This window comes from Phragmites australis, chromosome 19 (assembly GCF_958298935.1).
Source record: "Phragmites australis chromosome 19, lpPhrAust1.1, whole genome shotgun sequence".
NCBI classification, from domain to species: Eukaryota; Viridiplantae; Streptophyta; class Magnoliopsida; order Poales; family Poaceae; genus Phragmites; species Phragmites australis.
In genome coordinates, this window is record NC_084939.1 from 4,401,333 (window position 1) to 4,472,229 (window position 70,897).

At 43.6% G+C, this 70,897-nt stretch overlaps 6 protein-coding genes and 1 pseudogene across 9 annotated transcripts in view; 5 read left to right on the forward strand and 2 right to left on the reverse strand.

The window, feature by feature from the left end:
* Positions 1-4,322: 4,322 nt before the first annotated feature.
* LOC133900421 (protein yippee-like At4g27745) lies at positions 4,323-6,144 on the forward strand. Its single transcript, XM_062341554.1, has 3 exons — positions 4,323-4,836; positions 4,998-5,108; positions 5,723-6,144. The coding sequence occupies exons 2-3, from the start codon at positions 5,016-5,018 to the stop codon at positions 5,948-5,950; spliced, it is 321 nt and encodes a 106-aa protein (XP_062197538.1). The 5' UTR covers positions 4,323-4,836; positions 4,998-5,015; the 3' UTR covers positions 5,951-6,144.
* A 37-nt stretch (positions 6,145-6,181) lies between these two features.
* On the reverse strand, positions 6,182-13,277 carry LOC133900420 (disease resistance protein Pik-2-like). Its single transcript, XM_062341553.1, has 2 exons — positions 12,270-13,277; positions 6,182-8,371 (listed from the first exon to the last, which is right to left on the reverse strand). The coding sequence occupies exons 1-2, from the start codon at positions 13,274-13,276 to the stop codon at positions 6,277-6,279; spliced, it is 3,102 nt and encodes a 1,033-aa protein (XP_062197537.1). The 5' UTR covers position 13,277; the 3' UTR covers positions 6,182-6,276.
* A 1,875-nt stretch (positions 13,278-15,152) lies between these two features.
* LOC133900875 (uncharacterized) lies at positions 15,153-19,393 on the forward strand. The gene is made up of 8 exons (XM_062342135.1): positions 15,153-15,408; positions 15,613-15,734; positions 16,600-16,711; positions 16,822-16,865; positions 17,403-17,493; positions 17,597-17,655; positions 17,729-17,927; positions 18,637-19,393. Exons 1-8 carry the CDS (start codon positions 15,348-15,350, stop codon positions 18,744-18,746), a joined length of 798 nt encoding a protein of 265 aa, XP_062198119.1. The 5' UTR covers positions 15,153-15,347; the 3' UTR covers positions 18,747-19,393.
* A 147-nt stretch (positions 19,394-19,540) lies between these two features.
* On the forward strand, positions 19,541-20,058 carry LOC133900471 (large ribosomal subunit protein cL38-like). The gene has a single exon (XM_062341627.1). It carries the CDS (start codon positions 19,600-19,602, stop codon positions 19,963-19,965), a length of 366 nt encoding a protein of 121 aa, XP_062197611.1. The 5' UTR covers positions 19,541-19,599; the 3' UTR covers positions 19,966-20,058.
* A 10,359-nt stretch (positions 20,059-30,417) lies between these two features.
* Positions 30,418-33,280, reverse strand: LOC133901086 (uncharacterized; annotated as a pseudogene).
* Positions 33,281-34,822: 1,542 nt separating this feature from the next.
* On the forward strand, positions 34,823-45,585 carry LOC133900401 (disease resistance protein Pik-2-like). Of its 3 annotated transcripts, XM_062341527.1 has the most exons (7): positions 34,823-35,038; positions 35,138-36,116; positions 38,932-40,846; positions 40,984-41,110; positions 41,212-41,249; positions 41,359-41,673; positions 45,139-45,585. In XM_062341527.1, exons 2-4 carry the CDS (start codon positions 35,290-35,292, stop codon positions 41,005-41,007), a joined length of 2,766 nt encoding a protein of 921 aa, XP_062197511.1. In that variant the 5' UTR covers positions 34,823-35,038; positions 35,138-35,289; the 3' UTR covers positions 41,008-41,110; positions 41,212-41,249; positions 41,359-41,673; positions 45,139-45,585. The 3 variants fall into 3 exon arrangements, with proteins under 3 accessions (XP_062197511.1, XP_062197512.1, XP_062197510.1); XM_062341528.1 differs by lacking the exon at positions 45,139-45,585 and having other exon boundaries at positions 41,194-41,249; positions 41,359-42,231; XM_062341526.1 differs by lacking the exon at positions 45,139-45,585 and having other exon boundaries at positions 41,359-42,231.
* Positions 45,586-69,387: 23,802 nt separating this feature from the next.
* LOC133900753 (disease resistance protein PIK6-NP-like) overlaps positions 69,388-70,897 on the forward strand; it is a 5,517-nt gene continuing 4,007 nt past the window's right edge. Inside the window, exons 1-2 of one of the 2 annotated variants that reach the window (XM_062341981.1) lie at positions 69,388-69,862; positions 69,971-70,897. The exon at positions 69,971-70,897 is cut by the window's right edge and continues 22 nt beyond it. In XM_062341981.1, the coding sequence (XP_062197965.1) occupies positions 69,505-69,862; positions 69,971-70,897 (1,285 nt within the window). In that variant the 5' untranslated portion in view covers positions 69,388-69,504. Of the gene's footprint in view, positions 69,886-69,970 lie in introns of both variants that reach the window. The other variant, XM_062341982.1, reaches the window with a different exon arrangement.

The window sequence follows — 70,897 nt, forward strand, 5'->3', positions numbered from 1 at the left end:
TGGACTGGCTTAACTCGACTGACTTTTTAGGTGACCCGCGAGAAATATTATTTATATATGTGTGTTTGTCGATGTCCATCACATTTATTGTATGACACAAATTACTATCTATTAATGAAGATATCTTTATTATTGATTCACATTAAATATATGTCTTATTGCATGTATGTATTAAGAGGAAGAGAGACAGAGAGATCGAGGAGAGAGAGGGAGGACAGAGAGGACATAGAGAGGGAGGACATGGAGGAGAGGGGAGAGAGATCGGAGAGGCAAAACACTGTTGGCTAAAGACTTCAACTGGCAGTGGTGTCCAAATATCATTGCCGGCTAGAGTCTTTAGCTGATGATGAAAACATCTTTCACTACCGGTTATTCGCACCAACAGTGATAGTCCCTGACTATCATTGTTCGTTACCCACTGCTAACTCCAACTAGCAGTGATAAGGGTTTAAGAGCCAACAGAAATAAGGTTCTACAGTAGTGTTAGGCTTCACTTTCTTCCTGAAGTTTGTTGGCATGCTGCAAATCGTAGTTGCTTCCAAGCCTCCGCGTGTTCTCCTACTGTTACTTGCCAAGGAACAGTTCGATGGATGCCTTGTGCCCAACTGCTTGTCGTCACTTTTAGCAATGTGCACACTACTGCCATTGCGAAGTGCCATTGCCCGAAGCCGACGCAATGACACCGTAGGTTGCTCCTCTTGCCTGAGAAGAGATGTCCTAAGTTTCAGGACTATTTGAGGCTGGCAGCTGACGGGGGTGGCAGCATCCTTGGCGATGTGGACTTTCAACGTTCCATCCGCTATCTCACCGGGCTTGGCTAGCGCGCTCTCTCTCTCTCACTAACGGCTTCTGCACTCTCTGTTTCGCTAACATCACTGGTTACTACGTGATTTTTTTGTTTTGTTTTTGAGATAGAGCTAAATTGACTAACTTCTTCTAACTGGTTTCTATCTAAAAAAAAATCATTGCTCACCTTATTCAAATTCAAACTAAACATGCTTACTCGTCTCTTAACAACACTAGGCAAAGATAGACAAAAGAATCAAACATACCCTACATCCTCTCCTGCCTCGCCGGCGGGAAGGACCCTGTCTGCGGCCAGGCGTTCAGCACGGGGCACACGAACCTCCTCCATGTCACGTTTTGATGCACCGTCGTGCTGCTCTTGGCTAATACGTCTATCCTCACTGGTGCTTTGGGTGGCCATGGACCTGCACATAGCCGCCACGGCGTTCCCCTACATCTCAATCTTGTGCTGCCTCTTTTTCCATAAAAACCCATCCCCTATTGCCCCTCCGACCTTGGCGTGCAGTGCTTCTCCACCCGATTCTCATCTCCCTCGGCACGCAGTCCGTGGCTGCCTCTCACCGACGGCATCAAAAAGCTGTTAGAGGATTTACTTCTTTTTGATGCATGATGTGATGTTCTTTTTGGTGGATTGCCCTGTTTTTGTGACTGCATCTTGCCGTATTGTTAGCGAGGCCTAGATCATGATATTTTATTTAGCACATGTATTAAGATCAAAAGCTACTATTGGTATTTGTAGAATTTTGTATTATTTTTTCAAATAATAGTTCATAAATAACTCCTGCTAATTGTTCCTTCGAAGATTTATCTTTTTAACCGCACAATAAGCCTATGCATGGCTAACCGTGTGTTTGGTTCATGGTATGAGACCTGTATAGGATCGTACCGTCCACCTTTTTGCCTCCGCCAGATGTTTGGTTCAGCGGAGTTTGGTTCGGGGATGGAATCATCTTGTCCATCTGAATATTCTCTCATATCCTAGATGAGATGATCCAAAAAAGAGCTGAACAAGGCTGTCCCGTTCGCTCGCTCACTAGCAAGAGGTTCATGTACGTGTGTGTTTATTCTTTTTATTTAGATATCAATTTTATCTAGAGTATAAGAGTAGTTCAAAACTTGTTAACATTTGATTTAAAACTAGAACTCATTAGCAATCCATTTTAATTTATTTGATTAAAAAACCTGAGTCAATATTTAATTAAAATTCTCTAAAAAACTTACTTTTAGAATTTCTAACAATTTTTATTGCCGCAAATAAATTCATAAAAATCTAAAAAATTCACTAATTTTTTTTAATGTGATATACTAATTTATAACTAACTCAATTCATCCAATACATCTAACCAAATAGAAAACTGACTCATTCTATATACTCTCATCCTGCCTACCAAACGAAAAACTAGCTCATAACATTCATCTATCCAAACAAACATAAAACTACTTCATCTTATCCAAAAAATAAGGATGATCCAATTCTATTTAACCTCGCCCTCCAACCAAACACATCCTGAGCTTCCAGGATTTCACAATGGCTAAATGAGTAAATAGCGCTCCAATGTTAGAGCATGTCTAACAGAGTAGCAAAAGTTTACTCTTCAAATCTCCATTTGACTATCTACTTCAAAAAATTCCCTCTTCATATTTCTACCCCTCTAGTATACTAGCCAAATCTCTCTTTTTATATCCTATTTACCTATACTTTATTTATAATAACTGGTTATTTTAAATGACTATTTGTTTTGCAACGATTATTTTTTACAACGGGTGTTTCTTGTGACGGTTATATTTTAGAAATTAGTACATTAGTTTAGATGACTATTCATGAATTTTTTATGATTTTTTAGAATTAAATTTATGCTAAAAATCAAGTGAAGTAAAAAAATAGTTAAATTTGGAGAATTTTTATTTAAAATTAATAAGAGATTTTTAGTAGAAACCCGTTAAAATGAGTTTTTTTATTCTATAAATAAAAAATCTATATGATTTTAGAAACTCTATAAAGTTACCTTTTGAATTTATGAATTTGTAGGGAAGAAATAGAGTTTTGAAGCAAAAGCTAACTTGCTGGCTTCTCTAGTCTGTGAGTCACCGCAGGATTAATAAGAGAGGCTAACGCCATGTGGCCAGCGAGGGAAGTTGGATGACGATGCTACAGGAAAGGCCAACCGTTTGGTTTTTTTATTGGAGCCGTGTTTTTTAATCTTAATTTTAACGATGGCAAGCCGATTAGCTCTTCTACTGGAAATGCTGTTACACCATACTAATGTAATCATTAGCCTAATTCCCTAGCATTCCAGATGCATTGCTCTCTAATCCGGCAACCAGTACTCACCTAACACATCCTAATCCACCTGTTTATCTTGGTGTCATTTTATATACCGGTCTATGCATTGGCATATAATTTTAAGATAGTTTAATAAATAACTTCTATAATAGATTGGTTTTTCATCTATCTTTATTAATTCTACGAACCTTAATTTGTATATAGAATAAATGAATATTGTGAGTTATCTGACAATAATAACTTATAAAATAACACGGAGTAGTCTTATAGTTCTAAATTTTGACTTATGAGATGTTCATCTCTTTCTCATCCTAAGCTAAGAGCATGTTTAGCAGATTAGTCAAATTTGACTTTTCATATCTTCATTTAGCTATCCACTCCATAAAATTCTCTCTCCATATTTCTATATAACGGCTATTTTTTTGAACGGCTATAATTTCAATGTTTAAAGGGCAAGCGGTAGGAGCACACAATAAACATTAAAATTCACCATGTAACTTAGGATTGTCAATAATTTTATAAATTATTAAATTAGTTTAGATAAATATTCATGAATTTCCCTGATTTTTTGGAAATACATTTATGCCCTAAAATTCAAGCGAAATACAAAAGTAGCCAAATTTGGAGAATTTTTATTTAAAATTTATAGGAGATTTTTGGTTGAAAAAAAGGTAAAATGGGTTCTCTGTTATATATTCTATAAACACAAAAATCAGTATGATTTTAGAAACTTTAGAAGTTTGCCTTTTGGATTTATAAAAGAGAAGAAAATGAATGAAGTTTTGAAGGATTTGGCAACTTGCTGCCTTCTCTCCTCCCACGACGTGCATGGTAGCCAAGCGAGGGATAGCAGGGACTTCAGCTAGCTACATTTTCCTACGTTGGAAGGAGGATATCTTATCAGGGATGGAACCAGCCTTAGGCCGAGATCTAGATTGACCTATTCAAATTTGATTTTTAAATTTAAAAATTTATATTGTTTCTACAGTAATTTCAATAGAAATTTGAACCCATAAGCTGAAATCTAGCTTGCCATGTACTGGGTCCGCCCATGTCCATAAGGATAGCGATGCCGTTGCCGTATCTACTAGAGAGCGTTTTTTCACAGATTCAGACAAAAATAGCGATGGCGTGTGGTTTACCGTATGGACATGTTCTAACGTGTACTAATATGTTTGCCTAAGCTAACTAATCGCACATATTATATCCTAATCCAACGCCATCATTGTACCTCCTCTGCCTTTCCTCCTCGGATTCCATGCAACGCGAAGAAATCCTCTGACTTCAGGGGTGAGCTCTAATTCATGAGACGCTGAACAGTAGCTGACATCGGACAGTTTTCTGTTCCTGAACACTCTCGCTCTACTGTTCCTCCTCTGCACTCTAGCAGGGAGAAACCAAATCTTTTTTGCTCGTGCCGTTCAATCGATGTCGGGCCAGTTTTTACTACCATCGGTTGGTAGTAATCGTCTCTTCCCTGCTCCTGGATTCTTTGTCAAATTACTCAATTTTACCTCTGGTCAATCCACTTTAATGACTTTAATATCTGGTTTTTCTCGGCAGCTTTTCCATTCGTCGGCGCCGCCTGTTTCGTGCTGGGTTTGGTTTTGTCCGCCGTCTCTTTCTCTTCTCGTCGTGGCTCCTCTCACCAACGCTTGCGTGCTGTTCGTCCTGCCCCGATCGATTGATCCGTCCTCTTCCCTGCCCCTCCTCCAGCCCCCTCTCTTTGAATCAATTGGTTGGAGGTAAGGTATGCCCGGATTGTGGGTTTACTGATCTGGGTTTTGGCGTTTATTCTTCTCCGTTTCTTGGGGGGGGGGGGGGGGATGGCACCTATGCTATGTGTTGTTCTTGATTTGTGATGCATCATCGGTTCTTGATTCCTGATTTTGTGGATTGGTTGCAGGGGAGGGGAGGGGTAGTGATGGCGGAATTGGTGGGGCCGCGGGTGTACAGCTGCTGCCATTGCCGGAACCACGTCTGCCTCCACGACGACATCATCTCCAAGGCCTTTCAGGTGAAGAAGAACAAGAGCCAGCTACCTTGAGAATTTTGTATCGGGTTCTCGGGGGGTTTGGGGTTGATTCCCAGCTCCTTTCTAGGCCAAATGCTAAATCTGGGCTTAGTTCTGATGTGGCAGTAGTGTTGGATTCAGCTTAATTATGGGTTTGGAGCTAAGAGTCCCCAATAATTACTCGATTCATAAGATGATCAGAACGCTAGTGAACTAGTGGTTTGGTTGCAGTGAGGATGAAGTAGTAGCAATCTAAGCCTGGCTACTTGGTGCATTCCTAGGGACACCCAAGTTTACATTTTCAACATTGTTTCTTTAGTTTGTTCGAGCATTCATCTATCCACAGAATGACGAATGTGCAGAGATTGATGTTACAGAGCTTCAGTTAATCCAAGTTCCTGTCATTTCTACCAACAGTTTAGGGAGTCCGTTAGCAAAGCTTGGGCTCTCGGATTTGATATACCGTGAGTTTGTGTAGACACGAGTCTAGTTGTTTCTAGCAAAAACAATTGCAATTCGTTCACCTGATGAACAAGTTATAGTTTAGATATATCTTGAGTTTTTGGTTGTGTTTGGAGGATGATACTGTCTCTCCCTTTCACTTCTGTCTTTTCTAGGGGAGGAATGGCCGCGCATTTCTGTTTTCTCATGCCATGAACATAGCTGTGGGGCCTAAGGAGGATAGGCAACTCATGACTGGGCTGCACACGGTTGCTGATGTCTACTGCCGTGATTGCCGCGAAGTACTGGGCTGGAAATACGAGAGGGCTTATGAGGAGTCACAGAGATACAAGGAAGGGAAGTTCATATTTGAGAAAGCAAAGATTGTTAAAGAAAATTGGTAGTGATTAAGGATTTGGGGTTTTTCAAAACTTTATTGTGAAAGATGTGATCCATGTCTTTGTTACTTTGTACATAGCAGTCGCCTGTAAGTTCCAATCACTGGGCTGCACAATATCGTGTTCATGCCATTTGTAATCTGAACTTGTTGCTGTTCTTTTCTGTGAATAAGACAGATCTGTGCTGATTTGTCTGGTAACCTTTATCATTGGTCACTAATGGATCACTTGGTAAAATTCGTCATACTTTTAATAAAACAATTTTCTAGGGTAAATACACCAGCCTGACTCATTTGTATCTTCTTTAGTTGGAATGTACAGTTACAGAGAAATCATTGTGCATTTGATACATAATGTCCTTCAATCTCTGTTAACCTTCTCTTCTTGTTTGTATGATTGGTACCTTCTTTGCTTGTATGTTCTTCTCCCACATTGTTGTCTTTGAAATGTTCTCTCTTGTTTCTCTCATTTAGGTTCAAATTCATGCCGTGTTTTTGGATATTCATCCTAGGATGATTAGGATGGCACTTCACAGTAGTAGTAATTGCATGCTCAACATCCTTGATATCAGAAGCACTTGCGCCATCACAGAAAACTTGGATGTCAATTTGCTTGAGAGATGTAAGGTGCTCGATGCCGAATTGGTGATTATATGGTTTTGCTCTGATTACATGGACTGTTGTCTGTAGCCTCTCGATCTTCGGCAAAGCTGCTGGTTCAAATATCAAGCAAGTTCCTTCACAACTGAAGAAGAGCTCTTTCAAATATGGGAATCCTACTCCATGAATTACAATCCTGTCCTCCTGAGGTGATTTCAACCATAAGTCAAGATGAAGTAGGGAAGGTAACTCTCGGAGAATCAGTATGTCTTCATCTGTTAGGTCTGCAATGTTAATGTTTAAATCGATGAGGTTGCAGAGTGATGCCATCCACCTTGGTACTCTTGGGAGGAAATAATACGCAGATAATCGGAACTTCTGAAGGCGATTAGGTGGTGGCGACCAAGAATCCAAGAACTCAAGGGAACCAAAGTTGCGACTGCAAACTGCAAAGGATTGGAGGTTTCTTGTGCCCAGTTCGCCTAGAGTTCTCAGCATAGCCTCTTGTTGCTTCATATTGCCAGAAGTGAAATCTGTCCAGTTAATTCCGAGCTCCCTCAAACTTTTCAGGTTACCAAGTTCTTGCACTGCACTTGTTGAACTCTGACAAATGTCGAAACCTAATATGACTTTTAGGGATGTCATTCTCCCTATACCATCAGGTAGCTTTAGTTTTCCCCATGTATATCCACCACTAAGTATATACTTCAATTGGACAAGCCCAGTGATGGTTCCAGGTAACTCTTCTATATTTGTATCTCTTATGTCTAATGTTTCCAAAGTTTTCAGGTTTCCTATTTGCGGTGGGAGGTTCGAAATCCATGTTCTTCGGAGGCTCAAATACTTCAAATGAAACAAAACACCTATCTCTTTCAGATGATTCTCACAGAAGCCCTGGCATCCCTCAAGATTTAACACTCTCAAGACTCTAAACTCGGATAAAGGAGGTATCAGGTGAGCCTGTACATATGAGGTTAGTGATCTAGCATGATTTAAGTCCATTCCTCCTTGCGTTTTGACAATCTCTGCATCACATTGAATAGATAGTCGGCGAACATTGCCTTGCGGTTCAGCTGTAACTGAATGACCACCAACCAAAGTGACAAAATTCTCTTCGATTGCCTTTGATAATATAAGCTCAAGCATCACATCATGAACTCGACAAGCATGAGCCCTACCATCACAGTTTATATCCATTGGTTGGACCATGCTTCTATTGATGAGCTCATTGAAGTAGCCCTCTGCGACATCCTCTACACTGAGACCTCTTTCTACGCCAACAAATCCTTCCGCGATCCATTGCTGAATCAGACTATCCCTGTCAATCTTGAAGTCCTCTGGATATAGACTGAGGTACAGCAAACATGTTTTCAGGTGGTATGGAAGGTCATAGTAGCTGAGGGAAAGTATTTGCTTCATGCCTTCTAGATCAGGATTCTTTTCTAATGCAGAACCAATAGAGAGAAGCAATTTCTCCCACTGTTCCTTCAACATGACAGGCTTGGTAGCTAACAGGCTAGCTATGCTTATTATTGCTAATGGTGAACCACAACATTTTTTCAGGATCTGATCTGAAACTTCCTTTAGTTGGTGAGGGCAACCATCCTCGTCACCAAATATTCTCTTGAAAAATAAGACCTTGGCATCAGATTCATTAAGTGGTTCAATTCTGTATACACGATCGTTGTGGTCAGAGCAACACGACTTTGCTACCGACTCAACTCGTGTAGTTGTCAGGAGCCTGCTGTTGTGATTATTATGAGGTAAAGCACATCTCACTTTTTCCCATGCTGATTTGCTCCAAACATCGTCAATTATAATGATGTACCTGTATGAAATATTGAACTAGATTTAAATACCAGATGATGGAGAGCTACCATTTCTAGAGAAGTAAATTACCAGCATACAGTAAACTATCTGTTGGATATGTGTCGAATAATTGTACGGAGTTGGTTACGTATAGGACTTAGAGTTGTATTAGCGGTATATGACGTAATCCTAGTAGGACTCTAGTGGAATCCTAGTATGATTGCTGTAACTAAGCCTCCTCATAAATATGAGAGGAGAGCCGCTGTTTGTAACCATGACGGTATAGCGACAGGTTCGCAGGGGGCAGCAAGTCTGCGAAAACCCCGGGAAGCGGCCGGTGTTGCTAGTTGGGGAGGAGCGCCCGTAGTCATGCCCCGGGGATGTAGGCTTCGGCTGAACCTCGTTAACAAATATCGTGCCTCTGGTGTCGTCGATGATCGTGTGTATCATCTTGATAGATCCATCCGTTGCTTCCGCTGATAGCTTTTTCCCTAGTGGTACCAGAGCCATAGTTGAATTGGATCTAGAGACGTTGCATGGAAGATCACGCAGAGGTGTGAGGACTATGCTTCTACAAGGCGTCGTGGAACGCACGGGCAGTGCATGCGGATACGGCGTAAGGTGGAGCGATATGACGGCAGCCACAGCGCACAGCGGTGCGCGTAAACTACTGCTGCGGTGGGTCAATGTGAGCGTCGGCGAAAGTTGTCGTCTGGTGCGGCACAAGGCGTGTGATTGGCGCAGACGCCGCCGTGAGGTCGTCGCGGCGGCCAGGAACACAGGGTCCCATGGGTGTTCGTGCGGGACTCGAGCGTGGCACTGGCAGTTGGGCTCGGTGCGGAGACCTGCGAGGAGGCGTGGCTGCAGTGGCCGACGAACGGCGAACGCGTGGTGCGGGGACGCACGACGGAACGTCAGAAGGCGTTGCAGACCGTGGTGAGTACGATACAGGCAGGTGCATGGGAGGCCGGGACGGGTTGGTCGATCAGCTCGGTATCTAGACAACGTCGTGGCGTGAGGTGCTGGGCTCGGACTCGAGCACGATGCTGCCACTGCTGGACTCGGACTCGACTACGTCGTGGTGGTGCGGTCTGCAGCTAGCGTGGCATGGCCGGCTCCGGAGCGGAACGCGGCCTGCATGGCCCAGTCGGAGAGAGAGCCCAGGCAGGGTGGGACGCAGCTGGTAGCTCCGGAGACCGGGCGGGTTGGCACGCGGGGGCATCCGAGTTGGTCTGTCAAATGTGGCCAAGGCCGAGCGGGGTGCACGATAGTGTGCAGAGCAGGCCAGTCAGGGCATGTTGGACGTGCGGGCGGCTCGGTTTCAGCAGGAGACGTGCAGCCTGGAGCCCAGGTGGTTGCATGCGACTCTGAAAAAGGTATAGGCTTGCATGCATGCAATGTTAGGTGTATGGGGAACATGTGGGGCTTACCATGAGGTGCATCATGCCTGAAGGGCACCTGTTGATGCATGGTGTTTCTTTTTCCCACGGGAGTTTGGATCTGATGCATGCAATGGTGGGTTCGCGTAGCGGAAATTTGACGACGACAGGTGGGTTCAGTAATGGACTCGGTAGACTGTTCGCGGCGAGGGTGGATAGTCTTATATTCGGTGAGGTGAGATCGAGGTTTTGATCAGGCGTTAGATGGATTGGCGTACAGGTGACAAGGTGTATCGTGCGGACGTGCACAAGGGTGCGCATGTGTTGGAGTGCGACAAGAGGTTGCAAACATGAGGTGCGCATGTGCTGAAGCGTAACAGGGGGTCACAGACGCTAATGTTTTTTGCAACAGGCAAAGGAGGAGAGGTAGTTGACCGGTTGGCCAGACCTCAGGCCGGTGTTGCGGTGCTCGGTGATGAGCATGGGCTATCGATGGTGTTTGGTTGTGGTGCACAAAGCGACTGATGAGAGTTTGACAGTGGTGGCCGGACAGTTTGCGGGCACATGGCAAACGGTCCAGGAAAGGCTGACGGACAGTTCACTTGGAGGGTGAACATACCGTGGTGCAGGGCGGACAGGCTGGTGGCGACAGGCCAGTCATACCGCGGGTAGCAGAAATGATGAGACTGGCAACAACGACATAGAAGCGTGAGGGACGGTGGTGGTTATTTTCTGTGGTGTGGCAACACATGGCGTGAGCTCAGGATGCAGGATGGCATTGGAGAGAGCTTGTGTGTTTCCAAATCAGCAAGGGCGCGAATCAATTTGAGTTGTACGCGTACGGATTTCTGAAGTGTGGATCGATGGGCGTGAAGAAGCTTCAAGGGCTGAATTGGAAAGAAGTATAGATTGTGGAGATCTTTACTTGCAACTGGAGTAATCTGGTTGGTCTGGGACTGCAGGAGGCTACGGTGTAAGACGTCAGAGAATCGTAACCTAAACAGTCAGGTAATGGAGTAATGCTAATGTGTCAATTTCTATGTGTGACTCGGAAAGCAACAATAAAGTTCTCAGTATCAAGAAGCAGTCAATTGGGACCGTGGATGTTGGATTCAGTTGGTTTTTTCATGTGACGCCCATCAGGGAGCAGTTTCCTTCATGAAATCTGGTGATTCTGGTTGTATCTACTTGTGATGATGTGAGCTACCATGCTGTTGGAGTAGGTGCTATCAAAATCAAGATCTATAATGAAGTTGTGTGCTTCGGGGAGTCAGGCATGTGTTAAGGCTAAAGAGGAATTTGATTTTGCTCAAGGAGACTGTGTTGATAGAAGAGAAAGGTGCTCAGTTGTAGGTGGAGTCATGGAGTCTGAAGTTGCAGGGATAGCAGAGTCTCCGGAAGGCGGTGAGTCTGAGTAAAACTCATTGGGCAGCTCTCGTTGAGCGGCAAAGGTAACAACTCAAGTCCGGTGTATATGGAGGTTCACGCATGATAGCTTCAAGATGGTAAATTATTCGTCAAGGTGGAGTTTATTGGATATGTGTCGAATAATTATACGGAGTTAGTTACGTATAGGACTTAGAGTTGTATTAGCGGTATATGGCGGAATCCTAGTAGGACTTTAGTGGAATCCTAATAGGATTGTTATAACTAGACCTCCTCATAAATATGAGAGGAGGGCTGCTATTTGTAACCATGACGGTATAGCGACAGGTTCGCAGGGGGCAGCAAGTCTGCGAAAACCCTGGGAAGCGGCCGGTGTTGCTAGTTGGGGAGGAGCGCCCGTAGTCATGCCCCGGGGATGTAGGCTTTGGCTGAACCTCGTTAATAAATATCGTACCTCTGGTGTCATCGATGATCGTGTGTATCATCTCGGTAGATCCATTCGTTGCTTCCGTTGATGGCTTTTTTCCTAACACTATCCAATTTAGGTTCATTCTTCATTCCACTTATTTATTATGACTTAGAACTTGTGAATATCTTTCAGATAACCTGGGGGTTTATACTCGATAGTAATATCAATCTAAATGCATACTACTGTAAAACTTTTGATGACTATGACAATGAAGCAAAATCAAATAATTTTAGTTAAACACTTAAACTCTGCCACAACTGTCTACATTCTTAGGTGATATTGTTAAAAAATGTCTACATTTTTTATTTAAGAATTATTATTGTGCCTTAAATCACATAGTTATTTTATAAGATTTTATTCACAGGTGTGGGATCAGGTTGTCCATATTTAGTCTAGTTTGTTTAGATGCTAAGCATATTAGTCTTGTAAAACTTGGTCTTAAAGCTTTTTAAATCCATATAGCCGTTTTGTTTAGGTGCTAAGCATACTAGCCTTGTAAAACTTGGTCTTAACTCAAAGCTATTTAAGTTAATGCACCTACCAATTCATTCAAAAGTTCCTCTCACAGTAAGGCTCCATAAGACTTGTGACTAGGACTTGAAGTGAGTTCACCAAAAAATTTAAACCGATAAAGAAAGTTAGAAAATATATATACTTCTAAAAGATATCTTGGCCTTGGTTACCTTCTATTTAGTAAGTGCTCCCTTAGCTTGCGGATGAGTTGACCCTCTTCCCAGGTATCCATGTGGTGAACCTCATTTTGGGCGACCTGCGAGAGCAAGTCCTTCAGGAGCTTCTTCATGTCAAGCTTTTGCGACACGGCTGCGAAAGCTCGACAGTTGAACTGCCGTCCAACTCTTCGGAACACCTCCATGGCGAGAGTTGTCTTTCCCAGGCCCCCAAACCCGACGATGGAGAGCACCTTGAGAGTGCTTGTTTCATCCACCAACCAGTTTGCTATGTCGCTCGCCGGGCCGCCGATGCCAACGAGGTCCGGCGCGTCGGCGTAGAGGACGCTGATCCGAGGATCAGCAGCCATATGGCTCACCGGCACCCATATGTCCTCGCCGAGCTTGTACCTCGACCGCCGCTCGCTCACCTCGACGGCACGGGCCTTTAGGCTCTTGAGCTCGTTGGCAAGGCGGAGGTGCGTCCAGGCGCTGCTCACAAACCGCGTGACGCGGCCCGTGAACCCCCTGAGGCTGCTCGAGCCATGGTGACAAGCGGCGGCGGCGCCACAGGCTTCAACGCGGTGCATGAAGTCGTCGAGGCTGTCCTCGATGTCGTAGGCCAGCTCCCTCACCTCCTTCATCCAGCACCTGACCTGCGCGTCCGGGCCGTGCGCCGTGGAGAGCTTCTCGAGGAAGGCGTGCATGCTCCCGAGCTCGGCCCGGAGGAAGAGGACGTCGCTCCTCGCCCCGGCCATCAGCTGGTACTTCGGCCCGAGGACGGAGCTGAGCTTCGCCGCGAGGGAGACCATGGCGCCACCTGCCGCCGATGCACGCTCCATACTTGACGGAGGAGGAGGAAGAAGCAGCAGAGCTGGTGACCGCTGCAATGGCAACCTAAAAGAAGCCTGCAGATTTTCTGTGTTGAAAGCACAACGGGACATGACACTCATTTGTAGTCGGATTTGGCCGTGCTGTAAGGGCAACTGCGGGTTCGTTTTGGCGCCCCCATCAGGACGCATTGTGTAGAAAAAAGATGTTGGTTAGGTCCTCTCCGGTTAATATTTAAAAATTCATCTTCTATAATACTATTATAATATTTTTAATATTATTACAATATTTTTTATTTTTTTAATCTCCAGCAGTTATTCTATTTTTTTACTTTCTATTACACACTTCATTTCTTCGGATTCATAGTCGTACACTATAAATAATTTTACAGATTCTCAAAATAATCTGTAAATTTGCTATTCTCCAACTGCTACAATGTCGTGATAATATTGTAGCACAGGAAATAGGATCCACTGGAGAGCGATACTACGAGCGACGACCGACGACCGGTAAAACAAGCAGTATAGAAATGCGACAGTATTTTACGGTTGCTGCTGGAGTTACCCTTACCCCGAGATCAACACCAACAGTCATGATTCCAAGTCTAGTCTATCAGTCAATCTGCGAGAAGCAGTCGTCGACTGTGCCTGCGTGAGGACCTAGTCGTGGACCGTCCGATCAGAGTAATCTTCGCGATTCGGACGGTCCTCCCAGCTGCAGTTTTTCTTCGCAAGGTTCGGACGTGTCAACTCTGCTGTCTTTGTTTTTTCTGGAATGCGTAGAAGAACTACCTGTCAACTCCAGAGTCTAAGATCAACGTTCAAGCTGACGGTAAACATACGGTTCGTGTTTGCTCCGCTCCAGGCTAATGGAAACAAGACTGGAGTGCAGCATCTCTCTTCAAATTAATGTGTTCACTGATATCGTAACAAACTCAATTTTGTAGCGACCTAAAAGACCGTCACAACTTGGACAAGTTAGGCACAAGAGTTTATGACGGGCCTGGCTAATTCGCGCGCGAGATGGGAACTCACGCCCTGTTCCTGACAGACACCAACATTCTATTTTGGATTTTTTTTTCCTCCGTGACTTTTTTACTTTTAGAAACTTTTGCAAACAAACTTTTATATCAAAACTTTTGAGAAAAAAGTTTTAGCTCAAACTTTTTTCTCAAAAGTTTAGGAAAAAAAATTACACACGACTTAGGCTCGTGGGCCGTCACGTCGCGCGCGAGATCGGATCAGCTTTTTCGGTTTATGACATAAATTTTTGGAATGCTTAAAGTTAGGTGGTTTCAAAATAAAAATGACTACAATTAGACGTGGCAAGGTTAGATAGAAAATAATAAGCCATGATCGGTTAGGAATGTCTCCGGGTGAAGAGAGGAACCGGTGACTGCTTGATTTCCTGTCATGGCTGACCTCAGGTTGGTACATATTTTTTCCTGAATATAATCGATTCTGGATTATTTTGATCGAATTTTGATTTGTAGTGAGACACTGCAAAAACAAACCGCCAACGACTGGATAGTTCAATGGGTCGTGCCGAAGATGCAGGACTGCTAGTTGCATACTCACCTAGGTGCCTCCTTGTCACTGCTTCTGTCACCTCCTTCTCAACGTTTATTTGTTTTAATTTTAGATTATGAGAATTCAGCTTATCTTGTAAAATTTATAGAAGCTCATTCCTATCAGATCATGAATTATAGGATTTCGTAGTATAACTTGGTTTGTGAAGTGTAAGAAACAGCTTTTATGTTGTGATTGTTTATTTTTAATTTTTTTTAAGGCTAGAATCTATAATCAGAATAAAAAATAAATAGGACGTCAATCCCCTTCTTCTCTTTATTTTTGGGTCCAATTTTTCTTTATTTGCGTTCCTTTCTTTTTCAAAATCGAATCCTCCATTCATGATTCGCAAAAAACAAAATAGAAGTTCCTCCATTCATTTCATTTTCATTTTCATTTTGAGCTCCAAAGCCGCTTCAAACCGCACTGGCCGGCCGAGCCCAGTTCTCTCGCCGCCTTCTCACGTGCCGTGCGGCCCAGCCACCACCACCAGCCTCCCCTGCCACTCCTTCACCAGGCCCACTGGCCCAGCTTCCCCCAGCCGCGCCGCCCGCCGCCGCTGGCAAGGAACCGTGGGAGTCTCCCGTGCCCCCTGCGCGCGGTCGTTTCGCCTGTCGGTTCTCCGGCCCACCGCCATCTCGTGCAAGAACGGCGGCGGCTCCCTCCCTCCCGGCGGCCGCTTGTCCGGTCCAAGATGCTGGGGTTCTCGACCGGCCAGTTGCTGGTCATCCTCGGCGCCTGCTCCGTCATGATGAGTAAGTAATCCACCACCCGTAGCTGCATCCTTCTCCTTTCTCCCTCGCCGTCCTCTAGTCTCGATTGCGATGCCAAGTTTTCGTTCCTATTCATGACAGAAGAATAAACTTGTGGGGAATTATCTCTCCCGTTGTCGACGGGACTGCGCGTGCTGGGGATCGATCTTCTTGTGGTTGATCTGGTTTCTTGTTTTTCTTGTTCAGAGCCCAGCGACATGGTGAAGATCGCGAGGACAGCCGGGAGGATGACCGGGAGAGCGGTCGGGCGGCTCATAGTGGCGCGCCGGCAGCTGGATGAAATTCTAGGGCAGAGCTCAGCCACCAAGGTACCGTTCACCATACCATTGTTAGTGCTAGCACCGATTTCTTTGGTGAGGTTGCTGTGAGTTTGTATTGTGGAGAACTGGAGATGGCGAATACACAAAGCTTAATTAGCATCCTGGGGATCATGATATTCTTTTCCACCCAACAAGCTGCTCAATTTTAAGCTGAATTAAGGTATCAACGGGGGGAACACTTGTGTCGTAAAGGGAAGGACTGAGCACTTTCTCAAGCCGACAAGAGCTCCTGCAGTATCCAGCTTGATCAAGTGTTGATTCCTTGGTTTTAGGCATTGATGTAGTGAGATTTTGGGTGTATAGAAAATCATCGGACTTTATCCTAGATGAGCTGCTTTTAAATAAAAGCACTCTGTTTTCTTGAAACAAGTTGATTGAATAATGTGCTAACCGCACTGCTCTGTAATCACCTTATAAAATTTGTCGCAAGGCTGTATACAAGGAATGGATGCCCCTACCTATTACCTTAATATCAGTTAGGTTGCATAATTGGGCCAGCTAGGACGTAATCACTATAGGTGGGTGACTGAGTGAATATCATTTACCATTTTTTATAACCTTGAATCATCTATGCTTAAGTTCATAAAAAAAAATGTACAAAATTTCAGTAGTTCTGTAAGCAAAGGAAACTCACCATAGCCATTAAACACAACAAAACAGTCAAAAATATTTGCTGTTTTTTTATGAATAATACTAACTTCTTGCTCCTCTGTAATTGCGATCAAAATTTCAACCGTTGGGATGATTTATGGATGCTTACATGCTAATAGTTTGTGATGTTCAATATATGTGTGAAACCCACATGGTAGAATTTGTCGTTATGCACGATTAATATTTCTCCTCTTTTATTCAGGTTCATAAGGAGCTTAAAGATGCAATGACACAGTTAGATTCGATTCGTTATGAAGTACAGAACTTATCTAGATTAACTCCTGGCCAGTTTACCATGAGGCAGCATAACACTGGTAATTATAACCTTAATTTGCAATAAGGTCACCTTTTTCTCCTGATTAGTATTTCTCAGTGCATTATTTTAGTCCAAGAACCATTGTTATGTATTTACACATATGAGCAGGCATGACTGAAGCATCTGATGCCTCTGATGGTTCTGCAACTAAGGTATGATGACATATCATTGTCTTTAAATTTTAATATGAGTGCTTGAGTTTTGTACCAATAAATATATCACATTCTTTTGACTCCTGAAGAACCAATGCAATATGATATGAACAGATCGAATTGAATAGCGTGCAATACTGCTATAGCTGACAGGAGATAGCAGCCTTCTGTGTCTACTTTGACAATTTGTACCGCTGCTTCAGTACAAATGCATTTTCGTCGTTTGATATGTTCTTTTTTTTTTTTTTTTTTTTGCATATTTTAGCCCTGTTCCATATTGAACCCTTACTCCAAGGCTTAAAGCATGCACGGCATGAAGGAATTATGAGAAGGATATGTTATTTTGCTTTGAAGTTATGAGTTTGCTTCATGTTTTTGTAAATAGAGCTGAGCATGTTGTGGCTGCTACATGCTGTGAAACTTTTCATCGCAATGCTTCCACCACACTATATAGAATGTTGATTCCTTCTACTTGATATTTCTGTTTCCTTCTGTGTTGAAAAAATATACTTAATAGAATTTATAATGACTATGCAGCAAGAAGAATTTCGTCATGAAATTCGAAGTATAATTCGTGACGAAATTGAAAGCTATTGTAGAACACGACCTGATTTCATTCAGAACTTTGGTAACTATAATGTCTCTTTCTTTATTTTAATATCTCTGGCTCTGCTATTTTTTTCTGACTGTTTCCCAATACTTGACTAATGAGATCTTTACCAATATATCAGCAAACACAACTGAAGCTAGAAAATTTGTGGCTGATGACCCTATGACACTGAATTCCAAGGTGTGGTGATATCATCACTGCTAATTTCATTGCAAGTGCTGGTTTACTAGCCACTGCTTGTTTGCTCCTGTAGGACATGAAAATGGCTAATGCAAGCTCTACAAATCTACACAGCCAAGCAATGACTTATGCAAGGTTATCTGAAGCCCCAGGAATTAAGATGACTTCTACCTTGAGTGGGAATGATCAAGATCAATTTAAAGAGAGCAATGGGTTGCTAAATGTACTGCCAATATCAGCTGAAAGTGCTGGATTACTTCCAAAACGTTCAGGTATATAACAGCCAATCATGTCTTAAATCTTGATGTTGAACAATTCAGATTCTATTTGAAAAACTGGAATGTTGTGATGTGGGGAGGTGGGCAGGGCTATCATTACTGTGGATTTATAATAAAATTATATTCTTAACTTCTAAGTCCTGACTTTTTCTTTGTGCTAATGCTGCTCGTCCTATTCGTGATAATCTTCTGTGAGTTGCTTCAATAATTGCTAAACTTGCTTGGTGCATTCCGTGAAAATATAAAACTTTCTTGGTGCATTTAAAAGTTCCATAAAACCTGCTTGCTAGATTTAAAAGTTCCACAAAATCTGCTTGGTAGAATGTCTGTTCATCTTTTTCCAGTTATCTTTTCAGATTAGCTGCAGTAGCATTGCTTTGTGTGTTTCTATTGACATTTTCTGCAATTGTATAATAAAAATAGACCATGGAATTGTATCTAGGATTGTGAATGCAAAGCAATTTTATACCCCGCCATAGTGCCTCATAATCTTTTAGTATGCAGTGGGTTGATTGTAAATTTAAAGTACCAAAAGGGCAAAAATGAACTTATGTTACTGAAGTTCTGCAGGAACTCACATGGAATTCCCTAGTCTCTTTATTTTACATGTCATCTAATGTATTTTATTGAAGTTATTAAGACACTGCAACTACTTTGATATCAATGCATACTGATATCGTCTCCTTTTCTTTTATCTCCACAGATGGACCAACAGGCTCAGACCTAGTCCTTGAGGCTGTTCTTGAAGCGGAGGTTGCAGAGAATGCCAAACTGTTCATCTCGCAACCTCATGATCAGTTGCCTAAGGAGTGATGATGATGATGTGCTTAAACTGGAGGTTGCAACGAACACCAAACTGTTTGTCTCACAGCATCGTGATCAGTTTCCCATGGAGTGATGATGATGACGGTAGTTTTTGATCTTTCAATAGAATTTGGTATACTAGTTGTACATTGAACTTTGTAAAACCAAAGACTATCCTGATGGCCGATGAGCATGCACTTTTCTTGATCTTAGTGGCACTCTCGGACTATGTAAAACTTAGTGGAGATGTTGGTATCTTGAGTTGTTGACTGGTACAGATAACAGATGGCCTAGTAGTCTAGTTTTACATCAATCTATATGGTCTCTGCTTCAGAAACAGGACGATCGCAGCACCTTCTTGTGCTGTGCAAGGAATGCTTCAGACTCAGGATGCAGCAATGCAGCAGCCTTTCTGCCCTGAAGTGGATGGAATGCTTTCTTGCTCTGATTTATATTGTGTTTTTCTGTAGCTATTCGTCATCTTTGTCGGATTGCTTTAGCTTGTGCGTAGTAGTTGATCTAGAGATGTATGAGGATGTCTAGAGATGTATGAGGATGTTGAACTGGGTTATCTGATCCTATGGATCAGAGGTCGATGTATTCTTTCTGTTTCTATAAGAGTTTTAAATGCCACTATTTGGGCATGTTATGCTGGTGATAGTTCTAGTAGTATTGGTCAGGTGTATGTATGATATGTGTTTAAGTGTGCGTACGATATGTGTGAAATGAGTGCGTACTTATGAACAAATATTACAGCTATACTCAGTGGAGAGACGGAAAAAAAAAACTCCACAAAACCCAATCCAAACCATCCCCCTCTTATCCCAAACACCCCACTCACTCCACCGCTCCAAGAACAACCATGTCGCCGGTCACCGTGCTCCTGGCGGGCACCGCCGTGCCGTCGACCCCGGCGCCGGTGAGAAACGCCCGCCCATCCGTAGGATTTTCCTCCCTTTCCAGCGGGGGTCGCACGGCGCTGGCGGTGGAGTGCTCGTCGCGGCCGCAGAAGAAGGGGACCAAGCACCACATGAAGACGCGGCCCAAGAAGACGCAGCCGTGGGACATCAAGCGCCGCCCCACGCAGTACCCGCCGCTGCCACCGCTGCCCCCGGACTGGACGCTCGCCGCCGCCAGCGCCACGGTCGACGCGGAGGAGGCCCCGTCCCCCGCCGCCGCACCGGTCCTCGAGGTGGCCGCGGCCGCCGCCCCCGCCGCCGCAGACTGAGGCGGTGACGTGTCCCGTGTGTTTTGTTTCCCTCGAGCTCCACATACATGGTTCACCCTTGAGATTATGAATTACCACTCCTGTTTGCGATTAGAGTCTCCGATGCAATTTCAATGGCTGTTGCTGCTTTCAAATTCAGTGCATTGCTTGATAATTTCTTGCTTGCTTGCTGTGTGCTACTGAATTCAGCTAGTCGATTCCGATTCCGCACCACGCCGTGCTGCCTATGGCGCTCTAGAATGTTTGGCGAGCCCATAGGTTTGATTTTAGATAGCATTGTTCAGTTAATCTTTTGATGAGTGTGGATCAGTATTCAGTGGGGTAGGATTTTCAGGAACAAGCAGCCTGACAGGAACAATCCTCATGAGTCAGGAGCTTTTGACCCTGGAATGTGATCCTAGCAAGTGCCATCTTGATCAAGAGGGGTTGGTTGTGCTCTTCTAGGAACACAATTGTGTAAATTCTGTAGAGAACCTGATGGCTAAAAATCATCTGTTTTTTTACCTGTACAGTAGCCAGTCAGGTGCTTGTGGAGTGCCGTTTGCTAGCGCTCATGCACTCCGGCATGGCAAAGATTTGTTTGTGTTTGGTTGCTTCCCTGAGTGGATCAACTAGGTAGGTTATACGTTACAGTTGACATGGGAGATGGGAGATTGGTTAGTGGAAAGTGTTCATGGAGAATGATGAAGCCGTGGAACAGTGGCGGAGCTGGATATGATCGTTAGGTGTGCGCGGTGGAAATATTCGAATCCAATATATAATTATAAAAATTGCTAAAAGTATAATATAAATATATTAAACGTTCTCAACATCATAAATTCAACAAATAAGTTTAAAATTTGCGAAAAGTATGATATAAATAATCCAAATATGAAATAAAATTTTATATAGATATAAGATTACAATACTTACTTTAAAACTCTACTTTACGCTTTCTTATGACATGAAAGTTTCAATTATATTATCCTCACTTATCTTGCAGAAAATATTACGCTCAATAAATGTAACTAAAAAATGATTTAATAACTTATGGTCCATACTATTTCTCAACTTATTCTTCACTAGACTTAATACTGACAATACTCTTCCAACACTTGCCATCGCTACTAATAGGATCAATACCAATTTAAAAAGTAAGTACACCAAATCATAGAGAACATCCTTATTTTTTTCAACAAGCCTAATAGAGAGCTCTCCAAGATTATTTAGGCCTTTACATCTTTTCTCATCAATAAAGTTATCAAGTTGAATTTCAAGTCTTATCAAATTCATACTTGATATATCCTTTGATAAAACTTGACAAGTCTAAGTACCTTTTCTGCATCATAAGAAGTAAATGAATTAAAAGGATTCAAAATCGATATGTAAAGAATCAACTCACATTAACCTTATCTAACCGATTGTCAATGTAGGATCGAGAATGACAACTAGAGGGAGGTGAATATATGTTTTACCAACTTTTTGATGGATTTTTCCTAATCTTTCATCCAACGTGCCTCAAAACAATATGTGGAAGCAAAAACTTAAGAGAAACATGTTACACCAAAAGATCCTCTAAGAAAGCATTACTCTTATGGATAGAATTGAACACTAGATTTCATTGAAAACTAATGCAAGCGTCATCGCACACAAAAGCTTACAATGTAAGAAAGAAAAACACTTAAATCCAAGGCGATAGTCACCAGGTGAAGAAATTCTTCAAGTTGATAATTTAGAGGCAAGTGAATTCAAGATCAATTCTGAATGTGAATTTTATGTCTCTAGCAACAAGAAGAACTACTTCAATATGGTGAAAAAATTTAGCTCTCAAACCAAAATGAAAATCACAATAAAAACGAAAAACTCGCAACAAAACAAGAGAGCCAATAGAGAAAAACTAGAATGAGATAAATACAAGCATAAGAGGCAACATGAACTTCATTACTTGCAAAGGACAACCCTATTTTTTTTCCAGATTATTAAGTATTTTGCATATAAAAAGCTCTTACCTAATACATATGTGTCGATGATACAGGAACCGGGGGTTCCCGAGTCCTGAGGCCAGGACAGCACAGTGCCACGTGGCGCCATCCCTCGGGGACCATCTCCCCGAGGGCCCGAGAAAAGCCAGACCCAGGAGGGGGTGTTCGGGGCCAAGAACAGTTGGCCCCTGAGTACCCAGAGTTCCCCGAGGACCCGAGAAGAGCCAAGTTCGGGAGGGGGTTCTCGGGGCCAAGAACAGTTGGTCCCCGAGTACCCAGAGTTTTCCGAGGACCCGAGAAGAACCATGCCCGGGAGGGGGTGCTCGGGGCCAAGGACAGTTGGTCCCCGAGTACCCAGAGTTCCCCGAGGGCCTGAGGAACCCCTTGCCGGTGGACCCCGCAAGGGCTCCACGGTGAGGTGTCAATAGGTGGGGGGCCCGATGTTGCATTTAAAAGGGAGCGTGGCCTGTCATATCCAACCACTCCCCCCCATGCCGGTCGTACTTAGTATGTCAGCCCCTGTCACCGCCTGGCAGGGAAACATGGGGACAATTAATGCGACGGGTCCCATCGTACGTCACCCTGGGGGGCCCATAAAGGAAGACGGCTTGAGGATATCGTCGATGGGCTCGAGGCGTATCGCCTGTCGCCCTGCCGCGTCAGACCATGTCAGATCTACTTTGACCGGACGGGCATACGGGGATCTTCAGTGGCTGGCTGGTGGGCCCCCCTACACCTGCTAAAGTTAGGGCGTAATGAGCGACAGGACCGACCGAATGGCGTATTTTCAACACCTGTAACATCAAACTATAGACCCATAATGGTTGCTTTTCATTTATAGCTTACGGAAACTTGTGCCCCTGTTCTAGGCACGCCGAGCCTCCCTCCCGGTAGGATAAAGGGGGGGGGGGAGCACTTCGTAGAAAGACAGACTCAAATAGACTCGAAGTTAGAGGTTCAAGAAGTTGAGGCTAATCGAAGCTCACCTCCACACAAGTTTAGAGAGACCGGCACTTGAAGACCGAAGCTCAAGAGTTGTTAGATAGACCAAGAAACCTTGTAACACAGAGATCCAGAGAAAGGCATTCCAAGAGCATTAATAGCACACCACACACAGGAGTAGGGTATTACGCCTCCATGCGGCCCGAACCTGTCTAAATCCCTTGTGCATTTACTCCTACTAGCTGACGATCATCCATCCCGTGTAGATCCCATACATTCGCATTAATCCCACGTACGAGGTAGATCCAAAATTAACCCCCCCGGCCGAATCTCAAAGGAGGTCCCTCAGGATCCCCGCTTGCGGTGTCCATCCACCGACCATATGCTAATCACTCCTCTCTCCCTCCTAAAACCTTACCACACAACTCTCAAATAGCTAGCTCAAAGGGCTCAACAAGCCCTCCCCCTCTATTTATAGTATAAGTTTCTTGATCCATAAGTTTCCTAGATTGTTCCCAAAATATCTTTCTCTTCTAATACACTCCTACCTACCACCGAAGGTATTTTCGTCATCTTTGTCCTCGTCCATCAAATGGTTGTGGCACCTTCATGACTTAGTTTCGTCTTGATGCAAGATTCGCGATGATGCCACGTGTACTTCACACTTTCCCACGATTTTGAGGCCAAACCATGAAACCGCCTTGCACACTTCTTAAAGAGTGACTCAATGCCACTTGCTTACACCTTAAGCAAGAGACTCGATGTTGACATGTGTATTTTGTCTTGCGATCTTGACTGCCTGCAAGTATTTCCCGCTCTCGATCCCTCAGGCCACATTGTCACTTGCACCGGTATCCCTTTTGCTTGACTTTGTCAACACGCTGTCTTCATCCGCCTTCTCACGCTTTGCTTGATCTCCACGTGTACAACTAGGATCATCCCTGACTCCAACCGGCCTCCTTGATCGTCTGGCACCAAGAACCCTACTTAGCCCCGATCATCCTGCCATCGACCACCAAGCTACATCCATGACCTGCACATAATAAGACAATCACCTAGGTATCTTCAACTCCATTATAGATTAGCCAAAATCAAAACCCTCAGTCGAAAAGCTCATCTCAAAAAAATCGTGAACGCCGGATGATCCGATATTGCAAACTCTTCAACACCGGACCATCCGGTGAATGCAACCCACCAGACAAGCCATTTTGCAATATCTCTAGAACAAATGCTCCGGTGAATTATCCGGCGTTCACAGATCCAATCGCTAGACCATCCGGCGTGTACATCCTCACTAGACATGCCATTTGCAACCTCTCTAGAAAAATTAGTCCAACGTGCACAGATCCAATCGCTGGACCATCCGGTGTCGCAATGGAATTTCTCTTTTGAGTCAAAACCCGCCGCGTGAAATCTTCCTGAGCGCTGGACCATTTAGCGTGTACATTTCCAGCACCAAATCATCCGACGAGTGCAATTTTTCCTAGCTCAGAGACAAAAATGCTAACTCCATTTTTCTCTACAACTTTGATTAGTCATGATCATAATTGCAATATATAGACATGCTCATGGAATCCTAAAATATCAAACCACATCAACAACCCTGTCAATCACTCATCACATATAAATCAAAGCACATTTCAACTAGGTTTCTTAATCTCCCCCTTGATGAGTGCATTGACAACTCTTGAAGCACAAAGAATAAACCAAGGCACATATCAACTAGGTTTCTCAATCTCTCCCTTGATAAGTGCATTGAAAACTCTTAAGGCACAAAGAATTTGGTTTGAAAACTTTCAACAAGAAAAGCTCATCCGAGTGACCAAAAGAAAATGAAAGAGTAAATCAAGGTCACTTGGTATAAGAAAGATTGCAAAAAGCCCGAAGGGAAGCAAGGACAAGCCAAAAACCTCAAAAGCTTGCAGTTTCATTATGCAAGATTCTTCTTTCATTTTGCAAGATTCTTCTTTATGGTTTTATGATTATTTTCTCCCACTTTGGCAATACAAATATCAAGGATAAAGCACCATGCAATACATGACCATGCAATCCTAATGAGCTTTCACAAGTATACCACAAAGCATTTGCAAATGCTAAAAACATCAAAGGGTTATAAAGAGTAGAATGTGGAACTCACAATCGCACAAAGGCTCAAAAAGATATAGTGTCACAATAACATGAAGCTATACAAGCTAAACCTGAGAATTGATGGTTCATTTAAGTTCACATAGCCGAATCATGGTAAAAGCGACCACCACATAAGCATCCACTCATGCTGAGGCAATACAAGCATCGAGAAATAGCAAACTTCAATCTCGAACTAGGCAAATAAGCATTCATGACAGTAGACTTTGCAAACGCTCACATATGAAATCAAGACTTTGTTAGATCAAGTGATTAAAAAGAGCATTTAGTCATCAAGTGATTAAAAAGAGCATTTAGTCACAGTTCTTTGTAATTCATTCTATCCTCAAGTTGCCTCTTATCTAAGCGAAGTATCACACGACTAGGTACGACAAACACCTCGAGGCTTCAAGACAACCATATTGTATCATATCTTAGCACAAGAAACTTGATTATTCAAGATTGTTCAAGTGGCACAAATTATCAAGTTTTTACGAGATCAAGTCAAGTAGTGTCTCTGCGACACAAGGAACACATGTTCCACCAAGGTTCTATCATGAGCTAAATATTTGACAAAGATAAAAAAATATAGTGCAATATTCACCAATCCACTGTCTTAAATCAAGAAGCGTAGATCAAGATATTAATCAAACTAGCCTTAACACAAGAATTGACTAAGCCAAAGCAATTACGAATATGGTGATCCAGAATGTAGCATTTCATAGTCTATATAATTCATAAATTTGCTAAATATCATCTTTAGAAAAGCTAGCTTACTTGAAATATTTCATGTCAAAATATAAATAGGAGCCTAAGATTAAAAAATTGCTTTGCACAACTACTCAACTTAGACCAAATTTAAGACTAGCAATTGAAAATACTAAAGACATGCAAGTCAAAACTCAACTACTATGATTATCTTACAAGATAAGATGTAATGCAAATGTAACAACAGTAAGATGGAGTATGTACAAAGGCAATTCCCCCTCACACAATGCCAAAGGGATGACACACTCTAAGCTCTCCCCTCAGAAAAGCAAACCTAGATGCATCTAGAGGTTTGGTGAAGATATCGGCAAGCTAGTGTTGGGTGTCTATGTATCTCAAGTTAATATATCCCTTCTCATTGTGGTCTTGCAAAAAGTGAAATCTCACATCTACGTGTTTGGTTCTGGAGTGTTGGACTGGGTTATTGTCTAAGCTTATGGCACTGGTGTTGTCACACAAAGGTGGCACACTCTTGAAGTCTAACACAAAATCTCTCAAAGTAGCAATCATCCACAAAATTTGAGAGCAACAGCTAGCGACAACAACATATTCAGTTTCAGCAGTTGACTGCGCAACACTAGACTGCTTGCGAGAAGATCAACAAACAAGATATGTACCCAAGAAATGACATGTACTGGAGGTACTCTTCCTATCAATTCTACAACTAGCAAAATTAGCATATGAAAAACCTCGAAGGGAAAGCGAAGAAAATGTAGAAAACCAAAGACCATACTCAAGGGTGTGTTTGAGATACCTCAAGATGCACTTCACTTAAGGATGAGGTGTCCTTGGTGATGCTTGGAAGTGAGCACATAAGCAGACAACGAAGTGAATGTCGGGTCTTATCGTTGTCAGGTACAGGAGTGAGTCAATCATACTTCTGTACTCCTGCTTGTCTACCGCCTCACCATCTTCATCTGGATCAAGCGCGGTTGAAGTAGTCATTGGTGTCGCCAAGTGCTTCGCATCGCTCATGTCAAACTTCTTCAGCAGATCCTTCGTGTACTTGGTTGGTAGACGAATGTACTTGCTTGCATTGCTTGATTTGAAGCTTAAGGAAAAAGTTGAGTTCACCCATCATCGACATCTTGAATTCTCTGCACATAGTTTATGCAAACTTGACCATAAGTGCATAAGAAGAGCCACAAAAAATGATATCATCCATGTATATCTGAATAAGTAGAAAATCATTATCATGCATAAGGGTGAACAATATTTTATTGACCGACCCTATCACATACCCATACTCTAACAAGAAGGACTTAAGCCAATCATACCAAGCCCTAGGCGCCTGCTTAAGGCTATACAAAGCCTTCTAAATCTTTTATACTTGATGTGGGTATTTGGGGTGCTCAAAATCAGGGGTTGCTTAACATAGATCTCTTCCTCTATGAACCCATTTAGGAAAGCACTCTTGATATCTATTTAGTACAACTTGAAACCCTAGGATGCCGCAAATGTAAGGAGGATACTAATAGCTTCTAGTCTAGTTACTGGTGTAAAGGTCTATTCAAAGTCTATCCCCTCTATTCGAGGAAAACCCTGAACCACAAGTCTAGCTTTGTTTCTAACTATAGACCCATCCTCCCCCTACTTATTTTTGAAAACCCATTTGGTGCCTATGATATGGATATTTAGGGGTGGTTCTACAGGGACCCAAACTTGGTTTCTCTTAAAGTTTTCTAGTTCTTCATACATGGTATTGACCCAATTTGAATCAGAAAGAGCATGTTCAACATCACGGGGCTCAAAAGAAGCAACAAATGTAGAATCAGTGAAATGAGCATATTGAGCAGATTTGGACCCCATTACTCTTTCGCCAAGGTCATCGATCATCAGCCATGGGGGATGTCTCCGATGAATATGTTGAGGAGCCTCACGTGGTGAGACAATCTCCCCCTCAAATACTGCTGGTGTAGGCTTGAAAGCAGCTGAAGTGGAAGTAGATGCTGCAAGATCCTCTACCGGTGTAGAAGAAGTAGGAGCCAGCTCTGAAGTAGGTGTGATAGCAAAAAGTAGTGGATCATCCTCATCATCACCGAGAGTTGGAAGGTCACCATCTACAAAGATACTTTCACCCATCTCTTGATCATCTGCACACTCAAGAGCGGCGAAGGACGGCGAAATACTTTCAAGCCACTGAGTCCCAAGTACGATGTCATAGCCTCCCAACAGAACGATGAAGAGATTCGCCTGAAACTCTTTTGTGGAAATGGAGACTTCAGCCCAGCGAAGGATGACGGAACATGACACTCATTCACCATTGGCCACCATGACATGGAGATTCCCATGCTCCTGGAATGGGAGGTTGGTGCGCGCCGCAAAAGACTCGGGTATGAAATTGTGGGTGGAGCCCAAGTCCAACAGAGCATTTAGCACCACGCCGCCAATTCTGCATTGCACTAGCATGGTATTGGGCTTCTGGACACCAAAGATTGCATGTAGTGAGATGTGCGGTGTGTTGGCATCGATGTCATCATCACAACTATCTTTGTCGTCGCCCAGCTCCATGAGGAAGAGCCACCTGCATGACTTGTTATGGTTGTGCACGTACTGCTCGTCGCAGTTGAAGTAGAGGCCATGGCGATGATGGTCTTCCATCTCAGTCTGGGACAACCGTTTCATCGTGCGGCCAGCCACGGTAGCAATGGTCATATGCGGCATGCCAGCCTGTGCTAGGGTGACGGTGTTGGTGCTGGCCTTCAGAAGGGATGGACGGAACACGGCACGAAGCACACGACCACTCACCTAGACTGCCTGTTCCTAGCGCTCAAAGGAGTGCACCAAGCTCATGGTAGGCTCCAAGGACCGTGGGTTCTACAGCTGGTCGTCAATGCTCATGGGTTCTTGCAAACCAACAGTAAAAAGTTGCACCTGCTATGATGCCATCAGTGGTCTAGTGTGGGCCAAGAGCTAGAGGAAGCAATCACAATAATCTGTGACAGCCCCCATGCGGTGGCAAGCTGCCAACTCGCCCAAGGGATTGGTGCGTAGGGGTGACCCGAATCGTAGGTTGAATAACTCGACGAAGCAGGTCCAAGACGATGTGCCTTCTTCACGTTCGAGCAACATGTACCACTATTGAGTGCAGTCTGTCAAGTGAAACAATGCCCACCAGACTTTATCATCCTCGTTTGTGCATACCCCCCGGAAGAACTGCTTGCATCGGTTAAGGTACAACAGGAGGTCGGCCTTCCCGTCATACTTGGGAAAGTCAAGCTTGTGTAGGCGAGGAAATCGATCTGAATCGCAGTCATACACTCACGCCCGGTAGTGTGGTCGTCAGATGAACCTCTAGCTTGTGGGTTCAGCAAGATGTCACCGCCTCTTGGTGAGAGTGATGAAGAGATAGAGTCACGATGAGCCTCCAAACGCGTAATTGTGATATGGTGCGCCTGTTGCTGAGTGTCGATTTTGTGCAGCATGGTATCCTACATCGCCAGCTTATGCAAGATGAGGTCTAGGGTGGCCCGGTCCGCTGAAGGAGCCTCGTCACCTGGGCATGGTGGGGAGCCTCATGAAAGACTAATCCTGATACCAAGATGTTGTGGCTTGTGGATTGTGGATGGTGGGGGTTATGAAGGTAGTTGTCATAGTTGATGGCAAAGCGAGACCAATCTCTGTGTTGCCTCCTCATCGTGGTGTTACTGAAGAAGAAAGGCCAGAGTGGGAGGAGTTTGGTCGGTAGAGAGAGAGAGAGAGAGAGAGAGAGAGAGAGAGAGAGAGAGAGAGAGAGAGAGAGAGAGAGAGAGAGAGGAGGGAGATAGGACTTTTAATTCGTTGCTTTATTATGAATATTGTCTCTCCTTATATAGGGAGGATATTACAATCACAATCTGACTCCAAATTCTAACTTTCCTAACTTATCTCCTGTTGAATTGGAAACTAACTCAAACAATATCTCCTAACCAAATAAAACCAATTCCTACCAAACTTATCTTTTATCAAAAAGGAAACTTATCCCTACCCTGATTTGCTCCTCCTGCTGCTGCCGTCGCTTTCCTCCTATTGCGGCGGTTGTATGTCTTGCCCCACATAACATGAGGACTCTGAATATGTATCGGAGCATTTTAACTTCGTCCATGCATGCTCCAGAAATTGAACAACCAGCACCTATTAAGTATCAGAGGTTTGTTACTGTGCTTGGGGGGAACCTCCGGTTCCTCCCCCTCCGAATTGTGATCAACGTTGATTTCTACGATGGCAGGTTAGGAACTTGAATAAATGTAAACAAGGGCAGTTTAGTAATCGATCTTTGATCTAATTGTACTCCTGTAACTATCTCTAATGCCGCTGGTATTCCCCATCGTAGAACAGGGGCAGTTCTCGATCCTGGTACAAATGCCAATGACGTCCCTGCTCCAAACATCGACAATGGCTGCCTCCTCTACCCCCTCCCTTCGGCAGGCACCCTCCTCGTGAAGCCCACACCAAAGGCTACCTCCTCGGGATCGATGATCTCCCTGCTCGAAACGTCACCGACGGCGCACCGCGCATGCGGTGCGGCATGGCTGGTGGGTTCGGCCGCCCACGTCGAGCAATCCTGGTCGAACACCTGCCGACGATTGGCTCCTCCATCGCTTCCCTTCTCTGGCAACCCAATTCTAGTTAGCCTATCCAACGAGATGAAATATCTAAACACTAGCAGTACTGAGAAAATCGGTGCACAATATGATTCAGCCAGGGGAGCAAAATAATTAATCAAATCAAGCTCTAGGTAACAAGCACATCACTCACACTACACCATACCAGTGAATGAGTGATCTCTAAATCTCTTACTTCGATGACCACGAAGAGAAGAAGTGAGCTGTGAGATTGGACAAGGAGGAGGAGGCCCGATTCGTGTCGGTCACCTTCAGCGACGACCTGTCATCAACGAAGCTCAGCGCCAACGGGGGACACACCACGACACCTAATGGCGGGAGCTTCCTCATCGCTGACAACGGCAGCGAGAACTCCCCCTCTTTGTCCTCCTCCGTAATCCCAAACGACGACAGCAACTCGCTCGGCGTCTCGAACGGCGGGGTGTGTCCCCACTGGTGGCTGCGGGCATCTGGCCGCGCCACTCATACACCAGGTTGGAAATGCGCACGAAGTGGTCGCTGTGCTTCGAGGAGCTCGTGGACGACGAGCGCCGCACGGGCGACCACCTCCACACAGCGGTCTCCAGCTTGGGGATGGCAAGGAGGAGGTCCTTGGGGTTGGGCGCGTGCACGACGCCGTGCGCATAGTAGAACGACGGCGTGCTGGCGAGCGCGTCGTGCGACCGCCAGCTTGCCGTGCCGAGGCGGACCGCGGCGCCGGAGGTGGAGGTGGTGGAGGCAATGTACGTATGCGATAGTGGCGGCGCGCTGTGCCGTGCTAGACCGCGACGCCGAAGGTGCAAGTGGAGGAGGCGGAAGGCGGAGTACGCGGCAGCGACCGGCGGCGCGATGCCGAGCTAGATCAGGCAATTTAGTGTCTGAATCGACACAGAAGACACGGAACGAAATTTATCGATAACCATGGATGTACTATTACTAAACTGCCCCTCTACCTAATTGGATCTTACTAACAAAATTACTAATGTACCCTGTGACTTATTCTTCAACTTGGTATCTGGCCCACGCTTTTTGGTATCGGCCCACAACTTAAAGTATCTTTCAACAGGTACCTTCCCATTCTTAACTCTTCGATTGGTCCAAATGGACGGCTATCATGACTTTCAAGCACCATAAAATCTCTAAGCATCAACGTAAAAATTGGCACAGAAATAGGTTAATAATGCATTTCCTATTTGTAAAATATTAATGCAGTATACCTCTTCTTGATGAGTATGCATGATATGTTCTGGAATCTCAGTTGAACTGCACAGTAGGTTAAATTTTATCTGAAAATTCATATCCTGTAGAAAAAAAATTGTTATCTTCTCTTCACTACTTGCACGTGTGTCTATCACTTCTTTTCTTTTTAGCTAATCTGTAGCAACCACTTTTTTAACTTCCCATAAGATACTTCAAATTTGACGTATATAAAAAGTTTCAGTCCTCTTAAAATAAAATTATGTGTACAATGATCTATACAATATAAACAAGGGAAATGCAGTTACCTTCAACCACTGCGCTGATTCATTGCCTTCATTTTGAAACCTTGTATCTGTTCTCTGAATTGATAATACCTCCAGAAACTAATGATCTTACTACATCATATATTATACTAAATTTTGTTGATATGTAATTTTTCAGGGTTTGCTGGACCCAAATTTGTTTTTGTTTAACCATAGTAATTTTTTTGGTATATTGTTTAACTGTTTCCATGAAATTTCAGATACTATTGCGAATTGCAAATATTACCAATTGTGATTATTAATTAATTAGTATGCAATTACTATTTTGATGCTTCTGCAATTCTTATGTTCTAATTATGATCATATTTTTTCTAAACCTTCTATAATTTTTCGATGAACTAGCTAAGAGAATGGACAATGGCTCTCTTCATCTATAATTGATCTGAAACCAAAAGGTAATCATGAACTGTTAATTTTTCTTTTGGTTGTCTAATGTGTGAGTTCATAATATCTAATTTGCTTTTTTTTTTTTTCATAGCGATGCATACGGAGGATGCACCAGTAGCACCACGAATCCTGTAAACTAGCCCATTGAGCTGCTATTCTGTACTGAAAGAGTTTTTTTTTATGACAAGTTCCTCTGCGCCAGTTCGATTTCAACTAAATCTTTGTTTACATGTGCACTATTCATGTCAATCACGGGTCTTTCGCAAATGCAAAGGTCGGTATCTTAAATTGCCGGACATTTTCTTCTTAATGCCTGAAACTTGTCCCTTGAAGTTGGTCTTCGCTGTAGTCTAAAGTATGTATCGATTCACGTCTTGTCATCTAGACTGTGCACTAATGTACGCATACCAGGATACTAGTACTGCATCAGCAAGTGGTTGTTCAGTATGAACTGCTGGTGGAGTAATGGACGTTTTAAGTTCACTGTTGGAGCTGTGTGTGAATGAGCTTATGTCTAATTTATAAAATTGCAGTGTTGTGATAAAAGCTGAGCTAGGAAAGTTAGTTATCTGTCATAGTGGCCATGGCTAGTGGATATCACATTTTCCTTGATCAGAAAATATTGAAAAATCACTACTACTGAAAAAGCTATTCTGAATGAGAGATTTTAAGAATTTAACAGTCAATACGCACGTCTCTCAGGATTTGACACTCAATTTGCATATCTTTTCTATTCATGTCACGGCGCGCGTGAATTATTTCAGAACGTGCCATTCCTCTCCTTTTCTTTTATTTTTATTTTCCTTTTCGCCTGGCCTGGTCGAAATGCTCCTGACAGCTGAATAGGCTCGATTGGACCATATCGCACGAAGTGGATTGAACTAGGTTGCCCCTCCTGACCATCTTCTTCCCCTTTCTCCTCTGTTCTCCCTGTACTGCTTGTTTGCTCTGGTCCAATGCAGTAGCCGTGCTCTCCCCACTTAGCTCTTTGTCCACCTATGCCAGGCACGCTGTCGAGTCCCTCCATCGCCGCCTTGTCTGCCTGCTCCACCCTATCCCCTCCATGTGCTCGTGTGACCCTAATGCTACCCTCGCCCCACCTCCTTCGCCTTAGCCTCTCCCTCTACCTACGCCCTGGCCAAGCAAGCAAGAATATGAGTGACGTCCCCTGTTTCTTCTATCTCCATCAAATCAACCATTTCGTTTGCCAAATCAAATCTAAGAGCCACAGAATCAATCAACGAAACACCAAAATTGCTAACAAATTCTTAGCCGTAAGTGTAGCAAAGTTAGTAAAAAAATTGAATATTTAACGTGTGCCTAAAAAAGCTAACAAAGTGTGGCTTGTCACAACTATAACAGTCAACCAAACAGTTGTCTAAAACCTATAGCGTGACTATCATTAAATGTGGCAAACTTAGACTCAAAACAAAATATATCCTAATCCCGTCAATTCAAGGAGAGGCAGGAGCATTTCAGTCCATCCATAGAGAAGAAAACAAAAAGAAAAGAAAACGAGAGAAATGACACGTTCTAAAACAACGCACGGTGGCATAAACGGAAAGCATACTAAATCCTGAAAGGTACGCATACTGAGTGTAAAATTCTAAAATCTCTCATTCCGGATGGCCTTGTGTTAAACTTATCACAGATCGATGGTTCGATTAGCGAGACCGTCTAAGATACCAGCAACACTAAGAACTGAATTCGAGGGGGCCAAGGTGGCCGCAGCTAAGACGGAGCCGCATAGCGCCAGGCCATCCCGGCCAACCACTGCTAGCCAGTATAGGCTCGTTTGGTTCATGGCCGACGCGCGCTCTATTAAAATTGGCGCGCCAACGCTCGCGAGGGCTGCTGCTTGGTTCGGCGCCCGCGTGTTGGCGCACCCGTGGCTCCCTGTAGCAATCACACCCGCACCCGTGGCGGACCTAGAGGGTAGTCCAGGTAGGTCTGGGACTATCCTTAAATTTGATCTAAATTTAATTTAATATGTGATCTAGCCCACTGTTTGTTAAAAAAAAAAATAGAAAAGCCTAATCATTACCTACCTAATGCTCTAGCACTAGATCCTCCACTGACCCGCACCAGTATGAATTTGCGTCCACAAGTGACTAAATCTGTGATGGCTAAATCCTTCGCCTAGAATTTGGCACGAGACGGTTCGGCGGGGCGCGCTGAGCCGAATCCAAACAGCCCCTATGTGTTGTTCCGTGTTCAACGAATAGTGTTCTACTGTTCGTACCATGTTTTATCTCGTATCTGGTTTTTCTGGTCACACCTTACGCAAATCTCGACACTGAACCAAAGGACCGGATCGAATTAGAATCGCTATTACCTTTTTCAGAAAAATAAAATCCTTGTTATCTCCGGGCCATCTTCTTCGTAAAAAAAATAAAATAAAAGAAGACGAACCATGTCCGTAGTCGACACATCGTTGCTCCAGGTCAACTGGCTTCAGCATCATCGCTCCGACCGTGGGTGTGTGTGTGGCCGTGCGTGTGTGGGGTGGGGGCAGGCGCGGCCGGCTTGACCTCGGGGTCGTCGGGCGACGCGCTGTCTACTGGTGATCGAAAGACGCGCCTTGGTCGGCCTCCATTATTGGCTCCATGCCCCCACTCTCCCAAGTCCCTACACGGTCTTCCCTCCTCACTCCTGAGTCTTCAGATCTGCTCCTGCCTCCTGGGGCTCTTCCGCTAGCTCTTGTATTGTGCTGCGTCTGCTGCCTCTGTATTCAGCTCGCGACCGTGGTTCTGCTCGTCGTCGATCGTTTCCCTTGCCGGCCAAGGTTTGGTGCTTGTTCCTCATGTATTCTTGGTTTCTTGCCCCTGCAGCCTGCAGTTTCCATGGTTTGAGATTCTGGTGTCGTGAGTCTTGGATTTTGCAGGCTTCAACATGCATTGACCTGATTGCGGTAGCGCTGCCTATTCCTGCTCCTGTCTGGTTTGGCTTGGGTTTGCAACTGAGTAGAAGCTGCAACCAGGGCACGCAGCAGACTGAAACACCAGCTGACCTGGGAGTGCCCGAGCAAGCGAGAGAATGCAGGTCGTCACGGGGGCGATGGGCACCCTTCTGCCCAAGCTGGCCAACCTGCTCACGGAGGAGTACAAGCTGCAGAAGAACATCAGGGGCGAGATCATGTTCCTCAAGGCCGAGCTGGAGAGCATGGAGGCTGCCCTCCTCAAGATATCCAAGGCGCCGATCGATCATCCACCTGACATTCAAGTAAAGCTTTGGGCTAGGGAGGTCAGGGAGCTATCCTACGACATTGAAGATAGCGTTGACACCTTCATGGTGTGCGTCGACACCCATATGCCAACGGAAGCGAAGCCGCTTAGCTTCAGGGGCTTCTTTGAGAAAACAATCAATCTACTGACAAGGGCCAAGATCCGCCATAACATAGGCACTGATATCAGAAACATCAAAACCCGTATCAAGGAAGTTGGTGAGCGGCGTGATAGGTACAAAGTAGATATTATTGATATTAAGCCTCTTGGCCCAACTATAGATAGCCTTCGGCTATCAGCTCTGTACAAAAGGGCAACAGAGCTCGTTGGTACCGGACCGACGAGTCTTGAATTAGTCAAGAGGCTGTTGGATGAGCATGAGGCATCGACGCATAAACAACTCAAGATAGTCTCAATTGTTGGCTTTGGGGGATTGGGCAAGACAACTCTTGCTAAAATAGTGTATGAGATGCTAAAAGGGCAATTTGATCGCGGGGCTTTTGTTTCGGTGTCCCTTAATCCTAACATGATTAATATTTTCAGTAACATGCTCCATCAACTTGGCAACTCCAACTACGAAGCAACGTGGAAGGAAGAACAATTCATTGACGAACTAAGAAAATTCCTTTGGGACAAGAGGTACGTGTGTGTCTCATTTGGGTAATTGGCATGCACGTATACAAGCATATGCAGTTGTGTTACAAGTTAAATGCAGTACTCTGTCCGTTCAAGAAGACAAGGCATATTTTATTTGTCATGTTCTTCAAAGTTAGACTTTGATCATTATTCTCTCACAAAATATATCATGCATAGCTACAAACCCAATATAGGATGAAAATATTATGAAATATACATCTAATTGTATAATTTTTACACAATAAATATACTTATAATTTACTAATTGTTAGTCAAAATACACTAAGTTTGAGTTTTCCTAAACAAGATACGTCTTATATTTTAAACGGAAGGATTAATTGAGATCGTCGAACCTGGCATCAATTTTGCTGTTTGAGTAGTCAAACTTTGTTAGTATTAGCTAGCTAGCTTACTTGATAACTACTCCTTGTCTTTCGCAATATTTGTCCTTTCTCTTGGAAACTGTTGTTCTAAAATATTTATCCATCGAAAAAAGCAAAAGTGTAGTTATTATAATATTTTCACTCTCTATCGCTAATTTTGATGGTGTAAAATAGTTTAAATGATTATAGCATATCTTATACATGGGTATACATGATTATTTATTATTTAGCTTTTTTATCTTAGTTCTTCCTTTGTTTCCGCGTATTGGTGGTTTACAAGCATGTCAATGATCATGATAAAAAGTGAAAAGAATCAAATTTCACAATGTAAAGTTATTTACTTCGAGGATAAAATATCTAATACTATAACTTTGGTTGTTAAAAAATTTCAATTTAAAATGTTAGAAAGATCTATGAGTATTTAAAAATTACATCAACAAATACAAGTCATTGTAGAATCCAGATCTAATTCTCGTTACACCATCAATGTGTAGCTCAATATATGAAACTGATACCTTTAATTTGTACTAACTTGCTGAATAGCACTCGCAATTGCGTGACTATTCTTGAGTAATATCGTCCGTTTGTTATAGACTTTTAACTTCTATGATTAAAAGTGTCATTACAATTACTCTACAATTGTAGTTTCTATGATTAAAGATATAATTGTATGTTAAGTGCATATAACAGATCTAATTAATATACACGGATATAATATAGCACTACCAAAATAATTGTACCATTAAGGTCTCTCTATTTAACAGAGGCACTACATGCACATCTTCTCATTGTCCTCAATCCCTGCATGAACCATGTGTGTTTCTTTCTCATGCTGATTATTGTATGGCTATGACCGTTGTGTTCCCAACTCAATTAGTCGGTCACACCAGATTTGTTTCTCAGTCTATGAATCATGCTTGCCGATTCCATTCCAAAGACCACTCCAGTTTACCTATGGGAATGGAACATTTCAGTACTGGTCCATATCGGCATAACGTTCAATATAATAATATATATATATATAGGGTAGAAAATTGAAGATATTAACATTGTCACAATAGAACTTATATGCTTATATAAGACAAAAATAAGAATGAATGGATTTGTTTGGACCAGCCCAGCAGGCCGGCTAATAAGTGATAAAACTTCCAGGCATGCGCTACCTCATCTCTCTTCCAAGCCACAAAGGTCACTTCCAATACAAAGTGTCTATGCTTGTTTCTTAGAGGTGAGAGAATGTATTAAATTGGTGTGTAGAAATAAGTAACTCTAATAATGTGTAGTGTCTACATGTGATTTCTCATAGCCAATAATTAAATGAAAAAACACACCTTGCCCCCAATGCATATTTATTGGTTTCTAGTCTCTTGAATATTGAGCCTACCTTGTTTCTTCGTGAAGACGCTAGCTCATTCTCTCTTCTTTAACTACTCTACCACATCATTTTTTTTTTCCTACGTGAACGTCTAGCTAATGTCTTAGTGACTAGCACTGGGAGTGGCCTAATGCCATCTAAGAAAACAAAAAAGTCAACTAACGCAGAAGTGTGTGGTTGGGGAGGGGGGGGGGGGGCGCAAAGAATCAACTTGTCTTCGTTGGCGACAAGAGCAGAGCAGGGCAACGGCAAGCTGCAGGTTGGCGAGGCCGTCTGCACAAGCTGCTGCCCTGCCCTGCCATCCTCGTCCCCCTCCTGGTTGTCGTGGTGCCACAAGTCTTGGATTCTTTGATTCCCCTCAGATCTGCCATGAGTGGTTCTATAGCAGTGAATCTATATCTATTCAAGACTTCCTCTATGACAAGAATAGTTTATTTGGACTACAGATTCACATTCTCAATTCATATTTTCTGTATTAAGATATCTCCAAATAAAGATCTGAATATTATAATTTGAATATAGAAAATTCATGACTATTTATTTCAGAACAACAAGAGCCCTAGTTGAACACAGTAATGTAGAACAGAGCACAGATTTTACAAACTAAAATTACCTAATTTTAATGTTTCCAATTTGTAATATCGCAAAAAAAAACTAGGTTTATAATTTCTGCAAAAATTAAGGTTTCAGTAAAATAGTGAGTGTTCAAGCAGATGAACATAAAAGGCTTCAGTAAAATGGTAACAGTTCAAGTAGATTGTCGATGTATGGTCCACATTCCTCAACAACATGCTATTCTAAAACTTGTTAGGCATGGTTGTTTGTAATATCTTGTATTTTTTCTGTTCTTATTCATTTGTCATGATGTGTTTCGTCTATGGACTAGGAGGCTTATATAACCATGATGACGTTGCCTGAATATTCATAGTTGACTACAAAAATTCTTGAGGATGTCCGTCTCCTCTTATGTGTAGATACATTTTTACTTGCATATTGCTAATTAATGCTCGACAAAATAAAACCGAACATAGAGATTTACTAATACACGGTCCCCTTACAGGTACTTCATTGTTATTGATGACATATGGAATATTTCTGTGTGGGAACAGATTCATTATGCTTTGATCGAGAATGAACGGGGGAGTAGAATAATCACAACAACTCGTAAATTAGATGTTGCCAGACAAATTGGTGGTGTTTATCAACTAAAACCCCTTTCTCTTGATGACTCAAGAAAGTTATTCTACCTCAGAATATTTGGCGTTGAAGACAAATGTCCTCCTAATGAATTGGCTAGAGTATCTGAGAATATTTTAAGGAAATGTGGTGGTGTACCATTGGCTATCATTACAATAGCTAGCGTGCTGGCCAGGCAAAAGGGAAAGGAAAATACACATAACTACTGGTCCAAGGTGTACCAATCAATGGGTTCTGGGCTAGAAGATAGTTCTGATGTTAACGACATGAGAAGGATACTATCAATCAGTTATTATGAGCTACCTCCACATCTAAAGGCTTGTTTGTTGTATCTAAGTTTGTATCCAGAGGATTATAAGATTAGTACAGAAGCTTTGATATGGAAATGGGCAGGTGAAGGTTTTGTCCGCAAAGAACAGGGGAAGGCCATGTATGAAGTAGGTGAGGATTATCTTGAGGAGCTAGTTAACAGAAGTATGATCCAACCAGAAGCCATTGACAGTGATGAAACAGTAACCTCGTTTCGTGTACATGATATGGTGCTTGATCTCATCACTTGCTTATCAAATGAGGATAACTTTCTAACAACATTAGATGGCCAAAGGTCCATTTATCTTCCAAATAAGATACATCGACTATCCCTCCAAACCAGCAATGAAGATGATGTGAAGCGGCTATCAACTGTGAGCTTGTCCTATGTGAGGTCACTTACTGTGTCTGCAAAAGCTTTCGATTTGTCGCCATCCCTTTCGAGCTTTCCAATCTTGCGTGCATTGGATTTAAGTGGTTGTAAGCAAGTGGTTAACCAGCATTTTAGGGATATCTGCAATGCGTTTCACCTTAGGTATTTGGGACTACATTCCACGAGCATCACTAAGATCCCGAAAGAGATTGAGAATCTCCAGTTTTTGCAGATACTGGACGTAAGTTGGACTGGAATTAAAGAGCTGCCATCAACCTTTGTTCAACTGCAACAACTGATGTACCTGTGTGTTGACTATCAAGTGAGAATACCGAATGGGTTTGGAAATCTCAAATATATGCAAGAAATGATCGGTTATATCGATGTGGAGTCTCCGACCATGCTTCATGATTTGGACGGGCTGATAGAGTTGAGGTCTATAAACTTACGGTTTGATAAATGGGATAAGAGCTACGGAAAGCATGTCACCCGATTGCTATCTAATATGGTCAGTCTCAAACACATAGAACTTTATGGATGCAACGGCGACCTAGATTCTCAATGTGACAGGTTATCACCCGGACCTCAACAGCTTCAGAACATACAGCTGGTGTGTGGCATCATCCATGCAGTGCCAAGATGGATGTCCTCCCTCTCGGCCCTCTCCTCTCTATCGATCGCGTTACAAACACTGGGAGAGGAGGACCTTCAACTCCTTGGAAGCATGCCATATCTTTCTTCTCTTTCCGTTAAGGTGGCGGAACAAACACAAGACAGAGAAAAGAAATTGGCCATTGGCAATGTTCATCCATTCAGGTGTCTAAAAATGTTTTGTATACGGCAAACCATAGAGGTGGCGTTTGCACCCGGAGCCATGCAAAATCTCATAACCTTTCATTTAGCATTTGAGTTGCGACAAATAATGGATCAATTTGGTGATCCCAACTTTGGCCTGGAGAATCTCTCTTCACTTGTGGACGTCTCTGTTGAGATGAATTGTTCGAAAGCCATGATCGGGGAGGTCATATATGCAGAGGCTGCAATTAAGAAAGCAGTGAACTTAAATCCTAAGAAGCCCACATTGAATTTGGTAAAGGTAACTATACTAATTCAGCATTTCAAGGAAACACATGTGCAATCAATTACCTTAGGTTCAGTTGGTTAGCTTATCTCGTCTTTCTTTACTTGCACATATATTAGTTCTTAGCTCATTTACTTAATTTGGCTTGGAAGCTCTTGGTGGATTGGACTAGATAACCGGCCAATATCTGCGCGTATATTAGTTCTCATGCAACAAATGTTGGATTATGCATGGTATTTGTCAATCGACGGGTGTGTGATCAACCGCGTAGGAGAACTGGTATGGATTGCACTACTACTGCCCCCATTAGCTGATTTTTTATCTTTTTAGATCTTAAGTTTTTTGTTAATTTCTATTCACAGTGTGTTAATGTTTTGCAGACACGACGAGGCCGAGCAACAGCTAGCACACTCTGCAGGTATAAATAAAGATAAACACACCAGTATTGTCCTCCTTTGTGATCATTATTTTCTTATGCATTGTGCTGCATAAGTGTTAATCAACGATTTTTATGCTCGAGCTTGCAGATTCTGGTTGGGCCTTTGGAGTTTGTGAAGGATTTTCTCATTTCATGGAAAATCTGTCAATGCATGTACCTTGTTCACTTGATAATGAAGAAGGCACTACTCCAGTTCCCTTTAGGCAGCTATATGCGCAGGGCCTTTTGGGACAGCCAAAAGCAAACGTTCGTAGCAAAGGTGGCCAAGTGGGCCGGGTTAAATGGGTCGGTATAAGGCACAGTTATTTTGGCCTGGCCCAGGTGGTGGCTAACGGGTTGGCCAGCACGACACAACGGCCTGAGCCGTACCTGGACTGGAGCCGCGGCACGCCGGGCCGGCACGGTACGACCCGTTTAAGTTTTTTTTGTTTTTTAAGATATTATATAATTTGTTTAGATCTAATATCATATAGGTGCAATGATAACATGTTTGATTCCTATGAGTGTGAGTTTTTGTGATTTTTTTTTTAATTTTTCACGGGTTAACGAGCCAAAAAAGGTCATCGAACTTACCGTATCGTAGGTTGGCATGGTATGACCCGATTTTAAGTGGGTTGTGCCTGGGGTGGCATTGTGGCATGTGGGTTGGTACGGTATGACTCGCTTGGCTAACGGGTCTAGCCGAGTTGTGCCTAAATGGACCCGTGCTGGGCCGGACCGTCCATTTAGCCACCTTTAATTCGTAGGTTGTTTTCTACCTATAGTTTGTCACGCATTCTGAAGTAATCTGTTAATGCTGTAGGAAGTTTCAGTTCACTCGAGAAACTGTTCTTTCAGTAAATTTCTCGCGGATTTTATTTCAGTATGTTTGTAATATGAGCTCAGATCCAACTTATCTTGATTACCCAGATCGCGCTACATAAGTTTGCTTAATGCATATTTGTGCATTATTTTTTCCTTATTTTTTCAGTGCATTACTTGGTGGATGACAGAATGTATATGAATTAATGCATGCAAATCACGTCTGTGTGGTTTCTTCCTTTTTCACTCGTACTACAAGACTTGTCATTCGCCTTCATTCCTTGCGATAAGTGAATAAATGTTCCACGGGCAAAAATACAAAATTAGATAACATATATGACCATATTTATCAAAATAGACAATATATCGTCATAATTATAATTTTAGCATTCGTATTTAGCACCTTATTTACCGAAAATTAACTTTCGATACACTGTAAACCGAAAATACCATATTCGGCACATGCGCCGAAAATAAACAGTAACGCGCATGAACAGTAACAACAGTGCATTTGAATTTCGTTTTCCTTCTTTTTCAAAACGGTGGTCTTCTGTTACTCTAAAAATTTTGAAACTTTTTTTAAGTGTTCCATAATCCATGTGTAACCTATTTTAATTGGATTCACTGAAAAATTCTTTGTATATTTAAAACTAAAATTCTCAAAAAAAGACTACTTTTATAACTTGTAATAATTGTTAGTGTCTCAAATAAATTCCCAAAAATCTAGGAAAATTCATTAATATTTTTTTTATGTGATGAACTAATTTTTAAAATTATTTCCAGCCCTAGTTTATATGATTAAAAAGTGGGTTCCTTTGTAATGCTTTATTTATATGTATTTTTATCATTTCATGTAAATGAAGCATTACAAAGGAACTCACTTTTTCATCATATAAACTAGGGTTGGAAATAATTTTAGAAATTAGTCCATCATATAAGAAGAATATTAGTGAATTTTATTCGATTTTTGGGAATTTATTTGAGACACTAACAATTATTACAAGTTATAAAAGTAGTTTTTTTTAAGAATTTTAGTTTTAAATATACAAAGGGTTTTTCGGTGAATCCAATTAAAATGGGTTGCACATGGATTATTGAACACATAAATTTTTTTTAAAATTTTTAGAGTAATAGAAGACCACCGTTTTGAAAAGAGGGAAAACGAAATTCAAACGCACTGTTGTTATTGTTCATGCGCGTTATTGTTCATTTTCGGCACATGGTGTGCCGAAAATGGCATTTTCGGCACACTGTGTGCCGAATACGGTGCTACAGTGCCATATTCGGCATACCGTGTGCCGAATATGGTATTTTCGGTGTACAGTGTATCGAAAGTCAATTTTCGGTAAACGAGGTGCCGAATATGAATGCTAAAATTGTAAATACGATAATATGTTGTCTATTTCGGTAAATACGGTCATATATGTTGTCTAATTTTGTATTTTTGCCATGTTCCGCATGATTCGCGTATACTCCCTCCATTCATTTTTATTTATCCGTTTGGAGTATGTGGTTAGGGCTTTCAAAAGTTTGGTCACTAGCATGCCTAAAACTAGTAATTAAGATTGGCTATATAACAATCATATTACTAAATTCCTCTTTAGAAATGCTTTAATGAACATATAATTTATTAGTATATATAAGCTATAAAAGTTACTAGTAATCAAAGTTGACTTTCGAATACCATAAAAACTCAATAAGGGAAAGTAAAAAGAACGGAGTGGGTATATATCGTGCATCGAAGTTTGGACAGAACTAGGAACACTTACCATTATATTCTATGCAAAGTGAATTGTGTGCACGTTGGCTTTGGATACCTAGTTTCTTCTCTTAGAACAACTTCAACATACCATCTATAATACACCATACATATCCTTATATGGATGGTCATCTATAAAAATTTTCTTTTTATATTACTCCACCACTCTAATAGTACATTCATATTTCACCATCCATATTCTATCATTATTTAATAGTATTCTCCGGCAGCCCTCTCTCCCTCTCGCAGCTATGCTCGTGTAGCCTGCTCGCGCGTCCTGTTATCACCGTGCGCGCAACCGCGTCCTCCCTTTGCGCCGCTCAGCTGGCTTAGCCAGCTAGCCCCGCCTGCACGTGCCGTGCTCGACCGCCTCGGTCCTGCTCTCGCCGTCGGCGAGCTCGGCCCGTCCCTCACCAGCGTGCTGCCGCTAAGACCGCCCGACTCTGAGCTGTCGCCAACGAGCTCCCGGCGCTCTCCCTCTTCATAGAGCTCCTGTCCTTCCTTAACGTCGACGCCGTGTGCTCAGCCGCGAGCGCACTCCACCACACCAGCCCGCACCGCTCATGTGCGGGCTGTGCGCCGTCCCAGCCGCTTGGCTGCATCTAGCCAGTGTGCCGTGCCGCTCGCGCCATGCCGTCCTGCCGTGGAGTCGCCATTGTATCTCCACCCGCACGCCGCCTCGGTGAGCACCCCTTGCCCCTTTCTCCCCACTCTCCCTCTCTCTCTCCTGCTCGGCCTTGGGCCACTGCCGCTGCCCAGTCCTTGTTGCTCCTCTCAGTCCCTCTCCCTGTTGCTCTCTCTCATCCAGATCTAGCTCCAGGGCATAGCCAACACCCCCTCCCTTTCTTCTCTGGGCTACAGCCCTGCCACCACTGTGGAGCTCATGCATGGCCCCTTCTTCTCCACGGGCGGCCGACGTATCGAGCTCCACTTCACTGCGAAATCGGCGATGCATGGTAAGATTCCGACTGATCCCTCGCATCCCTACCAGATCCTCACTATGGTCTCGGCACCCTTTTTCTCCCTTTGTAGCTCGCCGGAGTCATCACCATCGTGCAGCTCCATTGCGCAGCCCTTGCTGCCGTCGGCTGTGCTCTGAAGCTTGCTGCCATCGCGTAGCTGGTCAATGGGGAAGGGAAGAGAGGAAGGGGAGGAAGGCGGGAGGGAAGGTGGTGGTTGCAAGATGGCGGTCCGGGAGGACACGCTACATTTGGCGTGCGGCGAGGGCGATTTGGAGGGCCTCCAAGATTAGCGCGTGGATAGCGTTTCTGCTGGAGCATCGTTTTTGCGCTGCACTCGCTATTTTAGCGATGGAGGTCGTGGTAGCATGGCTGTTGGAGATGCTCTTAACCGTGTATGCTTCGATTTAAGGAAAATTGTGTGGAGAAGTTGGGGCGTTTGGCCGCATGCAAGCTGGTAAATCTAGCGTGAATTCATCAACAGATGGGCGGGCGCCTTCTAGGCTATGTTTGTTTGGGCTGCAGCTGGCTGATAAGCAGCTGGAGCTGGTACCTGGTGAGTCCTGATTTGCCGTTTGGCAAGGGCGCTTTTGGACAGCTAGTAACCCTATGGCTGGATGTGCATGACTGAAATGCCCTTATCTACTGCAAATTTTGTTTAAGTATTGTTTGTGTTGATTTAAGTGCAAAGGACATGTTTAAGAGCTATTGTAAACGTAAATAACATTTTTATTAGCCGATTTAGCATGAATTACTTGTTATTAATTGGATTTAACTAAAATTGCATGATTTGACTGTATAAATTGCATATTTTGACTGGATTTTACTGAGATGAGACACTTCAATGAGGAAATATTATAATTGCATATAAGTTTATCATGTTGACATATTACAGCATAGTTACACCAAAATATATAGCTACCCATCATCCAAAAGTATTATACCGTTCTCTTGTCTAACTATTGCAAGGTTTCTATCATCTTGCAACCATCAAAGCATTAGCAATATTTTCACGAGTGGTATTCATGTCTCCATCACCACCCCTACCATAGCTTCCCCTAGATGTGTTGATCACATGCCCCGGAGGGATGTAGTCCTTGTCATGATCACATCTAGCAAAGTGACAATTAAACAATGCATTATCCCTAATAAAGTTATGCAGTGCCATACACGCAATGATAATCCTTGTTTGCTTCTCTATTGGGTAGCTAGGCACATTCCGTAAAATGCGCCATTTCTACTTCAACACACCAAAGGAGTGCTCGATGACATTTCTGAGTCACGAATGATCATGATTGAATATCTCTTTTTTACCACTAAGAGCTCGGCCTTGTCGAAACTCCAGTAGATGGTACTTTTGGCCTCTATAAGGTGCTAGATATCTAGTCTGATTTGGGTAACCTAAATCAACAAGATAATATTTTCTGAATAATACATGTGTTAGTGAAATAGAAGACAAACAATATTGTAAATTTAGTTGCACACAAGTGAAATATATACTTGGTGGAGGATGGGGAAACCTTTCTTTGTATTTGTCTAATGTATCTTTGAATATTCTTGTATCATGTGCTGAACCTAGCCATCCAGCTACTATGGATGTGAATCTCATGTTAAAGTCACATACAACCATAACATTCTGTATTGCAAACCCATGGTGACCAACATGGTTAACCATCTCATCACTTAGCACAACAATTGGTATGTGTGTCCTATCAATAACACCTATGCAATTATTGAAGTGAGGACAAAATCTAGAGTCTTGAAGTCTCTCATGCACCGTTGTGAATTGAGGATCAATTGGTTTAATGATGTCTAAGTTAATAAATTCAAACATGCCAACATTTTTCTAAACTTTCTATTGATTGTTTCAGTAGACCTCTGAAACCGATTCTAAACTTGACTCACTAACTGGGGGCCACCAACAGTCCACAGAAACATCGCAAGGGCCTCTTCAGAACACATGTTCCTTGTTGCTTTCAACCCATATTTGAGTACCAAAGTATCATGCAATGCACCAAAACAAGGTCTAGGTATTCTGAACATTTTGTAGTAATCCTTTGAAGAGCCCAAACAATCAAAGACCCACTGCTGTCCAGTACATTGTGGCACCTTCCTATTTTTTTTCATAAGGTACTTCTCACTATATGTGAGAGAAACAAAAGCAGCATACATGTATTGTTGATATTTCTTCTTTCTTAACCTCCTCTTTTTTATAGCAGAATCATTATCATCATCACTTGAGCAAATATCAGTATCACTGTCAGTTATTATGCTCATCTAGAAACAGAAATAGGACAAATTTAGAACAACAATAAATATAAGTTTAGAACAATAAACAGAAAAAGGACATGTTTTGAACAATAATTCAAACAATTAGCAATCCAAACATAAGATTTAAGTTGCATTACATGGGTCTCATCAATACAAAATAAATATAATCTAAAATAGGAACATAAAGTTTAGAACAATTAAGGATACAAATAATGAGACACAAGGATAAAAAAAAGAGACATCTAATGCCTTCTCCTATCCTCATACTGCTGAAGGGATCGGTGACGTTCTAAGAGGGGGTGAATTAGGACACTTAAAACTAATCGGCTCCAAAAACTTCACAAGATAAATCTATATCATTTTCTATCTAAATGTGATCTAGATCCATCTAGTGTGTCTACTCTACCGTTCAAAGGTTTGCAATCTATAGCCAAACTTAGAAAACTACTCTATGAAGGTAAACATGCAAGGATAGATTGCAAGAAGTAAATACGAAAACGTAAAGATGGTAGAGAGAGCAAACTTGGCACAAGGGATTTTTATCCTATGGTATCGATGGCATAAACGTCATCCCTTGTCCATGTTGGTGCAGCCACCTAGGCTATAGCTCCTGGACGGCACTCGATCATGGCCCTTGAGCCACCAAGCCACCAAGACAATGTCTCACCACAAGCCTCTCTTCTGGTCACTTGTTGCCGTCTTCACTTCAGAGCTTGAGACAACAAGGCAAGAGTCTCCGCGCCCCGTACAAGAGTCTTGCCACCGCTCCACACCAAGTCGGAGGGTCAACAAGCTTGAATCACTAAGGTGCTGGCGAGTCACCAAGACTCCAAGGTGCCGGCGTACCACTTGGTACAAGCTAGGATCACTCCTTAATCCCCTCTATAGGCAGCAACACCTAGATACAACTCTCTCTAAGCCTATCTATAGGCAGCAACACCTAGATACAACTCTCTCTAAGCCTATTAGTACTAATCACTCTATAATCATGTGCTTAATTACCTTAGATGATCACTTTAAGCACTTTGGTGGCTTGTATGTCTTCTCAAGTGTATGTGATATTCTCTGGACTCCAGCACACTCAAATGGTCGAGTGGAGGGGTATTTATAGTCTCAACCCTATGGACTAGTCGTTGCCATAACGGACACATTTTGTTGTACTCAACGGATGGTCCGACGTGTGCAACATTAAAAACGCTGGAACATCCGGCGTGTACTCTATGAACTAGCCGTTGGAACTCCACTTTGTTTCTAGTGAACGCCGGAAAGTCCGGCGTAATGTCCTCTTTGAACGCCGGAACATCCGGTGTGCATACGATGCCAACCGAGCCATTTGCAACCTGTTTGAAAAAAATGGTCCAGCGTGTTCATTTTGTGAACGCCGGAACATCCGGCGTGTATTAGACTTCGCTGCAGACTTTTTGTGAATGCCGGAGTATTTTTGTGAACACCAGAGCTTTTTCTTTGTGAGCGCCGGAATATCCGGCATGTACAATTTCAGCAGAAACAACAATATGTATTTTATGCATAACTTTTTGCTCCGAACTCCAATTTTGATGAACTTGGATTCTATGGAAAGCTTGTGAATAGCTCTACAAGATTGTATAGAAATCCATCCTATTTGATCACATAAAAATTCATGGGATAAGTCCAATTCATTCCTCTCATTGTCCCATCTTCGGTTGACTTCTCTTTTGTTGCATCCGTGAGACCTACTAAACCATATACTTGACAAACATGTTAGTCCCATTGATTATATTTTTATTAATCATCAAAATCATATACATGCCCTAAGAGGGCCATGTTCGCTACAACTGCTTCTTGAGCCAATTGAGCATCCCTTCGTTTGTCTTCGTAGCATAAAAGAAGCATTGCTTTTCAAGTTTACCAAACATGTTTTTAGCGATGTAGTATTCGTCGCTTGTTTCAGTAGCCCCACCTTTCACAACTTCTTGCATGATGGCCTCAATATCATTAGCCACGGAGACATTACTAGATGCCTTCGAACAGTCTTCACTAATGACATGGTCAATGAATCGCTTGAAGTACTTTTGTACAGGATTCTTCTTAGTCTTCTTTGGACTACAAGCAATGGTAGCAGCCCCACGCTTGCCCTTTGGTGGGGCCAATGGGCTCGGAGTAGGGGTCTCGTCACACTACGTGAAAAAGGCTTAAAAGTGACAGGTCATAATCGTCATGGATGACGGGTGCCGCACTCGTCACCCCAAACGCGTCACTGATGACTAGTCATAAGTGACGGGTAAAGTCCCGTCACCAATAAGATCATTGGTGATAGGTCAAAACTTGATACATCACTTATTAAGGTTATAAGTGCGGGTCATAATTGTGATCCATCACTTATGATTGATTTACATTTTTCGCTTTTTTGGATAGAAAAAGTTAAAAATATATTTTTTTCACCCGAGCCATCGCAACACATGCCTATCACCACTAGCTATGGGTCACTTCTATTTTTTCAGCACTATTTTCAGTCTTTGCGTCAAGCGGGAATCGAATCCGCCACCTCCCCTCGCGCGCGTGTTACCATCTCAGCTATCGCGTGTTTGTGATGGACATAGAATATTTTATTATTTTACCTTCTTTGCCGAAGGTTATAAGTGACTGATCATACCGTGATCCGTCACTTATGAAGGTTATAGGTGACGGGTCGTAGTCTTGACCCGTCACTAATGACTGATTTTTTTATTTTACATATAAATTTGTATTCATATTTACATATAAAATATGTATTAATATTTACATATAAAATTTGATAAGTGACTGGTTATAATTTACCTATAAAATTGTATGAATATTTTATGAATTTCTGAATATCTCATGCAAACGATCACAATTTGATAGGTGCCCCAGAGTGCCTCCGGTAAAACGGATATAACTTTTGCATATGAACTCCAATTTCGAATTTTTTTGACTCTACGGATATCTACAGAAAAAGTTACATCTGTTTCTCCCCGACTATGTCGGGTTCGATGAATTTTTTGAGGCCAAAAATAGCTTGAAAGATTGAGTTCTCGCCTCCAAAAGTTTCTACACCGTTTTCGGAACGCGCGTTTGTGTCTATAGCCGCCACCCCTTACATTAAACTTGAGCAGAAATTATATATATTTCCTATTCTAATGCTGCTGAGGTGATAAAAAATAAGAAAAAAAAGAAAAATAAAAAATATTAGTGAACTAAGTATCTATGATTATTATTATTAGTGACGGGTCACAATATGACCCGGCACTGATATTAGGTCATAAGTGACGGGTAACAATTTGACCCCACTTATGAGTACCCAAGGTGACCCATCACTTATTACTTGTCATAAGTGACGGGTCACCTTAGGTCAGTCATAAGTGACAGGTCAAATTGTGACCCATCACTTATTACTTGTCATCAGTGACGGGCCACCTTGCACCACTCATAAGTGATGGGTTGAATTGTGACCCATCACTTATGACCTGACATAAGTGACGGGTCATGTTACGACCCGTCACTAATTTCGTGTCTCCTTTGTCTGTTTTTCATGTAGTATCATCTTCAATATCTAAATCAACAATATCTTCATCAGCTTGAACTGGACCTTCTTGTTTCACTCCGGGCATGACCGAAGATTTCCCATCAACATTAGCTTTTTGAAACATCACCTCTAGCAAGTCCAAGTTTTTCAGAGGCCCATTGTGAAAACCTTTAATAGGCTTGTGGAGCTGCACATAAAAATCATTCAAGGTTTCATTAGTTAAAAAAATAGAAAGAAAATGAACAAGCCATATGAAACAAACATACCTTGATTATTTTAGCCCACTGATCTTCATCTGTTGTTATAGTTAACTTGACAGGATCCCATCCAAATCCAGTTGCTTTATCATTGTAGTATATCCATGCTGAATACACAACCTTCAGCTCATCCCAACGATTTTTCATTTGCTTTTTGGTATATTTTTTTTTTCAGTCTTCAGATGGAACTCTGTCATTAATTTCTTGTAACTGGTGGGACTCAAGAACTTGGTAGGCCTATTTCCAGCCATTACCTGGGCAACACAAATTTCACAAAACAACCTCGCTGTGTTTGCATCCCAAACTGCTTTGTCTGCCTTATCTTGTTCCATCTATATATTTGCAGTTTATAAATCACATCTAAATAAATAAAGTTTGTATGGTGCAATCGTAATGTTTAAATCCAATCTCTATATATTGTCAGACTGCAAGCTAACATGAAAAACATGGCAAGTATCTTATATACTTAGAGAAAATTGAACAAATACAACATTAGAACACAGCAAAATTGATATAAGTGATAACTATCCAGTGGTCGTCTATATTTCTGAAACAACATAAGCGAAAATGCAAGAATACCACAGTTCATAGGAACCACAAATTAGGAAATCGTGCAGGAAATCGGAATTCTACAGGCACAAATTCTGAATTATTTCACTCTAATGCCTAGCATTAGGGTAAGAACTGAATTATTTTATGCTAATGCAATCCTACGCCACATTAGATCTAACTCGTGTTCGAAGAAAAAAAGAAGAAGGTGGAGGCCAACAACACAGCTGGTAAGACAATAAACAGATGCAGCAGCCAGGTCTAATGCTTCTGCTGCGAGCATAGGGATGGTAAGCATACAAAGAGTTTTAGCTCCTAGGTGTTCATACAACGAACAAGGCAAATCTGCAATGCCCACACTGTCTGTGCAGGTGGTGCCCAACCGCCGCCACACACGTGTCCCACCCACCTCCTCCATTGCTCACACGCCACCTCCCTCTTAGCTCTTGCCCTATCATCCCCAGTCGCACAAGGACTCCACTGGATCCCCACGCTCCATCCGCCCTCCAACCGAATCGCAAGGCCCATCCGACGGCCCGATCCCACCCCTGCCGGCACAATGCACCCTCCTCAAGCCCATACCAACTTGGCCTCTCCTCCACCTCAAAGCGATGTGACACGACGTGGAGACGCCACAGAAACCGATGACCCAACCCTGCCATGACCTTGGCCATGGTCTGCCTCGCCCTCGCGCGCCCCGTCGCCTATCTCCTGTCAGCGGCCGCCCGTCTACCATCCCTATGGCCTTCCCCACAATGGCATGTCGTGCGCCCATGCCTACGCGTGAGTTGCCACGCTGGCGAGGACAAGGAGAGGGGAGGAGGAGGCACCAGAGTCGTTGTTCGCGAGGCAGCTGAGGCGCTGGGGGATGGCGCCGGGAGCCTCGCCATCATCAGCTGGGGAGAAGCAGGTGAAGGAGGGGGAGCGGAGGTAGGGAGGAAGCGTGGGGTGGCGGCGGTGGAGTTTGAGAGGGAGCCTCGACGGGAGGAGCGGATGGGTAGAGGGAGCGGTCCATGGTGCTCAAGAGCAAGGACCTCGAGGTTCGTGATGCCTCGTGCTCTCTCTCTCTCTCTCTCTCTCTCTCTCTCACACACACACACACACACACACACACGTGCAGTTCGATTCTCATTGCCAATTAAAGTTGTGATCTTTTGGTGTCCATGAGGGGAAAGATCAACCTTTGAAGCTTGAAATTTCCAACACTAAGCGCAAGTATATTAGTGCCGTCTTATAGCCTGTCTTATAAATTGAAACGTAATCTTGAGATTATTTTAATAGATAACTCCTATAGTAGTTTATCTTTTCACACTACGTGAAAAAAGGTTATGGGTGACGGGTGGTAACCATCATTAGTGACGGATCCCACACCTGTCACCCCAAACGTGTCACTGATGAGTCATCATTGGTAACGGGTCACAACTTGACCCGTCACTAATGAGGTCAGAGGTGACGGGTCGTAACAGTGACTCGTTACTTATGACTGATAAGCGTTTTTCACGTTTTTAGACACTAAAAAAGTCAAAGAAAAAAATATTTTTTCACCTGAGCCACCCCCACACAGGGGCCCATCGCATATGCCCCACAAGTCACACATTTTCTCAAATTGTTTTTAGTCTTTGCGTTCTGTGAGAATCGAACACGCGACCTCCCCTCGCGCGCGAACCCACTAACCACCTCAGCTATCACGTCGTTGTGCTAGAAACCAGATATTTTATCCTTTTAACCTTTGTTGCCGAAGGTCATAGGTGACGGGTCACACTTATGACTGTTTTTGCTGAATTGTTGAGTACTGAATTGTTTGATATCGAATTCAGTGAATTGTTGATTACTAAATTGTTAATTTACATATAAAATTTTTCTTCATCCAAAGAATTATAAATATTTTATGAATTTCTGAATACCTCATGCCAACGATCACAATTTGATAGGTGAACCAGAGTGCCTTCGGTAAAACAGGCATAACTTTTACATACGGACTCCGATTTTGATATTTTTTTACTCAACGGATATCTACAGAAAAAGTTTCATCCAAATTCTGCTTGGAAGATTGAGTTCTCGCCCCCTAAAGTTTCTGCACCATTTTTGGAATACGCGTTTTGAAAGGACAATGATGTCTCCTAGAGGGGAGGGTGAATAGGCGTTTTACAAAAATTCATCCTCTTTTTACCGTTGGCCTAAACTTACAACGGAATATAAATTAACGGATTTTTCACAAGTGAAAAACCTAAATATGCTAGGCTCAACTAGTGCACACATAAATAAGTGTGAAAGTTTACAATCCTAGGGTGACAAGAATTACTCAAATTTAGCAAAAGATATGCAATAAGACTCAAATTGAAAAAAGCTGAAAACACTGTTCATATACCTGAAATTACTGTTCATCTGGATACTCCGGTGAAGGCCGGAGTCTCCGGGTTATACAGGTCCGGAAACTCCGGTGAAGTCCGAATTCTCCGGTTTCTGTACAAAACAGAGCCCGAAACTGAATAAAAAGGATGGGTAGAGAGTTCTAGCTCAAACCAAGTGATGTCGTGTGTTTCCAGAGATGATTCCAAGTAGATCCACAGAGAACCTACACTCAAATACACACAAACAAGTAGATCGAGCAATATGCACAAAGATTTGAACAAGAATTCAAAAGTAAAGATACAAGAGGAGAAACAAAGATTTGTTTCCCGAAGTTCGGATTCACCACCGTGAATCCCACGTCTCCGTTGAGGAAGCTCCAACGAGCCGGGTCTCTTTCAATCGGTTTCCTCTATTCACTCTTGATTTCTTCCCTTGCGGAGGCGAAATCGAGCCCTTCACAAACTTCCGCGGCAACCCATAACCTTAGGTGCTCGTCGGCGACGCCTAGCCACCTAGGAGGCTTAACCTCCAAGAGTAACAAACACAACGATGAACTTCTTGCCGAGAACTCAAGTGCTCAAGATTGGATTTTAGCTCACATACACTCAATCTTCTAATCTCACAACCTAACTCTCTTTTCTTCTCAAATCACACACTAGATTGGAGTGGGAAGGAGTTCTTTTGGCTCTAAAGGATGTTCTTTTCGTGCCCTTGCAGCAGCCCCAAAAGGATGGGGTGAGTGGGGTATAAATAGCCCACTTCAAAGAACTAGCCGTTATTGTTCTGACACACCTACCCCGGAGTATCCAGTGAACACCGGAGTATCCAGTCTTAATTCCAAAACGGCGTCAGAACTGTCACAGAACTGTGTCAGAACTAGCCGTTATGCTCTTTTCTGGACTTTACCGGACTATCCGGCCTATACTGGAGTCTCCGATCGGCACTTAACACAGAAAACAGCCCCGGAGACTTCCCGTAGTCTCCGACCACTCCAGGTACCGGAGTATCCGGACTTCACCGGAGTCTCCGGCCACTCCAAGTACCGGAGTATCCGGACTTCACCGGAGTATCCGGACACAGCACAGCTGACCTCCGAAAAACGACGATAACTTTTGATCCCGGAGTCCGATTTCGACGATTTTGGACTCTATGGAAAGCTTATTCAGAGGGCTACACATACCAACTGAATTCATGACCTAAAACACATAGGATCAAACTAGGAACACTCCAAAACCCATTTTGGACACTTCCACACTTTTCGCTCCGGACTCTTAACAAGAAATTCTCACTTTGGGTTTGGTTGGGAACTCTTGAGCACCGAGACGCGATAATTAGCTCACGTTGCATCCCTCTTAATAGTGTGGCATACCTATACTCAAATTCAGAGATAAAACTCGTTTGAACCACTTTGAGCATTTGAAAACTTTCAAGTACCGTTTGTTTCTTTCAAACCTTGAGAGTTGCCAACTTCCATATATTCTTCACTTGATTCTTCATATGATTGATGTGAATCATCTATAGCTTCCCATGGCCTCGCACGGTCCATCGGTGCAAAGCCTTTACTCGCTCTTCACCACCGCCTTGGTCCTTCGACGCTAAGCCATTTGCTTGCCCTTCATCACGGATGGTCCATCGCAGCCGAGTCTTACTTGCCCTTCACCGTCTTGCCATAGAAAACCACTTTGTATTCAACATCTTCAAGGAATTCATTTTATCAAATATGGAGTCCACTCTTGTTCTTCACTCTTTGCATATATGATTTCAATTCAATTTATGCCTTCTCATGGATCCTAACCCCAACTCGCTCTCAAGTACAAAGCACATGGGTTAGTCCATAAAACCTAAATGACAATATTTATATCTTAAGTTACTTGATCTCCACAAGTAACTTATTAGCCTTCATGCATATTGTCAATATTCATATAGAACCTAACCCCACTCATTCTTAAACACATAGCACACGGGTTAGTCCATAAAACTCTATTGACAAGTCATACCTTTAGTTACTTGATCTCCATAAGTAACTTAGCCTTCAAGCTTATTGCTAATCTTATTTAGCTTCTTCTTCTTCTTATGAGCAACACTAAAATCTCAATGACTTTTGATGTAATTTTTTGAACTCATGGCATTTCTCAAAGATTCCATGCTTCATCATTTATGCATCTCCTATGGAATAACCTAATAACAATTCTCAATATGATTGTTAGTCCAAAGGCATTGTCATCACTTAGCCGAGCATCACCTAGAGATCATTCATCTTGATGCATTTTCAATCTCACCATTTACCTAGAGCTCATACATATCTTTGATCCATGCATCACCTATGGAACAACCTACTAATAAACTCAACACCATTGTTAATACATAGGTATTGTCATTAATTACCAAAACCACACATAGGGGCTAGATGCACTTTCACGTTTGTGTCCATAGCCGCCACCCCTTACATCAAAATTGAGCAAAAATGTATAATGGTTCCTATTCTAGTGCTGTTGAGGTGAGAAACAATAAGAGAAAAATAAAAAAATAAAAAATATTCTTGTCATAAGTCATTGGTGACGAGTCGTAACACTAACCTATCACCAATGAAGTCATTGGTGCTGCACGAGAAAAAAAAGAAAAATACCGTCATTAGTGACGAGCAGCACGGCGAGCAGACGCAGTGGGCGTAGTGAGCGGCGGACTCGGGGCCCCATGGAACCTCGTGGGGAAAACTCTATCCCCGCCCCAGCCCCGACCTGGACTCGGGGCCCCGCGTGGGGAAAACTCGCCCCGTCCCTATCCCGTTCGGGGTGGATCCCCTCCTCCATGGGGAAAATTACCATCCCTATCTAGCCAGCATTAGCAATCTACTCTCAAAGTTTATTTCATATCATGATGTCAAGAAACATGTCACACACAAGTAACATGTCAACACTTAAGAAAAGCGGGAAATTCAAAAATCTATTGAAACTGACCAAGTGAACAACTATTGCACATAACAAACAACACATGTCCTTCTCATGTCCCTCGAGTATTTCTTTCAGATGCTCCTTGCTAGGCAGCTTAGATGTATGCCTTGGTCCTTTTTGTCTCCCTCCATTACTACTCTAAAGATGTAAAGCAGGCAAAAGAAAACACATTATCTCATCATCTTCTTCCTCCCTCTTCCTAGTTAGACACTCCATTCTTAAATCCATTTTGCTACACAACAATTAGTATTTATTTTCTACCCCAAATAATTTAACTAAACAGGGCAAGAAAATTATTTCAAGCAGGAAAACATCAAATCAGCATGAATAAAAACCCATTTGGCTTATATGTTTAATTACCACTCCCTATTCGAACCTATCCAAAACATTTGAGAAATTTGTCATTGACTTGTCAGCAAGGATCAAAACATAACATATAGAGATATTACTTGTGTAATCTATATTAAAGATTTAGCAAATAAAGAACTCCAAAACCAGGATGAGATTGCACATGCGTAAGTGGTGCATAATGGAGAAACTTTTCTTAATGCACCAGCTAGCTACAACACAATTAAGCAACATGTCGAAAAGACATTTGTTTTACTACTCATAAAATAGGCACCAAACAACAACTCATGAAATGTACAATAGGCACCAGTTCGTAGCCATTGTTCAATTATTTTGCATATGCTAGTGAGTAGTGACAAGCATGAGAGATCAAATACACACAAGTGGATAGAAGTTCTCTTTGTACTAATGAATCAATTGGCATGTTATCATGTTGAGACCAGGGCGAATGAGGAACCTCTGTGCAATTCCCATGGTTATAATTGCATGTGGTTAGTGCATGTAAGACAAACATTCGACATCTACTAGCAACCATGAAGAAATTTGAAAAGATACCAACAAAAATAAATCCCCCTCTCTATCCACACCATACGAGATCTCCAAGCATCGATGCCCTCAAGATGGCACAATAGTCCACTAATACAACACTGAGCAAGGGAGGATGGGAAGAGGAAGAAGAGCAGCAAGTACCAGCCGTCGGTGTAGGAGAGGAGCAGCCGTCAGATCAGCAAGTTGCGCGAGTGGCTGAGCAGCAGCAGCCGGGTCAACGAGGGGCACGCGTGGTCGAGCAGCATCCACCGGAGTCGACCTGTGAGCCACCAGATCATGAGGTGAGCAGCCGGTTGCAGAGGAGAGGAGTGCGTGGACGAGCAGCCGGATCGGAGAGGAGTAGGCGTGCAGCATGTGGACTAGCAGCCAGATCGGAACGACGAGCAGATGAGCAGTCCTAGACGCCGGAGGTGAGAAGGGCAGGCGATGCACAGCTAGAGCTTGGAGCGCACAAGACCACGGACGACGGCCCGTTCCCGGCCTCGATAGGAGATTTCTTATTTTCTCTCGGATCGGTGTAGATCGGGCGTGGGTCGCTCCAATCCATGGCCCAGCCAAATGCACTTTTAGCTTGATATAGGGATTTGGCCCACACATATATCTGGTTCCACTGGTGGCGTGGATAGGGCCTCAATCCATGCCGATCCATGGTCTGCCAAACAAGCCTGAATGGGTTCCTTGCCACCTTGGGCACGCAGTGCTCCCCTCTGATTCCGGTGTCAAGCTACTGTCACCGGGTCGCCTCTACCCTGCCACTGCCGCAATGCTTCTCTGCATATATAGAGCGCCTGTGCCCGCGTGCTTGTGCGACCAGGCAGCTATGCCAATGCTGAGCTCGACCTAATTAGTCCATGGAGGACGGTGGCGGAGCTATGATTTTTTCAAGACTAGGGCCAAAACTAAGAGGCTAAAACAACTCATACCAGGCAACATTTGAGATATAAGGCCATCTCCAGCAGCTACCTCAAATTTTCATCCTAAAAAATACTATTACAGCATCCCCTATCACTATTACAGCATCTCTTATTTTTTCATCTCCAACAGTTACCCTATTTCCTTCCTTCCATTACTCTTTTCCTCCCTCTGGACTCACGGTCAGCCTCTGTGAACAGTACTGTAGCAATTGAACAGTACATGACTCCTCTTATATGTGCTTCTTCCTCCTTTTCCTCCTCTCGATTCCCCTCATGTATCGCTAGCCTCTTTTTCTAGACCCCTCTAGATTCTTTTAGATCCCTTCTCCCTTCCTATCCGGCTATCCCCTACTCAATTCTCTCAGTTGTATCCAAAATCTGCTGTTGTTATATCAGAGACTACTCATGTGCTTGGTTAATGGAGACGGTTGCTAACAATTGGTATCGAGAGCTAGTCGATCCTAGGGATTTGGGCAGGGATATCGTGTGGAAGATGTAAGGGAGCAGTGGTTGTGATTTGGGGCCGGATTCTTTCAACAATTGTAACTACAAGGCCAGCGCCCGCAACCTGTTCGATGAAATGTCCCCAAGCGGCTCGAGATCACACAATCGCATCCTCAAGGTCAAGATTCATAGAGCTCGCTATCCCATCACTGAGGAGGTTCTGCGTCAAGTGTTTGATCCATTTGGAGCGGTGGAAGAGGTGCATTTGTGTGGTGGAACAAATCATGTTGAGGCTCCAGTTGCATTTCTATCGAAGCATGACGCTGTAGAAGCTTATGGGCAGCTGCATGGACGGAACATCTATGATGGTTGCTGTCAGCTCGACATTTAGTATGGGTCGTTTCAGGAGCCTGACGTGGGCCCGGTCACGAGCAGTCGTGACACCATAGCAAGTTCGTCGTCCTGCTCCAAGCTTCCTCTACGTCCATCATCATAAAGGAGGCTGTTCCCGACCCCGGTGCTGGTGCAGCAGTGTCACCGGCCATTGACGCCACCACCAGCGACGCCAATGTCGACCTACCCACCAACTGCTCGACGACATTCCCAAGCTCCGACGTCGACGTTCCGGTGTCTACAAGCGTACCATGCGCTGCTCCGACTTCGTCACCGACCTCTATGCTACTCGGCGCCCACAGCAGGAGCCCTGCGTTGTCGAGCTTGGCAACATGGTTGCATGCCAGCCCAGGTACGCACCAAGTTTTTGATAAAATGCCAAGGAGTCATGGCGTCTTCTCCAACTGCAACATCAGCATGATGACGGCCGTGAACATATCCACGGCTACATTGGCTTCACCCACAACAACCACAGTGTTAGGCATCGCCACGCTTCCGGTGAAGGATTTGCTTGGTGGCAGCCGCGACATGGTTACCAGCTCCTTTGACTCAAGAGGTGAGCTCGCTATTGTGCGCAGTGCCTACTGGATGGCACACGAGGTGTTAGGGAGCATCTGTGATGAGAGTATGTTGGTCCTGTGGCCACCACCGGCAAAGAGGGTTGGGCAGCAACCATGGTCACCGCCTGCAGGACTGGAGATCATGCATGACAATGCTGAGTCGGGCTTTGTGACACTCGTCTTCCATGGTGAGGAGAATTGGGTCAAGCGGCAGCCTCTATGCTATTGATGATGATGAGTGACGGGGCTGATCTGCGACCAACACCGTGGCCGTCTTTCAACATGGTTGATGACGGTTCGGCGAGATGGTGTTTCAGTTGGTTATGGAGGCCCCCATGGTTACTTCGAGCTCGACGAAACATCAGATGTGTGCGTACTGAACCTGTAGAGTCCTAGGTATACATATTGATGATATCATTGAGGCCAGTTGCTACTCCTGCTGCTGGGGCCATGGGTTGTGTGGTGCTGTTAATGAGGATGCTCTCAAAGTGCATGAGATTGTGGCTTGGGTTGCTTGGTCCTGAAATGGTGAACGCATCTATGCTTTGCAACAAGATCTGTGGTTTATTAGAGCAGCTAAAAGTGGTTAATCATGGAAGAGGCATTGGCATTGCGGTTTCCAGCATGCACATGAGAGTTTCTAGCAGTAAAGAGCATCAGCCATGGGATCCAAGAATAATGGTGGAAAGCTTCACTTATTCACTGTTGATGCATGACTGGAATATTTCTCTCCACAAGGCAAATACTAGCTGCTTCTTGAAAGGTCTGTATGAAATGCTAGGCATACGGGAATTGTTGGTGACAAATATTTTGTACAAGGCTCAATTTCATTGGTACATTGCTGTTTGTGCTGAGTTTTCTAAGGCTGATAGGATATGTCCTTGAGAACCAATGGCTTGGAATGTGCAGCTAGCATGGTTAGGCTATGAGTTAACTCAAGAGCCAAAACAGCGAAAGTGTGGTGGATCCTATCGTTGCTATACAGACAATTTTGCCTTGTGTCAAGTGATGGAACGGGATCGCAACCTGAGTTGTGAACAGATTATTTTGCCTGAGTTGTTTGCTTATTCAGATGGCCAAGAACTCAGAGAGTTACATATGGAATATTCTCTTGGGTGGCAACTCTCGTGTAGAACTCTATGGAATTTCTGCATGCCATGAAAACTTGGAACTCTATGGAATTTCTGCAGCATTTTCTCATGGGGAGGACGACACTGGATTCATTTCAGCAAATGGTTCTTACGAGTGATAGTACAATTAAAGCTTTGCTTGCCGGTCATATTAAAGTCTTCCAACCAAGTTGGTTTGTGAAGGACCGGGTTCCTGTGCAGTCGCTAGTGTGACTGCAACTTAAGCAGTCGCACTAGCGGCCGTCGGATGCGAAGCAGACGGGTGAGGCTTGCGCGGAATACTGTGGCAGTTGGTACTGTAGCGATCAATCTGTGCTGTTCATCACGAAAACGGACGTCCGAGAATCGGTGCAGTCGACTGCGACTGGATCCCATCGCGTTTGTCAATGTTGCTCATCTCATACCGAAGGCCAGTGCAAGGTGGTTGAAGCGACATGATGGGAGGCTATTCAATTCGAATCAGTTTACTGCATCTTATATTGTGTTCTTCTTTCAAACATGGGATTCCTGCGGCATCAATGTATCGGCTGGAGGACAAACCAATTTCCAAGAAGGGAGGGATGTTAGCTACCTCCTGTACCTGGGCCACCTACTGCATGGGCCGTAGGCCGTGGCACTTCACACTATCCCAAAACAGCTTTTTCGTGACGGAATTTGCCGTCAGAAATTGGTGCAATTTTGTCAGGAAATACATTTCCCGTCGATTCCCATCACAGATACACCGTCAGGAAGCCAGTGTCAGGAAATGTCACGTATCAGTGTCAGAATTCCGTCAGCTGTCCCACTTCGTTAGGTTGCCATGAGTAACCATCAAGAAAACACTTTCCCGTCGGTGTTGACGGCTATCAGGAACTTCTATTCTCGTCGGGTTTGACTAGCGTCAGGAAATGTTATGGTTCCTGTCGGGTATCTGTCAGGAGAAAAACATGTTTCCTGACGGTTATCACCAACCGTGTGTCAGCTGAAATGTGATTGTTTCGTCATGAAAATAGCATTTAACCGTCAGGAATGTTATGGAATGGTATGCCAATACTAATAATTGTAAATTTAGCTGCATTTATAATCACCATTCAATAGACAACTCATACAATTGACATTACGAACACAGCTCACACAAATCGTTGAAGCCACACATCCGACTCAATCCACATCGATAAAAGTTGCTATCTAATTTAGACTCAAGTTCATACATCAAGTGTGCTGATTATGCAAATCTGCATTTAGTGGAGCCTTGCTAAACAAAGTCTCCCATTACTATATCAATACATCAGGAGTAAAGACAGCCAACACATGATAAATTATAATGCCAGTACGTGCAACTAACTCAGTTAGTTAATTCACGGCACAAAAGAAAGCAAGTTCATCCATCTAGTTCCAAAATATTTCCACTTTACAAAAGACTTGCAGCCATCGTGTTGATCTCCATATCTGCAGCAATAGTTTAGGCACAATCAGTGGCCGCCGCTGTTGTTGCCCATGTTACCTGAAGCATGAGAGGATCCATCTGCAGCCCCCTCTACATGCAACAAAATAATAAAAAGAAACATGAGAGATCAGCAAATTTCAGCAATATCGATCCAGAAAGGAGGTTCAACTCCTTTGCAAAAGCAACACCATGTATATCTAACTACATTGCTTCAGCTAGCACATGATCCTTTTTTTAGGTGGAGGTATCATCTTTCTCATTTTTCTCTCACTGTAGTAAGCTTCACTGCACATATGAAAGGATGCATGAGGAGCAGAGAGAGATGACTAATGCAATGGCATAGCGATGAGTGCTGATTTCACCAAGTGCTTGCTGCTATGACTAACAATTTTCACACAGGCCACAACCATGTTATATGGGTAATGCAAATAGGACAATTGTTACTTGTCAACTATGATGCACCACACTCAACCAGCACACATACTTCTTATATATTGTGCCAAAGCAGCAGACAACCCATGCATAAAAGTAAGATATGCTAGAACACATGCTCCACTATGGGAAGGGAAGATCTTACCATATCATTGTCTTCTTTCTGAGGTGTGCCATTTTGTTCTTCCTCAATCTTCTTAGGTGGTATATCCATTCCTATCTTGCCACAAATCATCTGCATGCAAAAAGGCACAAACATGATGCATAATTTAGAACCTTCAATACCCACACTAACAAAGAGAGAATGGTCCGGCGATGAAGATTGGCTACACCAGAGCATTTTCCAGGATTGGTGTTTCTTGGTGGCAGAAGGAGTTTGAACACACCGGATGGTCCGACGCATACATCGATAGCTTTAGCAGAGTGTTTTCCAAAGTTTTTCTCTCGACTCAGTGGAGAAAGGAGTTATACTCGTCGGATGGTCCAGCGTGTGAACAGGAGGCTTCGCCGGAGCATTTCAAAGTAGTAACGACTAGTGACTGCTAGCAATGGAGGCTGTGAGTAGAGGATACACACCGGATGGTCCAGTGTCTGGAAGTGGTGCATGACGGAACATCCGTCATTCACGAAAAAAGTGACCGTTGAGGCAACGGCTAATTCGCGGGGTTGATGTTATAAATACCCCCCCCCCACTCGGTCATTTGAATGTGCTGGAGTCCAGAGAAGCTCATAGACACTTGAGAAGACATCCAAGCTACCAAAGTGCTAAAAGTGATCATCCAAGACAATTAAGCATAATATTAGGGAGTGATTAGTGCTAATAGGCTTGGAGAAAGTTGTTGCTAGGTGTTACTGCCTAGAGAGAGGATCAAGGAGTGATCCTACATTGTACCAAGTGGAACGTCGGCACCTTGGAGTCTTGGTTGCTCGCCGACACCGTGAGCCTTGGTGGCTCATACTTGTTGACCCTCTGATTTGGTGTGAAGCAGTGACAAGACTCTTGTACAGGGACACGAAGACCCTTGCCTTGGTGGCTCAAGCTCTAAAGTGAAGATGGCAGCAAGTGACTGGAAGAGAGACTTGTGGTGAGACCTTGTCTTGGTGTCTTGGTGGCTCAACCTCCTTGAGTTCTAAGTGGCTCAAGGGTTGTGACCGGGTGCCGTCCTGGAGCTATACCCTAAGTGACTGCTCCAACGTGGACTAGGGGTGGCATTTATGCCATTGATACCACAGGATAAAAATCTCTTGTGCCAAGTTTTCTTTCTCTACCATCTTTACATTTTCGCATTTACATACTTGCAATCTACATTTGTTTGTTTACCTTTCTAGAGTAGTTTGCTTGGATTGGCTATAGGTTGCAAACCTTTTTGAACAGTAGAGTAGACACACTAGATGAACCTAGAGCACATTTAGATAGAAATTGATATAGGTTTATTTTGTAAAGTTTTTGGATCCAATTAGATTTAGGTGTCCTAATTCACCCCCTCTTAGAACGTCACCGATCCCTACATGGGCCGTAGGGAATAATCCTACCCGTCAGGGAAAAACTGGTTTGGGATAGTGTCAGGAGTACAAGAGCGGCCGCAGTCGCACTATCCAGGGGATGGATCAATTGAACTATACATGGCTCATCTTAGAGCAACTCCAGCAGACTAGTCAAATTTGACTGGCCATATCTTCATTTGGCTATCCACTTCAAAAGATTCTCCCTCCATATTTCTGCACACTCCAGCGGACTAGCCAAATTCCACTCTCCATATCTCATATACTATATTTTATCTGTAATGGCTGTTTCTTGCAATGGCTTTATTCTAATGGCTATTTTGTTCAACGGCTGTATTCCAATGGCTAGTTTTTTCGAACGGCTTCCCAACGGCTATATCTCCACTCTATATATGGGTAGCCATCCGGTTGCTCCTCCTTCACATCATTCCTCTTCCTCCTCTCTGCTACTCCTCCTACATCGATTCAGAAATGAGTCGTCATGGATTAACCATGCAATGTGTGTTGGATTCATCGTCATCGAATGATGACGATGAAATGCTTCTTGTCACAAGGCAGCTAGCCCGCCGACAACACCAGCTGGGTAACGCTTGACGCCATGGAGGTTTCGTGCCTGGACGGCAGGAACTTCAACGTGATAGAGTTAGAGGGCATGCAAGACTATACCAAGATTATTTTTCAGATAATCCAACCTACAGCCCAACATTCTTTCGTCGTAGGTTTGCAATCTATCCATGTAGTTTTGTTCATCTTGTTTGCTGAACCTCATGTGCTCATTTTTCTTTTCACCACAGGTTTAGAATGTCACTGCCTCTGTTTTTGCGCATTGCCCAAGCCGTAGAAGCACATGACCCCTATTTTGTGCAGAGAAGAAATGCAGCTGGACAACTTGGGTTATCTCCTTTGCAGAAGATTACTGCAGCTTTACTTTAGCAAGCTTATGGAGTACCAGCGGATGCTACGGATAATTATGTTTGTATTGGAGAAAGTACCGCTATAGAGAGTCTTAAAAGATTTGTCAAAACTATTGTTAAAGTCTTCAGAGGTGAGTACCTGAGATCTTCAAATGAGAATGATACATCTAGATTATTTGCAATTGGAGAGCAAAGAGGTTTCCCTGGAATGCTAGGTAGCATAGATTGCATGTATTGGAAGTGGAAAAATTATCCTTCAGCATGTCAAGGTATGTATACCAGCCATATGCACGAGCCTACAATTATTTTTGAAGCTATTTCTTCACACGATCTTTGGATTTGGCATGCTTTCTTTGGATTACCTGGGTCTCACGATGATATCAATGTCCTTAATCGTTCCTCGCTCTTTGCAAATCTAACTAAAGGTCAAGCTCCACAAATGAATTATACCATCAATGGCCACAACTATGCAATAGGATATTACCTTGCAGATGACATTTGTCCTACATGAGCAATATTTGTGAAGTCAATTTCATCTCTTCAAGGGAATAAGAAAAAATATTTCAACCAAGCTCAAGAAGCAGCTAGGAAGGATGTGGAGCGAGCATTTGGAGTTCTACAAGCTCGTTTTGCTATTGTTCGAGGACCAGCTCGGTTTTGGGATCAACAAACACTCGGTGACATCATGACAGCATGTATCATCATGCATAATATGATAGTTGAAGATGAGACGGCAGAAGAACATGACTTCCAGTACCATGAAATGGGAGAACAAGTGATACCTTCTCATAAGCCCACGCCTGAACTAGAACAGTTTATTCAAAATTTTAGGTCCATTAGATCCCATGATGTTTACACCCAGCTTCAAATTGATCTAGTTGAGCACCTATGGCAACTCCATGGAGGGAACTAGAATGTTGTAGTTCTAACAATGTATCCGAATAATTGTAAGAGCAGTTACCGCACAAACATACGCATTGTAATAATTTGTAAGAGCGGTTACCACATAAGCACACGCGTTGTAAAAATTTGTAAGAGCAGTTATCACACAAGCACACGTGCTGTAAGAATTTGTAAAAGCAGTTATCACACAAGCACACGTGTTGTAAGAATTTGTAAGAGCAGTTACCACACAAGCACACGCGTTGTAAGAGCAATTACCACACAAGCACACACGCTGTAAGAATTTGTAAGAGCAGTTACCACACAAGCACACGCGTTGTAAGAGCAGTTACCACACAATCAATGGCAAGAGAAGGTATCCTCACCACTCTAATTTGTTTGGGCGACTATACCCACTGTTCGCTGCAAACCAAACACTGCCACAAACTTTTGCTAAACATTTGCCATGAACGACTAACCTGTGGCATGTCTACAATGAGTACACGCATAACAGCCATTCGACGTAACGAAGTTCACGGTGGTGGCGTGAGAGGGTAGCGAAATATTATCCAGTGGCACATACGGGACAAGTACATTTCTGCTGGCTGAGAAGGGATTTCAATCTTTTGTAATGGCACACAAGAAATTGTCTCTAAAAAGTTCTCACAACACATTAGTGGTTCTTATAGCACATCACATCTAAAACATAAGATAATTAGTCGATGCAACATAATACATAACTCAACCCGAGCGATTGCGTCGTCTAGTAATGATCTCATTCTAGAAACTCAAGTAATATTCTTGTTGTGGCCCAGTCATGACACTAGTGTCCATCCCCATAATTCTCTCCTCCTCCATCCATCTCTTGAACTCCAACTCTTTATTCGTAACTTCAACTTTTTTGGCTTCAAGTGCAATCCTCTCTTGTTCTTGTGTATTTGCTCGTTCGTAGCGCTCCTCTTTCTTAAACTCTTTCACTCTCTCCGCTTCTACCTTCTTTGCCTAGGCAACTTCTACCTCGTCGCAATTTCTCTTCTTTCTTACCAGTTGGTCTTTTTAAGGGATCACTTTCTGGAGTTGCTACTGCATCCTCCTCATCTATTGGGCTACTTGAGTAGGCACTTGCACGAGTGGAAGAACTTGGAGATGAATTAGATGCTATCTTCTGTTTCTTTGAAGACAACAAATCAGACCACTTTGGTTGGTGTTGTAGTAGAGGCCAATAATGCAAGAACTGGAATGCTTTCCCATCATATTTTTCCTTGTACACAGTACATGCTCGAACAATCTGAACAAGGAAAAAATGAATATGAGTTACTACACTTGCACACAACATAAAGAGTTTACAAGTAATTGACATAAACAACATGTACCTTGTCTCTTTTCGTCACACTGCTTTGCCTTCTCCGGTCAACCTCATCAACACAAGAAGCAAATTTGTTAACAACTTTTTGAATATCACCCCCAACGGTTCTGAAGTGAGGTTGGATTACGATTCGATTCAAAGTTCTTATACTCATGGAAATATGAATGAATTCTCTTTCAATAAGTAGAGCGAGATTGTTGGGTCCCTTGGGCTGCATCCATACTTATATTTAGCCATACCGATACCAACATCTTATCTTCCTCCTCGTAAATTTTTTTAGATCTTCTATTGTTTGGTCCTGTAGACGAAGGAGGTGTTTCAATTTATGTTGCTTGCTTCTCAACTACAGGCCAATTTAGATTTCCATCCCAACCAGTGTCTCGCTGACTCAAAAGGTTAACATACTACTCCATATTGCATACCAAATTCAACATGCAAGAAACAAATTCAATTCTGTGTTTATAGTGACATTTCATCGAACACTTGTAGTGCACAAAACCTAAAAGTTCTACTCTAGTATTGACAGCAGGCAATAGCTCAATCTAGCAATCAAATTATGCAACCAACATCATGCAGTCACAATCTAGTACTCAAACCACACAAATTAACATCACTTTCTCCTCAATCCACAAAAGAATACATGCTTCTCACCTCTGAGTAGGCGAGATGCTACTGCTGCGTGCTGTCGCGAGCTGCTGCTGCTGCACCGCACCCGTACGCGGACGGCCGAGCGCACCACGCCGATGGCCACCACCCCCACCATGCCGACGGCCGAGCGCAGCGCGCGACTCCCTGGGCAGGCAGAGGGGCAGCACGTAGGCTCAAAGGCGCGGGCTCCTTGGCGCTGGCGGAGGGGCGCATCGGCTCCCAGCCACTGGCGGAAAGGCAGCTGCGGGGCGGCGCGACGCCACGAGCACGCGGGGAGGCGCGCTCTCAGCGACGGAGGACGCGCAGGCACTCAGGGGAGATCCAGCGGGGACGGCAACCGTGGAGGCGAGCGCTTGGTGACGCAGGCGCATGGGAACCTGGGAACGGAAAAGCATAGGGAAGGTTACATGCGGAGGCGTGCAAGAACGGAGGCGGACAAGGATGGCGAGCTGCACGGGGCAGCCAAATTTGGCCACTTTTTCCTAGTGAATAGTGTGTCTACAGTGATAACTACTCGGTTGGCTACTCTGTTGAAGCTCGTTTTTGGCAAGAGATCGTCAAATTTGGCGATGGCGAGCCGGAAGGCCACCTTGCTGGAGATGCTCTTACCATGTGCTTCTTCCTCTAGAACTCCTCTTCCTCCTCCCGATTCCCCTCATGTATCTCTAGCTTCTTTCTCTAGACCCTTCTAGATTGTTCTAGATCCGTTCTCCCTTCCTATCCCCTACTCAATTCTCTCAGTTGTATCCAAATCCTGCTGTTATTGTACCTGAGACTACTCGTGTGGTAGGTTAATGGAGAAGGTTGCTAACATGTTAGTGTAAATAAAAAATTTGGATGTTGGAGTCCTCACTAACACCCGATTTTTCACTACTATAAAGTTAGATCCAATCTAAGCCATGGATCTCAGTTTTGTACAGTTAGAAATTCGTGTTCTAACTCTCCCTAAAACACCCGAGTGTGCTATAGACACCCCCTGACTCGGCCTTGTGACCCTTTCGTACGCTTGCCAAGCAATGCAAGACGAAGTGGCAACTTCCTAGACATGCCATAACGCCAGACACCCCATATGTAATGCAACAGGCTAGAACCGGTGGGTCACGCCACCCACACCTGCTCCAATCCAACCAGGAGGCGAGAACCCTCATGACGCGGCACCGGCCTTTTTCAACTTTAGAGCTGCCGCGTCGATTCTTCCGCACTTCCCACGCACTCCGCCGATATATTTGTCGTCCAATCTGTGGCTCCCTAAGTGGCCTCACCGTCAATTCGGCGGCACCTTTCCTGATCGACGCGCCAAAGCATGTGTGGGACACATCATCTCTCCCTTAATTTAATGGGTCGATTCGCGCCAAAGCAAGTTCGCCATGATTTGCCCCGGCGGTGCGTTGGATCACAGCAGCGCGTGAAGTCAGAGGATCCTTGTCCGTGTTCATTCCGCGTGAAGTCAGGGGATCCTCATCCGCGGTGGCGCCTTGACTTGGTGACCGCACAGGGGTCGTCGCGCTCATCTGCGCTGCTGGCGGCTTCTTATGGAGAAGGGCACGCCTCCCTAATCGGCCGGTCTTCCATCTGCAGGTCCGCTCTTGTGCTGCGTGCCTGCCGCCTGCAGTTCGGCTTGCGGCCACCGCTCTGGTCGTCGTCGATCGTCTCCCTTTCTGGTCAGGTCGCGCGCGTGGCTAAGGTTTTGTGCTTAATCTGCGTTCCTGTTTGTGTTCTTCTGCATGCCCATGTTCCCACGGTCTGATAACGTTTCTTGGATTTTCCAGGCCTTGGCTCGGCGGGTGCTGTCTTCCGTGGCGCTGCCGTGCAGCTATATATCCCTACCTCTGCCTGGTTTGTCTTACCGTTGCAACTTGCAACTCAGCAGGCCTCGGCCAGGGTTGTTAATTCGAGAATGGAGGTCCTGACGGGGGCGATGACCACCCTCCTTCCCAAGCTGGGGGACCTGCTCACGGAGGAGTACAAGTTGCAGAAGAGCGTCAGGGGCGAGATCATGTTCCTCGAGGCCGAGCTGAAGAGCATGGAGGCTGCCCTCCTAAAGGTCTCCGAGGTGCCCATCGACGAGCCACCCGACATCCAAGTCAAGCTCTGGGCTAAGGAGGTCAGGGAGCTGTCCTACGACATCGAGGACAGAGTTGATACTTTCATGGTGCGCATCGACGGCCATGCACCAAGGAAGCTGCATGGCCTGAAGGGCTTCATTGATAGAAGCGTCAACCTCTTGACGAAGGCCAATATCTACCACAACATCGACACCGATATCAAAGACCTCAAGTGCCGCATCAAAGAAGTCAATGAGCGCCGAGATAGGTACAAGGTTGATAATGTTGCTGCAAAGCCTACTGGTCCAAGTGTTGATAGCCTACGCCTATCAGCTCTATATAGAAAGGCAGCAGAGCTCATTGGCACTGAAGAGAAGAGCAATTACCTAGTGAAGAGGCTGATGGACGGGTACAACGCGTCGAAACAACAAGGACTGAAGACAGTCTCTATTGTTGGTTTTGGAGGATTAGGCAAGACCACTCTTGCTAAATTAGTATATGATAAGCTTAAAGTGCACTTCGACTGTTGGGCTTTTGTTTCTGTGTCTCTTAATCCCAACATGATTAATCTTTTCAAGAATATGCTCCACCAACTGGGCAACTACAAGAATGTAGCAACGTGGGACGAAGCACAACTTATCGATGAACTAA

Bases quoted from the DNA above. Each gene is read 5' to 3' on its own strand.
- LOC133900401 (XM_062341527.1), top strand. From the start codon at position 35,290: ATGCAGGTCGTCACGGGGGCGATGGGCACCCTTCTGCCCAAGCTGGCC. The intron at 36,117-38,931 runs GTACGTGTGTGT...GTCCCCTTACAG, and splicing joins AAATTCCTTTGGGACAAGAG to GTACTTCATTGTTATTGATG. The intron at 40,847-40,983 runs GTAACTATACTA...TTGGCTTGGAAG, and splicing joins CCACATTGAATTTGGTAAAG to CTCTTGGTGGATTGGACTAG.
- LOC133900421 (XM_062341554.1), top strand. From the start codon at position 5,016: ATGGCGGAATTGGTGGGGCCGCGGGTGTACAGCTGCTGCCATTGCCGG. The intron at 5,109-5,722 runs GTGAAGAAGAAC...TGTCTTTTCTAG, and splicing joins TCATCTCCAAGGCCTTTCAG to GGGAGGAATGGCCGCGCATT.
- LOC133900471 (XM_062341627.1), top strand. From the start codon at position 19,600: ATGTCGCCGGTCACCGTGCTCCTGGCGGGCACCGCCGTGCCGTCGACC.
- LOC133900420 (XM_062341553.1), bottom strand. From the start codon at position 13,276: ATGCGTCCTGATGGGGGCGCCAAAACGAACCCGCAGTTGCCCTTACAG. The intron at 8,372-12,269 runs GTAACCAAGGCC...TATTTCATACAG, and splicing joins GAGCACTTACTAAATAGAAG to GTACATCATTATAATTGACG.
- LOC133900875 (XM_062342135.1), top strand. From the start codon at position 15,348: ATGCTGGGGTTCTCGACCGGCCAGTTGCTGGTCATCCTCGGCGCCTGC. The intron at 16,712-16,821 runs GTAATTATAACC...ACATATGAGCAG, and splicing joins CATGAGGCAGCATAACACTG to GCATGACTGAAGCATCTGAT. The intron at 17,494-17,596 runs GTAACTATAATG...CCAATATATCAG, and splicing joins TGATTTCATTCAGAACTTTG to CAAACACAACTGAAGCTAGA.